General features: G+C 46.2%; 3 protein-coding genes and 1 pseudogene across 4 annotated transcripts; all 4 read right to left on the bottom strand.

The window, feature by feature from the left end:
• Window positions 1-13,282: 13,282 nt before the first annotated feature.
• On the bottom strand, window positions 13,283-14,693 carry LOC147980645 (uncharacterized). Its single transcript, XM_087515694.1, has one exon. It carries the CDS (start codon window positions 14,660-14,662, stop codon window positions 13,283-13,285), a length of 1,380 nt encoding a protein of 459 aa, XP_087371820.1. The 5' UTR covers window positions 14,663-14,693.
• A 2,381-nt stretch (window positions 14,694-17,074) lies between these two features.
• LOC125548790 (caffeoylshikimate esterase-like) lies at window positions 17,075-20,287 on the bottom strand (annotated as a pseudogene). Its single transcript, XR_015598581.1, has 9 exons — window positions 20,017-20,287; window positions 19,890-19,922; window positions 19,694-19,787; window positions 19,572-19,604; window positions 19,305-19,451; window positions 19,041-19,171; window positions 18,742-18,879; window positions 17,563-17,661; window positions 17,075-17,378 (listed from the first exon to the last, which is right to left on the bottom strand). The product of XR_015598581.1 is annotated as a caffeoylshikimate esterase-like (transcript).
• Window positions 20,288-23,966: 3,679 nt separating this feature from the next.
• Window positions 23,967-25,920, bottom strand: LOC125547001 (caffeoylshikimate esterase-like). The gene is made up of 8 exons (XM_048711060.2): window positions 25,804-25,920; window positions 25,691-25,723; window positions 25,497-25,590; window positions 25,224-25,403; window positions 25,018-25,148; window positions 24,743-24,880; window positions 24,547-24,645; window positions 23,967-24,408 (listed from the first exon to the last, which is right to left on the bottom strand). The coding sequence occupies exons 1-8, from the start codon at window positions 25,864-25,866 to the stop codon at window positions 24,154-24,156; spliced, it is 993 nt and encodes a 330-aa protein (XP_048567017.2). The 5' UTR covers window positions 25,867-25,920; the 3' UTR covers window positions 23,967-24,153.
• Window positions 25,921-26,298: 378 nt separating this feature from the next.
• LOC125548789 (putative pectate lyase 4) lies at window positions 26,299-27,840 on the bottom strand. The gene is made up of 4 exons (XM_048712331.2): window positions 27,555-27,840; window positions 26,885-27,447; window positions 26,730-26,798; window positions 26,299-26,644 (listed from the first exon to the last, which is right to left on the bottom strand). Exons 1-4 carry the CDS (start codon window positions 27,838-27,840, stop codon window positions 26,360-26,362), a joined length of 1,203 nt encoding a protein of 400 aa, XP_048568288.2. The 3' UTR covers window positions 26,299-26,359.
• Between the last annotated feature and the right edge of the window lie 43,982 nt (window positions 27,841-71,822).

The following is a 71,822-nucleotide window of genomic DNA, read 5'->3' as shown; positions in this document are numbered from 1 at the left end:
GTTTGAAGATGGCACCTTTCGAAGCTTTGTACGGAAGGAGGTGCAGGACACCGTTGTCATGGGACGAAGTTGGAGACCGCCAGTTGTTTGGACCAGATCTGATCAAAGAGTCTGAACAGAAGGTGAAGTTGATTCGCGATAGGCTCAAGGTAGCCCAGTCCAAGCAGAAGAGCTACGCAGATTTTAAACGCAAGGAAACAGTTTACGAAGTTGGAGACAGAGTTTATCTTCGAGTATCCCCACTTCGAGGGATTAAGCGCTTTGGAGTTAAGGGGAAGTTAGCGCCACGATTTGTAGGACCATATCGAGTTTTGGAGCATATGGGAGAAGTGGCCTACAAGTTGGAATTGTCAGAAGGATTAACCAGAGTGCATGGTGTGTTCCACGTTTTTCAGTTGAAGAAGTGTCACACGGAGATGGCTGACATACCTTTGAGAGACACAGTACCATTAGAAGCAATTCAGTTGGATGACAATTTGACCTATGAGGAGAAACCAGTCAAGATTCTTGAGTTTGCCAGCCGAGTTACTCGCAGCAAGGTTATCAAGTTTTGCAAAGTTCAGTGGAGCCACCATACGGAGGATGAAGCCACCTGGGAGCGAGAGGAAGATTTGCTCAAAGACCACCCTCACCTATTTTCTAGCCAACCCGAATCTCGAGGGCGAGATTCATCTTAAGGGGGGTAGGTTTGTAACATCCCAAATTTTCAATTTGGAATGTTATACATTAGGTCATCATGCATATCATATTTTATTTTGCTTTTGATTTTGATCCTAGAAAATCCTAAGCAACTCAAGGACCCACGGAGAGAGTTGGGGATTTCGTTATTTACATATTTGAGTTTTCTCAAATTATGTAAACAGGATCATTTGATTTTATTTATTTTATCGTCAATTATTTCTATTACAAAAATATAAAAGAGGGAATAAAATGACTTTCCCAAAATATAGAAATATTGAGGATTTAATAAAAAATTCAAATAAGTTTTATTTCGGAGTTTTTCGGTATTTTATTTGAATTTAGGAAAAATGCGCGTTTTTCAAAGTTGTAGTTTGGGCCCAGATAAATGTTCACTTTATCGGCTTGATTTTAGAAACCCGGCAAAATTTATTTCGTGATTTTTGGAGTCCGTTTAGTATTTATTTTTATTTTTCTTCCGAGCGGAATATAAAAAAAATGCGTAACCGACTTCGGGCCGTAACTGGCCAGGAGACCGCCGGCCGGGCCTTTAAATAGCACTCGAGGCCGGCCCGAGAGGAGAGCAGCCGCCAGCCCCGGAAACCCTAACCCTAATCCGCCCCGCCGCCGCCTCTAGCCGCTGCCGCCGCCGGAGCGCGCGCCTTTCGAGGTTCGCCGCCGCCTCATTTTCCGTGCAGTTTTTTTAAAAAAAAATTCTGTTCGTCGTTTTTTCTTTTTTGTCGGATTTTTCCGCGGTTATTTTCTGATCGCGATTTCTGATCCGATTTTCGTTTTAGTATAACTTTTCGCTCGTTTATCGAAATCAGGCGATTCAAGCGCCTGGAGTTTCGTCTCGAAACCCTCTTTCCGAATAATCAACTTAAACATGTTTTTATTACTGTAAAATTTGCCCTAGATCCAGATTACTAGGACGAAGTTGTTTTCTTTCGCCGTTTGATTTCTTTTGCTTCGTTCGATTTGATTCTTTTTGCAAACCAGGGTTCTTAAGTTGAACTTTCTGGTTAGATCTTCTATTTGAGTTTTACCTGTGCATTAGATGAGTACTTATTGTATGCTTGTTGTTTGTCTGTGATAGAATACCCGGAGTGCGCAGCCTGTTATTTCGAATCTCTAGGTTACGCGGATCATCAGCAAGGCAAGTAACACTATGATCATACCTTTTCTACAACCCAGTTTTATTGCATTAGATCAATCCTCACACATTGCATGATTAGGATCTAATTAAATTATGGGATGGGAAGTAGATGAGGTAGTACCTATTACCTGTTTATTATCAAACCTTTGGGAGTTACTTCTGCGTTTGCTTATTATGCCATGCTATGCTAGTAGACGTGGATTGGGTGAGTGATATCCATGACAGATGTGAGATTGTTAAGTAATGGTTTATCTAAGGTGGCAACCTAACACACATCTGGGTGGATTGAGGCACCTGGGGTTTCCAGGACTTGCCTGTTTTCTTTGGACCGCCACCCAGGCTCAAAGGGATCATGAGATTTTTCATACTAGAAACTTCCGTGTGCAGCCACAAGCCATTATGGGCTCTGGCATAGTTGACTAAGTTGTGCGAACTCTTACAATGGTAGACTAGCAGATGTAGCGGTTGTAGGTGGTACGGTCTACCCGATCGTAAGGTGCTAGCGCTTCTGAAAGACTATGTCTCGGTCATCCGTCTTCTCAAACACCCTGTAGTGCGAGAAACCAAACGGAGGCGATCGAGTCTTGTGGGAAAAAGTGCGCAAACCTCTGCAGAGTGTAACAAACTAATCATGGTTAGCAGTGTCCCCGGTTATGGACTTCTTGAGTATCTAGTACCTGGATTTTCATGTGAATCTCAACATGTTACTCTAAATTAATTTTGTGGGATTTTAATGATGTTACTTAATTGGGATTGAGGATGCTGTCAACCATTCTCAATGTTTCACAACCACCATGATAGTAATTAAATTTATTCCTTTGAAGTAGGGAAAAATTGGCTTTACGCAAAAACTGTAACCATAGAGCTTTCCACCAGCCAAATATGCATATAGTATAGCTGTTGCATTCCATTACTCTCTATGTGTTACCTTGCCAGCATATTCCATGTGCTGACCCGTTTTCGGGCTGCAACGTTAATGTTGAAGACTTTTCAGACGACGATTAAGAAGTTTTAGGTCGTGGTTCTATACTCAGTGATGCCGTTGGAGTTGATGGACTCACTTATCTTCCAAGCCTTCCGCTGTTCTCGACACTAGATGGCCTTAAGCCATATTTATTGTAATAAGTTCTCTCTTGAGACACTCGATGTAATAAGTGTGTGATTGCTACTCTGCTATAAATCCTCCGAGTACTGTGTGGTGTCAGCATTACTGATCCAGGGATGACATCGGAGCACAGAGATCAGACTGTTTGAGGTCTGGTCGCTACAACATCACCAAGTCTCTACACAATGGTGGTTGAAGACAAGGAAGCACGAAACCATTCAAACATATCCTTTGGCAAATTCTATGTTGAGTCTCATGACTGTCATTTTGGATACACAAGTGCTCTTCCTTGCAAAGCTAACCCATGTAGGTAGATGAACTCAAACTCCAAGTGGTGCTCCCAACCCTTGATGAACTACGTCAACCTTGAGCAACCCACACAAGTTCAACTACATGAGCAAGATCAACACCACCACCCAAGGTATGTTATTCCATCTTAGAGAAGCTTTACTCCAAGTCATGAGTCAAAGCAACTCGACAAGATGTGAATACATCAAAAGGCTTAAACGAAAAATGGTAACCCCATTTTTGAGCTTAAACGATGAGTATGACCTATGATCAAGTGCTCTCACTTGACTCCCAAGTCAATATACTCTAACATAGGTGACTTCGTCGCCGACCATCTCTAGATGAAGTTCTCGTGTGTCTCTCCGTGCTTTTGTCTCTTGCATATTTGTTTCCCCTCATCTAGAACTTTTAGTTTCTTTTCTTTCCTTTTTGTTCTGCATTTTCTGCATCCAATTCATTGCAAATCTTTCAGTAAATTCCTTGCATATCCTTGTGAGATCTTACTTGTCTAGTGAGCTGAGGTGACAAGTGGTTTCACTCTAATGAACTCGGTCACACTGGTTTGTTCTATTTGGCCCAACCGAAATCTTTCGGTGCAATCGAAGCACACAACTCGGAGTCACCGATTCCACCACAGGAAAACCAACTTGCCACTTATTCCTGATTTCTGTTTGCTCCAGCTCCACTCAATGATTCTTGTCCTCTACCAGCATCATATTAGACATGCTGCTTTGCTCTGTGACTCAAGGACCAACCCATTTGTATCACATGTCCAGAAGAGCCCTTCTTGGAAATTGATGTCAAAGGGGGAGAGAGAGATCACATCAAAGCTTAATCCTTCCTATAGGGGGAGAAAGAGAGAATACTCGGGGGGAGAGAGTTTCTCAACTAGGAGAAAGTAATATCATCGAAGACTCCAGATGCTTGGTGTTCAAGAGGAGAGATGTCACATGTCTTTAAGAGGGGAAAGACATGTTTGGCCGCTTGCTTTAGCTCAAGCTCTGTTGTTTCCTTTTTTGTTGCTCTGATTTTCTGTTCCCTATCTTCTCCCAATATCCCATGCAGATTCAGGGGGAGCAAGACATCTAAGGGAAGGAAATCTCTGATTTTATTGCATATCTTTACCTTTGGGGACATGTCTATATCCAATGTGGTACTTAGTACTCACTCTACATGTCATCCCAGTCTTGGTTCTCTTGTGGTTTCTCTTGCTTGCTCTGGTCAGTAGGTGTATCTGTATTATTTAACCTTGTTTGCGCAGGTTCGTCCCATCCTAAGCCAACTCAAGACCACAAGGTAAGTATATGCATCACAGTCATGTGAATGAGAAGTTCTTGTTGATGTACATACTGTTTGCAAGAAGGACTCATGAGCATGAAGGTACATTTCTCACATTCACATCATTTTCTCTGATGCATATAGCCAAGATACATGTAACACATTGCTTACTCTGTCATGTTTACGCATTCACATGCTCCTATATTCAATATTCACATGATTGCATACATGTAGGGGGAGCCTATGCATGTTACATGTCTTTCCAAAGCTTTACTTGCTATTCTCTATATTTTTATCTAAAGCTTTGATGTATGTTGTCATCAATTAACAAAAAGGGGGAGATTGAAAGCACAAGTGCTCCCTGGGTGGTTTTGGTAATTAACGTCAACATATCTCTTGTTGGACTAACACTTTTACCTAGTATGTTTCAGATAAGTTCAACAATGGAGTGGCATGGACTAGAGGATGTGGAACCCCTTCAAGATGCTAAGGACAAAGGATTGGCTCAAGCTTCAAGATCAAGACTCTACATTTTCTATTTTAGTGATCCAAGATCACATTGAGTCTATAGGAAAAGCCAATACTATCAAGAGGGGATGAGGTGTTGCTTAATGGCTTGCTTGCTCAAAGTGCTTAGTGATATGCTCCAAAACCCTCAACTACCTTCCCACATCCACATATGACCTAAACCAAAAGTCAAACTCGGCCCCACCGATTCTATCTATCCGGCGCCACCGAATTTCAGATGTCATAGCCACTGCCACAAACCCTAGCAAATCGGTTTCACCGATAGGGATCTCGTTCTCACCGAGATGGGATTGTAATCTCTCTGTGTATGTCCATTACCAAAATCGGTCTCACCGAGTTTGAGCAATCGGTACTACCGAGATTACAATGCAAACCCTCTGGTTAGCTTATTGCCAAAATCGGTCCCACCGAGTTTGTGTAATCGGTCTCACCGAGTCTGCTTGACCAACTCTCTGGTTAGCTTATTACCAAAATCGGTCCCACCAAGTTTGTGTAATCGGTCACACCGAGATTACATTATGCCCTAACCCTAACCATATCGATCCTACCGAGTTGCATCTCAGTCCCACCGAAAATCCTAACGGTCACTAAGTTTGCTGAATCGGTCCGACCGAGTTTAACCATTCGGTCCCACCGAGTTTGGCAAATTGTGTGTAACGGTTAGATTTTGTGTGGAGGCTATATATACCCCTCCACCCACTCTTCATTCGTGGAGAGAGCCATCAGAACATACCTACACTTACAATACACATTTTCTGAGAGAGAACCACCTACACTTGTGTTGAGGTCAAGATATTCCATTCCAACCATATGAATCTTGATCTCTAGCCTTTCCCAAGTTGCTTTCCACTCAAATCTTCTTTCCACCAAATCCAAATCCTGTGAGAGAGAGTTGAGTGTTGGGGAGACTATCATTTGAAGCACAAGAGCAAGGGGTTCATCATCAACACACCATTTGTTACTTCTTGGAGAGTGGTGTCTCCTAGATTGGCTAGGTGTCACTTGTGAGCCTCCAACAAGATTGTGGAGTTGAACCAAGGAGTTTGTAAGGGCAAGGAGATCGCCTACTTCGTGAAGATCTATCGCTAGTGAGGCAAGTCCTTCGTGGGCGACGGCCGTGATGGAATAGACAAGGTTGCTTCTTCATGGACCCTTCATGGGTGGAGCCCTTCGTGGACTCGCGCAACCATTACCCTCCGTGGGTTGAAGTCTCCATCAACGTGGATGTACGATAGCACCACCTATCGGAACCATGACAAAAACATCCGTGTCTCCAATTGCGTTTGAATTCTCCAAACCCTTCTCTTTACATTCTTGCAAGTTGCATGCTTTACTTTTTGCTGCTCATATACTCATTGCATGCTTGCTTGATATGTATTGTGTTTGTTAAACTTGTGCTTAAACTCCACTTAAACTTAAGAATATTAAAAACTGCAACTTTTGGCACTTAGTGTCTAATCACCCCCCTCTAGAAACCTCTTCTCGATCCTTTCAGATGTGACATGATAGAGTTCTTGGATTTATCTTCTACATTAGAAAATTGTGAGGGTTTGAGTCCCTTCCCTTATGTGGTGTTGTGTAGGGCAGGATTTGTGTTGTAGCCTTCCAATATGGTCTATGGAACAATAGTATCATATCTTTACAATCTCTTGTATGAGATGATGCATGTATTGAGTTCAAATTTAGTGGTGTGTTGGTAAAGTTAACTTATTATCTTTGTGCATGGATATTTGTTAGTGTTAGGGAAAGCAGCCGTTGGCTGGCAAGAGTTTTCAAGGTGTTGATTCTATTAGTTTCATTATTAAGATGTGATATGTATATGATCACATAATGCGGTGAATTGGGGTGATTTTCTCATAATTCTTTGTATGGTATGAATTGAAGTTTTGTGAGCTTCCCAATGATGGACATCTTATTTCTCCTTATGATTTTTGTGCAAGTACGGTTCAGGGAGGAAGGAACCCACCCAGAGCACCATGAATCAAGTACAAAGCTGCTTAGGTTACTTTTCGATAAAGGGTGCTTTTATTAACTCATAATGTAGCATCAAGTGGATACAAAGCATAATGAGCGACACCCGACCTCTGCGTAGCTAAGATGCACACAGCCTTAACGAAGAGTATATCAAAGTATGTATAAAAAAACGACAAGTTGGCAACAGTAAAGCCATATGAGTCCAAAACTATGCCAATGTCGACGGAGGAGGTGGACCGATCCGGAGATTTTATTGGCACCCATGTTGGGTAAAAACCTCCCTGGCCACCCGCTCCAACCGCATACACACCACCTTGAACAACGATTGATACTCCGTTCGCTGTAGTGTAGACCACATACGAAGCCAGTGCGTACAACGGTAAACAACCTGCATAGAAGAAGAGGTTTTGCCATTAAAAACACAATCGTTTCTACATAGCCAAAGCGACCATAATAAGGCAGACGCTCCCACCCGTATTAGCGTACTAAAAGTATTTGGTATTCCATCAAGCCAGTGGCCATATATATTGGCAACACTTGTTGGTGGATACAAATTGGACGCTATTTGGATGACTGACCATATAGAACGCGCGAACTTGCACTGGAAGAAGAGGTGTTTAATTGTCTCGTCATGAGTACAAAAGCTACACTTCTTACTTCCTTGCCAGTTGCGTCGAGCGAGGTTGTCTTTTGTTAGCACAACTCCTCTCTGAAGATACCACATGAAAATCTTATTTTTTTAGTGGCATCTTTGATTTCCATATTAGTTTATTATTATTCAATGGAGCCTCTGAGTGCGAGAGTGCACGGTACATAGAGTCAACTGTGTAGGACCCAGATGTAGTGAGATTCCAGCGAAACACATCCCTCCCTTGTGTCAAGTTAACCAAATCCAAACGAGATAGAAGATGTTGCCATGATGCAAGGCGGAGGCCAATCAAATCCCTCCTAAATGATACATTCGGCGGGGAGGAGCTGAGCACGTGATCAAGAGTATCATTCTTATCGCGTACAATTCGGTACAAGGCCGGATATTGTTCCTAAAGAGTGGTGTTTCCTAGCCACCTGTCCTCCCAAAAACGTATCTCAGAGCCGTCCTTTATCGCGAATGATTCAAAGCGGAATAGATGGTTTTTACCGCCATCAGACCAGACCAAAAATGTGACTCATCAGGTTTCCAATACGCCCGGGACAACGCTTTTTGGCCTAGATACTTATTGCGCAACCGGGTTTGCCAAACACCATCCTCGGTAAGTAGCTTGAACAGCCATTTATTGAGCAAGGCATCATTCTTAACCTGGAGGTCCTGAACACCTAAACCTCCCTGGTCTTTTGGTCGACAAACCACACTCCATTTGGTTAGCCTATTCTTTTTATTTTCACTATCTCCTTGCCAAAAGAATCTGGATCTGAAGTAATCCAGTCTTTGCAGAACCCATTTGGGAATTTGGAAAATGAGAGCATGTAGAGAACCATGTTTGTGAGAACAGAATTGATCAAGACTAGTCGCCCTCCAACGGAGAGCAACTTGCCTTTCCAACTGCTCAACCGTTTCTCTAATCGCTCTTCAACATGTTCCCACTCCGCATTAGTGAGATGCCGATAATGAATTGGAATTCCCAAATATTTCATCGGGAATTGGCCTTGTGCACAACCGAACAAGTCAGCATATTGTGCAGCCGCCTCCTTGGCTTCTCCAAAACAGAACAATTCACTTTTATGGAAGTTAATTTTCAGACCTGACATTTGCTCAAAAGCTAAAAGCAATAGTTTCATATTTTTAGCCTTATCTAGGTCATGTTCCATAAAAAGAATTGTATCATCGGCATATTGCAAGATAGAGAGTCCGCCATCCACAAGAGTGGCACTACTCCTGCAATTTAACCGTCTTGTTTGGCGCGTTTGATCAAAGTAGCCAACATGTTAGCGACAATGTTAAATAACATTGGAGACACTGGGTCACCCTGTCGTAATCCCTTTTTCGTCTGGAAGTAATGACATACATCATCATTGACTTTTATAGCCACACTACCTCTAGTAACGAAATTTTGGACCCAGTCGCGCGATTTATCTGAGAAACCTTTCATTCTTAGGGTCTGTTGGAGAAATGACCATTTGACTTTGTCATATGCCTTTTCAAAGTCAATTTTAAATACTACTCCACTCATGTTCTTCCGGTGCATCTCATGGAAGGTCTCATGAAGGATTACTACTCCATTGAGTATATTTCGTCCTTGCATGAAAGCCGTTTGGGATGGCTGAACAACATGGTCGGCGACCATGTTGAGCCTATTAGTCGCAACTTTGGTGAAGATTTTGAAGTTGACATTAAGGAGACAAATCGGTCTGAACTGTTGAATCTGTTCAGCCTCCTTAGTCTTTGGAAACAAAACAATCTCGCCAAAATTAAGTCTAGATAGGTCTAGTTGGCCGGCATGAAAAAATTTGAACAACTCCATTAGGTCAGTCTTGATGACATCCCAGAAGTTCTGATAGAACTCCGTGGGGAAACCATCAGGGCCTGGAGCTTTGTTATGTTCCATTTGGAACACCGCAGCTCGCACCTCCTCTTCAGAGAAAGGTGTCGTCAGGATATCATTCTCTTCTTTTGTGACTTGTGGAATGTCATTTGTTCGGGTCTCATCTAGAGTGAAGTTCCCTTCCTCTGGAGCCCCAAATAGATACTTGTAGTATTTGGTTATATAACGCTTGAGCTCTGCCTGACCCTCGATCCGTCCCTCATCCTGTTGGAGGCTAAAAATACACTTCTTCCTATGCCGCCCATTGGCGACCATTTGGAAATATCGTGTATTGTTGTTTCCCTCCAAAATGAATTGGGCACCTGATCTTCGATACCACTTGATTTCCTCTTCTTGCAATAGACGTGCAATCTGCTCATTGGATTGATTTTTCATATCAATCTCCCGTTGAGACAAAATGCGAGTCTCTGCTATTTTATCGAGGTCATCTATAATAGTGCAAAGGCGTTGCTTTTCTTTTTTTATATATACCACTTGTGTGTTTGGCCCATCCAGTTAGGAATCGCCTCATGGCTCGAATTTTGAAGTTCCATCTTTGAATCGGTGTGCGACCAATGGCAGGCCTCTCCCATAAATTCTTAACTATATCCACAAAACCATCCTGATGTAACCATCCCAATTCAAATTTGAATGTACGTCGAACAGTGGGAGAGCTAGTAGAGTTAGAATCAAGAATGATGGGTGCATGGTCCGAAAGTGACCCAATACGCTCTAGGGCATGCACTGTTACCATCGGGAATTTTAACTCCCATTCGGTATCCATGAGTACCCGATCGAGCTTCTCGTATGTCAGCACCGGACGGTTGTTGGCCCAAGTGAACTGTCGCCCCGACATACTAGCTTCTCGAAGATTCAAACTGTCAATTACAGCGTTGAATAAGAAAGGCCAGTGTGTGTCAAAACGATCATTATTGTTCTCTTCCTGGTATCTAAGGATATTGAAGTCACCTCCAATAAGCATTGGATGGGGGTTATCCTTAGCCAAGTTCACCAATTCCTGAAGGAAAGCGGATTTATTCTCATCTTGGGCAGCCCCATAGATTGCAACCAGGCTCCATGTATAATTGTCAGCTCTATTTCGTAGGTGGAATTTGATGTGAAATTCACCAACCGAAAAAGCTAACAAGTCCATGGTTGTGGTCTGTATCCCAAGTAAGATTCCTCCGGACCTTCCACATGGTGGTAAGCAATGCCATGTATATTCCAAACCACCTGATAGGTGATCAAAGACATGTGCACGAAAGTCACATTTACTAGCCTCGGAAATTGCCACAAAATCTAACCCATGGTCACGCACACAGTCACCGACGTGTTTATGTTTAGCCAAGTCTAAAAGACCTCTGCTATTCCAAAACATGCCTCTCATGTGGAAACTCGGGTCAGGGTGGATACCTTCGCCTTCTTGGGCGGTTTTTGCTTCTTTTTTGAGGAGTGGGATTTTGATTTACGCGAGGACGCGGTGAAGTCACAAAACATGGACCCAAGTCGTGCGTCATCTAATCTGACCTCAGTTACTGCACCAACCAAGTGGGAGAGAAGCGGACCATCATAAGCAGCCGCCGGTTCCTCCTCCTCGGTTTCGGGGTATGGTAAGGGGCTCGAACACTTTGGAGAAACCTTTAATCGGTCTATCTCCATGTGTTTAAGCACCCCCACCGAAATGCACACATCATTATCATTTTTTCCAATTTTAATTCCAAAGTTATTTAAACTAGAGGAAATACGAGAATCAGAAAAAGAAAGAAATGATTTATTGCAAGGTGTACCTGTAGGAGGGTCGAGGTTACGCTCCGCCTGACGCCGCATCGCCTTGGAGAGGGAGCACTCATCAGTAGCCGAGGACCCGTCAGCAGAGGTGAAGTGACGACCACTGCGCCGTAACGGAGTATCCGTCAACTTGGTTGGAGTAGAATGGAGCGCCAGCTGTGGCGTTGGAGAAGACGGAGGTGATCCCAACGGTGCAGCAGCTCCTGGCTCCATTAGAACGTCAGCAACGGGTGACGAGGATAGCTCCATGCTGCGCCCCGTGGCTGGACCAAGTGTCACCGCAGCAGCCAGATGACAGCTCGGCGCGCTCTGTAGCGAGGGTGACGATGCAGGTGATTGCAGAACCTTTGCCTGAGCAGTCATGGGCTGTACTGGGCGTCCATCACCGGTAGTTGTTGACGATCCTAGCTCAGTGACAGCGGCCTCCTGTAGCGTCGGTTGCACAGAGCCATGCAACCCCACGGGCGAGTTCTTGTTGGCTGAAGCATCCATGCAAGTATCAGTACATACACATGCATCTACAGTTGCACCCATGCAAGCATGCACTTCCATGCGTGGAGATTCCACAGCCACTACTCGTGGCGTCCTGAGCAAAGGCAGCTCATTCTGCAGAAGAGGTTGGTGCAGCGGTGTACCAAGGTTGACGGATACCGGAGGCGGCGCCGGCAACGACGACGGCGAAGTGTAACCTGCAACAATCTCGCCAAGCATGTTCGAAGGCCCTGTAGTGTGCTGCAGTTCAGACAACGGCGCGGCAAGAGATGCAGTCATCATAGGAACTGGAGTGCTCGAGCTCGAGTTCGGAGGAGGATTCACACTCGCAGAGTTTCCTTTTATTTGCTTTTTTGCTAACATCACCATCGTTAATTTCATCATCACGGCCATGACCTCTATCTGGGCCATCATCATGTTGCTTCCAGATTAGAGGTATGAAATCTGCATCTGGAATATAGTCATCCTTTTCAACCTGGTAACAAAAGTTATACCCATCAAGCTTGACAAATGCCTTTGCGGTTGTGGAATCTCCTCCCAAGTCATTATTATAGGTGAATATATCCAAAGAGCGCACAACAACCTGAATGCGTATAATAGCATGACGACATAGGGCATAAAGATCAACATCTTGAGTTGCTCCAATGACCGATCCAACAGCCCGAAGCCCGAGGAAATGTCGTAGTGAATGAGGAACGCCGTAAACGTGCACCCAAACAGTCTCCAGAGAAACATAAGATGTGACATCTTCAACTTTCCATTCTTTAAAAGAAATTTCAACACCATGCGACTTGACTCGAACCTCTAGGCCAGCCATTCGGCGAAGATCGTCAAAGAAGGGGAATGACACCAAAAAGGCATCCTTGCCATGCGGAATAGCCTCCCATTTCCACTGAGTCTGAGTCCGAACGATCCTAGCAATCTCAGCTTCAAGCACCACTGCAGGTAGCTCCCCACCGGAAACTGTGACTAAGGCAATTGGCGATGCTGATGGAGAAGTATCGATGTCCTTGCACACGTGCTCTGGGATCTGAATGAGCATGGAAGCATTAGATCCTTGTCCACAAAAGATGCCGAGGGCCGTGGCTGCTTCAGAACGGGACAAGGAAACATAGCGTGCTTGAAATTGTTGCAGATGTAGCAAAAGTGCACCACAGTACAATCTCTGGACATGTGATCATTAGACCGGCATTTGAAACAGTGCATCTTTTCTTTCTTGGTTTTAGGCACGTTGGCAGAGGCTTCGTCCTGTTGAGCGGCAACCATGCCGTCGTACTTGGCCAATGGTGGCATGGCGTGGGAGACGGCCAAGTTTGCGGCAATTGGGGGCGCCTGAGGTGTTGGTGTTGCATGTGCGCCTGGCCGACGCCCATTCTACGTCTTCTTCTTTCCTCCATGCTTCAATGGTCCGCCAGTACCAAAAGCGAAGCCTTGCCCGCTCGTTTGTGAGGGGCCCGAACTGGGGCCAGCGGCCTGTTAACCAGCACCAGCACAGGTGGAGCCAGCTTGGTAGTGTTGTTGCCTGGCCGGAGCGCCAAACCTAGGGGGTCCAGCCGCCGGACCAAACCCAGCTAAAGGAGCAGCCAGGGTCGAGGCACCGATGGAGTTCATTGTAGCAGGTGCCTTAATGGTGTTGGAGGTGAGGCCGGACGTCGAAGGGTGCTGCGGCGCCCCAGCCATCGGAGCCGGCGAGGAGATGCGCAGCGCGTCGGCGTAGGAACGACGCGAGGTGATTGAGGGCGATGCGAAGGAGCGAATAGGGTTCGCAAGTCGTGCCCAGCACCTAACCACACCCGGTCTACGGCTGATATCGGCTTGACGCAGTGGACGTCCATGATTCGCTTGCAAGGCTAGCCCATCAGACAGTGGCGGTGTCGATGGATCGCCCGCGATGGCTGCGACTTCCTCGGCCGCCGTTACGCGAGCAGTAGCTACAGGAGACGACCTGTCCGGCGCCTGAACCGCGGTTGTAGAGGACGTCGACGCCGGCAGAAACGCTGCGAGGGCCACCGGCGGCGTCACCCGAGGACGCGGCAGTGGCCCATGCCATGGCCGGATTCGAACGCCCTTCGACTGCGCCCGAACTGAAGGAGCCGTCGAGTTTGCCAGCACTTTCTCCGGCGACGTCGCGCCCCTCGGGGAGGAGCGACCACTTGGAGACGCCGCTGGTACTTCACGATCGCTGCACACGGGCCTGGCGTCCATACGATCTGGCGAAGACCTGCGAACATCATCCTGAAGCACATCAGCTGAAACAGAACTAGGCCTCACCTGCAGGGAAGAGGATGTCGACGGCGAGCCCCGTTCCCAAACGCGTGATGCCGGCGTGGGGTACCCAATATCCGTCCAGAACTCCTGAGCAATCTCCTCTTTCGTTTTCTTCCTCCTAGACTTGACAGTGGACCAACGGCCGCCCTCGTCTGCAACCCCGCCGCCGGTGAGTACCACGTCAGCCATGTGAGGCGCCAAGCTGGGCACCTCCCCAACCTCAGCATGCTCCTCCTCCTCGACAGGCAAAGCCCCGTACCATGATCCAGTACAAGTCGACAGGGAGAGAACTCTAGGCGACAGATCTCCCGGCGCCAGGGTGAGCCGCCTCCGATCCGGGAACACGCGGTGAGCAACGCGCACAACGCAGTCGAGCAGGACCATATCGGTGCCCGGCGAGATCCATTCCCCGTCACGAAGAAGCCTTCCTTCCTTGATATTGCCGTCCGCATTTCTCAGGAAGAGGAAGTTATGGGGGCGGTCGAGGAAGAGAGATCCGGGACGCCAATCCTGCCTTCCGTCGAGGAATGCCGAAGAGAACGTCGCCGTCCACCTCAGCGAAGGCGGCGCCTCCGGCGGTCTAGGCATCCTGCGTGGATCCGAAAGCCGTCATTCACCGCGTTTGCTTAGGTTACTGATAAGGAAATTTTATGTTTACATATATACATGACGAGTAGATCCTCAGATCTGAGTTTTGTCCATTGTTTGTAGGGTTTCAGCATTGATCTTGCAGATTTGGCTCTGACTCACTCCATCAGGTTTGAGATTGCACCCAACTTTTTTGTGCTCTACTGTACATACGTGTATGTAGACATCTATGCCTGTATTGCTTTCCTAAAAAAGAGTAGCTATTGCAGCAAGACTTATGCTCAAATGTCACGGTCGACAAACTCGGTCCATCTGCTCCGAATTTCCAAGGGAGAAACCACATCTTTCCACACAAAAACGAGACGATGCAGGGTGTGAAACGCAAAAGCCTCACACCACGATAGGACTGATTCGTTCGACGCTTTGACTTTTCGAAGAAGTGTGTTCGGACTTCGGACCCCCTCCTCAGATCTGACCCACGCACGGCCAAGGCGCAGGCGGCCGCATTATTCAAATCGGTCTCCAACCTATGCACGGATGCGTGACCATGAGATTTGGATCTCGCAGTACAAATCTTGATGCTGAATCAATGTCTGGAACGTCGTAGGATCTGGTGCGGGAGGAGCACGTCGCTCTCGTGGCCTAGCCAGACGGGCTTTGAGTCACGCTGAAGCAAATCACCCGAGCTGCAATGATCCCCTTTTCCACCCTTTAATTTTCTTTCTTTCTAAGACAAAGAGCAACAACTTTGTTAGGCTTGTTAGTTAGGATGCGCATCACCGACGCGTACAACACCCCCGGCTTAATTAGCACCAGCAATTCTGATCATCCACTTTCAAGTACTCCCTTCGTTTCTAAATATAAATCTTTGAAGAGATTTCACTGTGAACCACATACGGATGTATATAAATGCATTTTAGAATGTAGATTCACTCATTTTACTTCGTATATAGTTCATAGTGAAATCTATATAAAGACTTATATTTAGGAACGGAGGGAGCAGTATCCATTTCCAGCATCAAGGATTCGTGGTTTTGTTTTCTCAGATACAACTGCATATTGCGTGCATGCGAAAATGTTTTGATTACATTAGATACATAGTGTGCTCTACAATCTCTCCACGTATTGAACCCGCATCGCCTTCCTCTTGCGATTCGTCGCCTTCCTCTGCTGAATCGGAGGATACCTTAGCCATCGCTGACAGGGCCTCCCTTTCTTCCATGCCATCCTCGCATTACCGCCACCAGAGGAATACACTGATGAAGCCTGCCCAGGTGCCATAGACGGTGGCGGCGGGGTGCTTAGTTCCAAGGCGTTGCGGCACGGTGATTGTGGTTGTTTGGTGGCGTGGAGCAAAGCTCATTTGTGTGGGCCGACGCACGCGGAAGTGATGTCAATCTGGCTCAGCTGGTGTGCTGTCAGTCAGATGTGGTGCATGGCGGCGTTGTTGGTGGCACCCCTGCACAATGTCGGCCTTAGGTACTCGTGGTAGGGGTGTAGGGTTGGCTCGGTCGGGCACCAACAGTTTGGATCTAGTGGCGGTGCTCCGGCGGCGAGCATGGCACGTTTCGCGGCGGACACGAGGTTGGCGGTGAAGGTGAGACAACGTAATGTGAGACATGGTGAGGGCGGGTGCTCGGGGCTTTACGTGTTCTCCCTACCAATTCCGTTGCCTGGATGCACGTTGGTAACGAACATGAGGCGTGTGACAATGGTTGAACAACACAAGCATCGCACACGAGCATCGCACATGGTTGATCGGCTTCGTGTTTCAACAATCGTCAATTGCCTTCGCTATAGATGGCAGTTGGCCCCATGTGGGCTCTTGGCGGCACCGACGGCTTAATGCCTGCAATCAGATGACATGTCATATTTGGCCAATACCCTAAGGCGAGCTGTTGGATGGTTCTTTGAGTGGGCTCATGTCACTATTGGTGACCTTGTTGATGTTGGCAGGTGTGCTTTGATCCGCTCCTCGCATACATGGGGATGTTCGATTGCTTGGCAATGTCCATGTAAGGGTTGTACGAGTGTTAAGCCACGACGATCTAGATTGCAACAGTGACTTTTTTTGCAGAAAATGGAGCCACTCTAGGTCTAACTTGCATGAGTTGTGCCTAGTAATGCTCATGTTCCACGTTATTTATTCACGGAAGGCATTATTTGGACTGGGGCTTAAAATCCTTGGATATGGGAACGGCAGCGCTCACCCATTATTTCCGTTTTGGATACACCGCTTTTGAAATACCTTTCTCGTGATTCGGGTGTCAATGGCGATGATTTCTATTTGATTGTTGCTGCTTATGTTGTTGTTCGTTTTGACATGTCTTTCGGCAGTCTTTTTTGTGTGTGTGTGTTGATGTTGGCTTTATACATCTTAGTCATGCAAAGTGTGAATGATACACATAGTGGTTGACATTATAAGGCAATAAATTATCGAAGAAAAAGAATATCTCTGCATTCTGCAAAGCAGTCACCTACACTACACATTTTATCACCTGCCGGCGCTCGCCGCCCTCTCCTCGAGCCACGAAATCACGTCTGTGAAGATCCGCTCCACATCGGCCGGCGGCTCAGCCATGAGAACGTGCCACATCCCGGGGTACAGCTTCAAGGTCTTGTCCCTGCTCGATGCCCGCTCGTGTAGCAGCCTGCTCCCCTCAGGATCGGCCACCACGTCGTCCTCCCCTTGCAGCACCAAGAACGGCAAAGTGACCTACACAATTATATTAATAATTAAGTGGCGCACAGAATTGCACGGACACAATGCTGAGACTAAGATAATGATCTGTCAATGGTATTATCGGCTTCTACTCCCTCTATAACTTAATGTAAGATGTTAAGTCCAAAAAATGCCTTGCAAGAAGTTACAGAGGTTGCACTATATATACTGTATGTACCTCGTGCATGTTCTTCTCAATGTCTAGGCTGACCGCGAGGAGTTCGTGGCCTGTCTGCAGCGCCATGTTTCCCTTGTACATGTATGGGTTGGAACGAATCTGTGAAAGATTTCAGCGAGTGAGAACATATCTGATGCTTCCTCCTCTTAAGGTGCTTCTGTGCTACTTAAATAAAACTACTACAACAAATTGTTGAAAAACCATAGTATCAGATGCGTCTATCACACCACAAAATTTTAGTTTAAAATTCAATCCACGAGTTGAGAAACAAAAAGGGAAACCCAGACAATGAGGATTCATTTGGTTTGAAGGATTCCTATGGGATTTGCGCGTATGCTAGCATTCGTTTCACAAGAATAGATGCACTAGATTCCTAAGGGTTGTGCCAACATTGACCTAATTCCTAAGGATTCTTAGCATTATGTAAGACCTGATAGAAAATGCCTACGGATTAAAGTGGACATGACATCTCAAATATTAACTTTTCCTATTCCGAAGATTTTAAAATCCTGCAAAGTGATTGAACCATGAATAATATTGTATCAATCATCTATGTTCAAATCACAACATTCTAGTATCAAGGTTGTTGATTTTTTTTCCAATAACTTTGATACCATTTTTTAGCATTTTCATAGATTGCACCGAAGCACTGCAAGGAGAGGAAACCCCGGAGATCTCTATGGACTATATTTGTAACAAGTTTCTCACATTGTGAAAAAGGAAAATTATTATAAATATAACGAGCACAAAGCATTTATACATTCTATTAGAATGTTGGTATGTTTTCTTCGTTCTAACATGTAGCAGACCAGAGAGCTTACTATGAGAATATGTCATTATAAATCTACAAGATATGTTCACCGGGTTATAAAATTGTCTTTCTACATGTTAAAAAAATCCGGTTGATTTTATGAAAGAATATTTTTATACAGATCTACGGAAAAGTTCACCACATTGTAGTAGTTTGTTCATCGCAAAAATTGTAGTGTGTGTTCCCAGAGTTAAAAAAAACTATGAAATCTTACCGCAACGTTAGATTTAGGTCAATGGTTTTCCGTGTTGATAGTTTTATATCGAGGAAAAATGTAGTGTTTCTTCCTAACGTCGAAAAAACTATGAAGTCTTGCACATATCTCAACGTAAGGTCAATGGTTGTCCGTGTCGATAGTTTTATATTACCTCTTTCTTGAACTGGGGATCTTTGCAGACTTTGTCGAGCTGATCTGGAGCCGGGATGACCCTCCAGCTTGGCACGACGGCGCAGATCATCTTCAGAGCGCTCACCACCACCGGATGAGGCCGCATGCCATCGCCAAGCTGATGCCACCGCAGAACAAAGAAAAAGTTCAGCGATCTTCAGAGGACATGACCGAGCCATCAGGCGATAGATCATAGATCAAGTTTCATTTTGAGAATTCCAGGACAATTTGACAGGTTACAGTACTAGCATGGCATGTCGATCACGTCAAGAAGCGGACCTTGACCATGGGAGCGAGCAAGACGGCGCCGTCCCAGTACATGGAGTCCTTCCTGTGGACCTGCAGCGCCACGGTGCCGCCCATGGAGAAGCCGTAGAGGAACCTCTTCTTCGTCTTGTTCTCCGGCTTCTCTGAGTTTATTGCCAAATCGAAACCCCTTCAGACTTTCAGTTTAAAAGATAGAAAAAAATAGAGCAATTTCGCTGCAATCTGCATAGATAATGGAGCTGTAAATGAAGCTATGTTCTTCTGTTCTGTTCTTACCGCAGACGCTCTTGAAGTAGTCGGAGCAGTCCTTGACGATGTCGCCGAAGCTCGATATGTAGCCCTTGGAGCCGGAGGACTTGCCGTGGCCCTCCTGGTCTATCCCATGGACGGCGTAGCCGGCGTGCACCAGTCGCGCGGCGGTGTCTGAATTTGCGTGGAGTTTGTTAGCTGACAGTAACGGAAATTTCACCTCGTCCATCTTGGATGGTGAAGTCGTTCTGAATCGATGAATAGAATTGTAACACTGAAGAATAGAAGTGGTACCTGCCATCGATATGCTGCACTCTCCTCCATAGCCTACACGTTTGGACGAATGAATTTTCTCTACTTCTTTGTTACAAGCTTGACGAGCTGCAGAATGGAAATCATGGAGGATGGGATGGTACCATGGCAGATGAAGATCAAAGCCTTGCGCTGTTGTTTCTTGGGCGTCCATTTGCAGGTGAAGAGCCTGCTGCCTCGTGAATTCAGGGTGAAGCCCTGCCCAAAGTTGAAGTTTGCATCTAATGCTTTAGGAAAGAAAAATAAAAGATCACCGGTTTCGAAAAATTCTGATCAACGGTCACAGGACACAGGACACACCTCTTCATACTTGATATCATCTTTGTAGTGAGCCTGCAGAGATCACAAAACCGGAGCTTAAGATTCGTAGAGCACAAAAGTAACATGAAATAGGGAAGAGAAAATAACGGGCCGCTTCTGAATTTACCATGGGGATGGTTTTCGAAACGCCGTGTGGATGGATAGGTCAAACGATCCAAGCCCCCAGGCGATCTCTGAAGATAGCAGCAAGCGACCTGTGAAGATGGAACACGAGGGGTGGTGCTGGATATATATACGCCTATAAGGACTTTTCTGCCTGGAGACAAGTTCATCGCCAACTGGTTGAGACGAGGAATTTTCTTCGGGTTTCAGAGAAGAAACGTATCATGCTTCAGCACTAAGAATGCACGTTTTCTGTTGTTTAATCTCGCTGCCTCAGCGGAAAACATCGTGCTGGGAAGATAGGGCGCCTGGTCAACGGATGAACCAAACTCGGACCATCGAAAGCGAGAGAGGGAGGTTCCCATGCATCAAGGAGAAGAGGTAAAATGGTACACGCAGCGGATATGGTTGAGCGGCACGGTATGATCTGCATCTGCCTGAAGGCTTAGTCAAAGGCTCTCATCGAAGACAACAGTATGTCATAGGAGTACTACTGTACAGTAAAGAGTAAACTCGTGAAAGCGATTCGTGATTACCAAGGCTGTATACCCAAAGTGTCCTTCTCAACTCGAGCTCATAAACTCGGTATGAACAGTAAATCTAAAAAAAAAACTGTATTTTTTTGACAAATATATTGGATGCTTACAAAGTTTCATCATGAAATGGCATTCATGAAAGTCATGGCAAAAAACAAAACATAATCAGCACTCGAAAATGCTTTTGAAAATAACTTTTTTGAAGGATTGATTTTGTTTTTTGTTTGCCACATATTACACAAATGTCATTCATGATGAAAGTTTGCAAGCAACCAAAACATTTGTCAATGTTTGTTATAAAAAAATTCAGATTTTTTTAATTGCTTTTCTTTTTTTAATTTACTATTCAATCAAGCTCACATGAGCTCAGGTTCAGATAATCCGCACCAGTTGTATACCCTTTTTGCGGGAAATAAGGTAAGCCTCTTTTGTGGTGATACTCTAACGGCCTAACAACATCTCCAAGGGGCCTTCCCAAACCACTCACATTTGTTCGGACTACTCGGACCGTTCAAAATCCAGCTTAAATATCGGGTGGATATAAAGCTATTTAGGCATGTTCGCCACGTCGATCAGAACTGGCCTACCTGTCTTCACAAACCCTTCTATGCGCAATCCATCAAACTCCTCGCTCACTCTCCGCCTCTCCTCTTCTTCTCTTTCCTCTCTGTCTCCTAGCCACCACCAGGCCCGGCTCCAGATCGGAGGATGACGGGTCGACTAGAACCTCCGGAGAACAGAGGACATGGCCCTTCGCGTTGCTCTCGGGCAATCTTGGGTGGAGACTCGTATGTCCCGCCATCCCCATCGCTCGGCGTCGTGGCTTGATCAGTCAGGTGTGGTCCCCTCTACCCCCATCTGCATGCCCCGAGCAACCGGGTGCCGTCCCCACCGCCCTGGCCACACGGTTCAAACAACGGCAGCCCCCCCCCCCCCCCGGTCGCCGCTAACGGTGGATTCTTCCTCGATACTCGTCGTCTCCTCTGTCCTGGTCATGTGGCTCGAGCAGTCGGATACCATCCCCACCGCCTTGGCTACACGTTTCAAGCGAAAACAGGCCTTCCCGCCACCCCATCGGTGGTTACTCACTCAGAGCCCGTTGTCCCCAGCACGATGCTCGTGGAGCAGTGGTTGCGCCGGGCCTAGCTCGTCCCCAGTTGCCCATATGGGAGGAGTAGCGACAAATGAGTCTCGAATCACTCGGAAATGGTCTTGAAGGCGACCACAACACCTTTACAAACTTTTCAAAGCACACCACAAGTAAGGAAACTTCCGAGCCTTGACTCTTAACCCCGATGCCCAAAATCCAAGAGTAACAAGTGTTAAAGTCAAAATCAAGTGTGGAACACAAATTGGTTTGGTGGGAGTGTAGATCGGGTCTTGCTCTCTCAATCCTTGAAGTATCAACAAATTTGGATTGAGGGATTGAAAATATTGCGCAAAAAAGCTATGTAAGAATGGTGGAGCATCCCAAGACAATTGGGTTAGGGTTGGAGGTAGCAGCAGGGGGCTTTATATAGTTAACCCCAAGATGTAACCGATGGCAACCAGAAAACCCCTTGTGTACGGGCAAAAGGCCCCAATGCACGGAGTGTCCACAGACAAAACCATTAGGCCCCATATGCATGATGAAGACCCCATGTGCAGCAGGGGCGCTCGGGTGGATGGCGACGCTTCTTCTTTGAGTTTGTCTCCGGGCTTCCATCCTCCTCGAGTTTGTCCATTTGGACATAGTCGGCGGAGCTTCGGCGTAGATTCTTGATGTCTCCTCGGGACAGTGATGTTAGGGTTTCTCATCATGTGGCGAGATTTAGGGTCAGGTACTTCAGATCTATGCAAGGGTTCGATGGAGACAATTGCGGCTCTAGTACACGAAGACTTCCCATCTATCATCAACAAGGTCAAGAGGGCTCTGGTAGGGGAGTGCCGCATCGACGGCTTGTACTGGCGGCCTAACTCAACCTTTCTCTATAGTGCGGTTGTCCTATGATTCAGAGAAACCAAAACAAAAAAATTAGTCGTCCGAAAACCACGTCTTTTCCCTTTTGAAATGAAAGGTCAACCATCTTCCTGTAATAAACTCAGAGAAACCAATGACATAAGATAAACATTAGTAACTGTCATTAGTTTCACTAACCACATTGTCATCACATTAAAATATCATTAGGGATAAATGTGCTTTCAGCGTTCTCCTCCTCAACAATGCTCGTGACGTCCTCGCTATGAGGAGGAGGAGCTAGTATGTGGCATCCTCCGTCGCCCTTGACCACCAACAAGGCTGACACAGCCGGCGCTGGTAGAACGCGAAGGTGTCACATTGGGATGTCAAAGCTATCTCCCGACCCAAAGCCCTCGCCAATGAGCAGGCCCATGCCGCCTGATCCTTCGCTGGACTGCAGGACTCGTCCGACGCCTCCCCATCGCCTCTGCAATGTCCACAAGCAAAGCTCGGACCGTCCTAGCCCTAACTCTTTTACGGTGAATAACATACCACTCAAGTAGAGGAGAAGACCCCAAATAGGAAAAGAAATCCCAATGTTGTACAAAGGCGGGTTGCTGCCTTTTAGATGGACTAACAACCACAATACTCAAGGTGGAAGTGCCAAAATGCACTTGCAACGATTATTGAATAAATCGATAGCTGGTAGCTGCTAGGTTGGCTGGCGAGCTACGTTGCGCGGATACTTCAGAAAGGACGCGTATCCAATCGGATACTGCCCCGATACGTATCCCGTAAGTATCCCTTGATATTTTGATTTTAAAAAAAGAAAATAATGTTCGATACTCCTAGTATACTTTCGCGATACGTTTTGGATACCTGAAACCCCTTGTTCGACGTAAAATCCCCTCAATAATAAAGGCACACCTTTGAAGATTCCCAACATGGGCGTGAGTTTATGTGAAAACATGTCTGTCAATATTTTTTATTCAGTTGAAAGGTGAGCAAGAGAAAGTCGATGTATTGATTGGAACAACAAACCTAATCAAATCTCACTACCAATTAATGGAAGTGGACTAAGTGCAAGAAAAGAAATGGGTAATTGTATTGAGGCATGCTTTGATCTAGAAGCTCCTTAATTTTTTTTCTTCATATTTGTAATAATTAATATATGTAACATCTATACATAAACGTATCCCCGTATCCATGTTTTTAGAAAATTGACGTATCGGGCGTATCCCCGTATCGCGTATCCGATACGTATCCAAGTATCCGTGCAACGTAGCTGGCGAGTAGAGGGTTAATATGCTAATCGGCCGATTTATCAATTTAGCGGCTATTCAATGATCTTAGAGTAGGGATTAATCGACAAGTCAACTGGTAAATTGAATGAATTCTTGAACGTGTGGAACACATTATAGTTTTTGCCACTGGAGAATGCCATACACAACTAGGGTCAGAGCTGCATACCAGTAGAAGTGGCAACCGCATACACACATTTTCAATACCTTGGTTTTCACTAAAACAAAATTAACCTACAAGTAACACATCTGGATTATGCAACCTTTCATACCCTGCCCAAGCGGCATGAAACGACACTTGACATCTGCTAAGAAACAGAACACTTGGCATATTTTGCATTGCATAATTAATTAACTAGCATCTTCTAGGCGCTTGCCGTGCCAGTATTCACTATGGAAACATTAGCTGCACAATTCGCCCTCTGATCCAGCCAAGAGATGATGTCGGAGTAGACGCGCTCGGCGTCCTGGGGGAGCTCCGCCATGAGCGCGTGCCACATCCCAGGGTAGAGCTTCAAGTCCTTGTCCCCGCTCGACGCTTCCTCGAACAGCAGCTTGCTCACCAAAGGATCCGTCACGATGTCGTCTCCACCGTGCAGCAACAAGAACGGCAGGCTCACCTGCCAATCCCAAAACGTTAGTAGCTTCTCTGTCTTTCTCCATGGACCCAAGTTACTGAGACTACACGCATGGCACACCATGAGGTGGGCAGACTGGGAGAGAAATTAGACGGTTTTCTAACTAGGAAGGGAGATTACCTCGTGCAGGTTCTTCTCGATGTCCAGGCTCACCATGAGGAGTTCATGGCAGGTCTTCAATGGGAGCTTTCCCCTGTAAATATACGGATTTGAGCGAACCTGCACGCAAATACACAAACACGTAGGAAAATTCAGCAACACCGTTTCTTCCAGTCGTTAAGAGCATTAAAAAAGTTGAGTACATATGACCGAGTACCTTTTTTCTTATCTCTGGATCTTTGCAAACCTTGTCGATGATGTCCGGGATGGGTATGATCCTCCAACCGGGAGCCACCGCGCATACCATCTTCAGAGCGCTCACCACCACCGGATGAGGTCTCATGTCATCAGAAATCTGATACCATAACGAATAACGAATTAACAAACAACCATGCACACAAAAATCACCACGAAAACTCGCCCCGTGTTGCATTGAGAAGTCAAATACCGCAGGATTCATTATAGGTGGAAAATGAAAAAAACAGAGAAGACCTTGCACATTGGAGCAAGCAGAACGGCGCCGTCCCAGTAGGCTGGCTCCTTCCTGTGGAGGAGGAGCGCTATGCTCCCGCCCATGGAGATCCCGTACAGGAACCGCTTCTTCCCCCTGTTCTCCGGCTTATCTGAAATTGGTCAGACGCCACTAATTCAGAGATCAGTTTCAGTTTGTGTGCCCGGTGTATATAGTTCGTCCATACCGCAGACGCTCATGAAATGGCGGGAGCAGTCGGCGACGACGTCGCTGAAGTTCGGCACGTAGCATCTCCGGCCAGACGACCTGCCGTGCCCCTCGTGGTCTATCCCGTAGACGGCGTACCCGGCGCGCACCAAACGGGAGGCAGTATCTCTCATTGATACACTGCACTCTGCTGCAATCCCTGTCAAGGGGACACCAAGAAGAACACTTGTTCTTTTTGCCACGAATTGATTGAGCAGAGATAGAGAGAGTGGGGAGTGCACTGCACTGGTACCATGGCAGATGAAGATTAATGCTTTGGGCTCTGAATTGCGCGGCGTCCATGCGCAGGTGAACAGCTTGGTGTCCCGGGAGTTCACGATAAACTCCTAGAGATTGAGTTCAGACTTCAGAGTTAGCAAACGCGAGCAACGATGAAAATTAAGACTGTGTTTAAACTTCGGAGTGCTGCGGCAAATATGAACCGACCTCTTCATACTTGACATCATCGGTGCACTGATCCTGCAAAATGAAAATGTCACGGTTTGGACCTGGATCACAATGGTATGAAATCACTGTTTCTAGGATGCTCCTTAACATACCATGGCCATGTCTTCAGAACTCCTTTTGAACAAGTGACCTTGACATGATGTCTGCCTGTACATACATATATACTACTGCACCTTGAACACATAGAATCGATGCTCTAGTCTAAGAAAAAGAATACACAGATCGGCCAACCCCACAAGAAACCGAAGCAAACCAACGGAACGGGACGGCGTAGTACGAGCCTGTGTGCAGATGGTGACACCGATTCCTTCGAACGGGAGATTTAAAATCTACAACTTGCGTAACTAAACTCCGGCGACGGCGAGCATGGAAAACAACGCGCGTGAGAAATCTGCGCGAGTGCATTCGATCAGAATCAGTGGGACAGTCAGCTCACCTATTCTGAGTCACGTCGCAATCTTATTCCAACAGGACAATCATCAGATCCACAGATTTGGTCACAAAAAAATGCATCGACTATGGAATTCAGAGCTTTAGATATCGTTCGTGTTATTGATTGATCATATCTGTCAAACATAATGCTAGTACGGTGGTTCGTTATTGTTCGTGTAAATTCATTTGGATCGTGCTCTAAAATTTCAGAGTGGTTCAGACAGATGTCGTAGCAGCAGCAGCAGCAGCAGGTGCTCTTGTGAAGCAGACGTCTTCCGGCAGCGGAACCGGCTGCCAGCCGGTGCAGGACTCGAGGAGCTCCTTGAGCGCCATCGACGCGGGCTGGACCGACCACGGCTTGTAGCAATCCCGGACCTCGAAGTCCCACTGGTCGTCTTCTGCAGTTTCCAAATCATTTTCGGTGTACTCCTGCGCGCCGTTCAGGAACAGGTCGCCTTCAGACCGGATGCGCCCACTTGAGCTGCAGTCTCTGTCCGCCGCCTGCATCAGTCACAAACCCAAAGCTTTTCAGCTACAAAAAATGGAATGCAGATCTGTAAGGCCCAGTGTAAATGTAATACGAGACCTGTTCGCTCATGTACGTGAACACTTTCTTCTTCTCCCCTGCCTCGTAGATGTTGCACTGGGAGACAATCTGTAGCCAGACCAACCGTGCGGATTAGCACTACACACTACACGCTTATGGCATGTGGGATATGAGCAGTTTGGCGTGAACAGCACCTGCGACTCCACGCTGGCGCAGACGGCGTAGATGCCCCAGCCCCGGGTGTAGTTGTTGTAGAGGTGCACCCGGCCGAACCGGACGCGGGGCTGCCGCTGCCGCGTGCCGTCGAAGAGGCAGTGGTGGATGGTCACCCGGATGCGCCGGTCCCCGACGTGGCCGCTGCTGGCGCCGATCAGCACGGCCTTGTCGTGCGCCGAGAAGCGGCACCGGGAGACGGTCACGTCCGTGCTGCCGCAGGTCACGTCCAGCAGGCCGTCGGCGAAGTCGCGCAGGCTGCAGCGGTCCACCCACACGTGCCTGGACCCGGGCTTGATCTGGACGGCGTCGGCGTCGTGCCCGCGCCCGCCCTCCACCTCCAGGTTGCACAGGATCACGTGCTCGCACTCGCGGAGAAGAAGCCCCTTGCCGGACAGGGTGACGCGCCGCCCGCGGCCGTCCACGGTCTTGTGGGACGACACGCGCAGCCCCGACGCGAGGCGGATGGTGCCGGACACGTCGAAGACGATCCACAGCGGCTCCTGGCGCCGGCAGCCGTCCCGCAGCGAGCCGGGCCCGTCGTCTTTAATAATACATCGTTCAGCTTCAGTACGATGAATCCATGGCAGAATGACAGCAGATGGTGATACAGCAGATAATTAACGGGTGGAGAGATGGTGCCGTGCGTACCATTGAGGGTGGTGACGTGGTAGACGTCGCCGTGGAGGCCGCCGATGGCGTGCCGGCCGAAGCCCTCGGCCTGGCCGGCCATGGCGCGCAGCGACGAGTCCACGGCCGCGTACGGCATCAGCGTGGTTTGCGGCACGCACCCGAGTTGTTGCTCGTCGGAGAATCGAGGAGGGGCGGTGTCTTCCACGGCCGGCTCACCACCGAAATGCTCGTCGGGGTGAGGAGGAGTAATGTCCACCATGGCAGGATCATCGACGAGCTGCTCGTCGGACTGAGGAGGCGCCATGGCGTAGGACAGTGATCGAGTGAACAAACAGAGAGCATGCTGGTTCGGTATTTGTTGAGGCACGGTCGGGAAAGAACGGCAGCTGTTTGCTGTCGGACTTTAATTGTCTGGGCCGTTTTCACTGGCGAGTTGTGTCGCGGGGCCGTTTCAGGTCGGCCCAAAGAGAAGTAAATTTTGAAACGGAGAAATGCTCATAAATACAGTTTTACGGCTAAAAAGAATACTGCTACCTCTGTAAATACTTGGAATACCTTTTTTTAAGAAAATGCTCATAAATACTTGGAATTTTTCCCTTGCCTCAGAAAGAACTTAGAATTTTTTCCACACCGTAGCCTTAATGTTCGGTCCATAGATTAAAAACAGTTTTCTAAAATGATACATCACGCCCATAAAAAAGGGCATCCTGCCCGACCCGCTTATCCAAATAGACCCATATGCCACAAAGGAAAGGAATATTGTCGAGGTTTTGCCTGCTACTATCATTGTCATCACGTCTTCCCGAGCAAATGACTTCGACTCAATCATTGATGACAAACAAATAATCCCTCTCCACTGACACACGAGATATGGCCAGTTCATGCTAAACAAACCGATCAAACAAGTCAAGAACTGGGAGCTCGACTTAGATAGCGAGCCTCCCATGAGAGATGCACACATTGCATCTGCAGAGCCCCGCGTGTTATGGGAGATTGTTGGGTGTATATCCTACTTTTCGCAAGGCATCATTGTTGCCATGTCGTCCGGTAACACTATACCTCCGACTACATCGCTACACAAATAAGAAGTTGCAAGGACAAATCTAGGACTTGCCAGGCAGTCAACAACGAATGACATGTTGTCTAGCTCCTCTTTCTACCCTTCATCATTGCCACACAAGTCACTACACCACAAGATCCAAGGGCAACACCTTTACATTCGGACGGCTAAGCTGTCACATCACTGGTCCCTTCGGCATCACCGCCAAGTAGAAATCTGACATTCATGAGACTGCTCTCCCATCACAATTGAGTGGTTCATCTAGTAGGATCAAATTAAAAAATGATGCCCCAAGAGGGTAAATCGCCAAAACACGATCATCATTTGACCCCGTGGTTCAGCTAGGGTTTCCAAGAGCTATCCCAGCCAGTGAATCATCTTTTTCTTGATATATCAAGAAGATACCAATTACACCCAACCCAATCTTTACACCAGCACATAATCAAAAGCTTCTCAAGACATCAAGGATGTAAACAACCAAAAAATTATAAAAAAGCAACCAAGAGAACAACCGTAGAAAAAAATGGCAACCTTATGTAAGATGATAAGTGCTCCAACAATGACTCTTTCGGGAAGGGAATAACGCACGAGCATCGCCATCGTTGGAACCAACCACTAAGGCTAGATCATGGGTTTCCACCCTCGGAGAGGGAACGAGTAAGCTCCATGCAGTGTCTTCAATAAGGAATCATCGTTTGAACAACAACATTACTAGGTTCGACAAAATGAAGAGACCTAGAGTTTTCACCTATGGAAACTCGGGTCTCAACATTCAAAATGCACCACATAGCCAACGTTGCCCAATGTTGCAAACACCAGCCGATCCATCATCGCATAGCCACACAGACGCACAATCCTGTGGACCTTACCATGCAATTTGAATCCATGACTTCTTAAGACGTGTTGTCAAAGCAAGTAAGCAACACACATGGACGCCCACCATCTCCATCGACTCCATGCCGCCGAGAGTCCAAATCGCCCATGTAGTTAATTTAGGCCAGTCACAAGGGGCACCTCGGGGCATGGGTGGGACCCACACATCAAACTGAAGTTGAGTTGCCTCATCTACTATCGCACACACCATCTTGGGTCATGTCGAGCACTCCAAACTATGTATCGAGTCAAAGATACCCAACTGTGCCCCGTAGAGATGGTTCGCAGCATGGGTCGCGCCTATGCACATGCAATCATGCCAATACGTAGAATCTTTCCCATACAAGGACCAGGAAGATTCGTTGCCGCCACTGGGAATGAGAATTAGGAAAGTCACCATCATCGCGAATCATGGAGCAGAAAGCCCAAATCACCACTGTTACCATTGAGGCCACGACCGCCCGCCTCTGCTGCCCTGTCAACCGTTGCGAAATGGTCACCGCCACCCTGGTGTCCAGCCTACGCTGACGGGTCGTCACAACACTCCAGCCATGAGAACCCCTACAACATAAGGGGATGACCCCATCATCTGCTGAAATTTGGGATGGGCTTTAGGCCCACATAGCAATTTCCAAAAAATCTCTAAGGGCCCATGTGGGTTTATTGGCACTAGGTGTAGTGGGAAGTTTAGTACCACCCCGCTAGTGGAGAAGGAGTTGGACCTCTTTATAAGGGATTGTCATCCACAGCTATTGGAGCTTGAGAATAGAAGAGGCCCTCGCGCGCTCCTCCTCCATCGCTCGCCTCGTCATGACGCGCCACGGGTTGCGGGATTGAGCCCAGCTAAGCTCACACCTACGCGCTTATTTTTGCCAGTCATTAACAGAGAGTTTCTGACAGCTAGGCCACGATCTAAGACGTCAGATCTGAAGGAAGTATGCCCTAGAGGCAATAATAAAGTTGTTATTTATATTTCCTTATATCATGATAAATGTTTATTATTCATGCTAGAACTGTATTTACATGTGTGAATACATAGACAAACAGAGTGTCCCTAGTATGCCTCTACTTGACTAGCTCGTTAATCAAAGATGGTTAAGTTTCCTAGCCATGGACATGTGTTGTCATTTGATGAACGGGATCACATCATTAGAGAATGATGTGATGGACTAGACCCATCCGTTAGCTTAGCACTATAATCGTTTAGTTTATTGATATTCCTTTCTTCATGACTTATAAATGTTCCTATGACTATGAGATTATGCAACTCCCGAATACCAGAGGAACACTTAGTGTGCTATCAAACGTCACAACGTAAATGGGTGATTATAAAGTGTAACATCCCAAATTTTCAATTTGGAATGTTATACATTAGATCATCATGCATATCATATTTTATTTTGCTTTTGGTTTTGATTCTAGAAAATCCTAAGCAACTCAAGGACCCACGGAGAGAGTTGGGGATTTCGTTATTTACATATTTGAGTTTTCTCAAATTGTGTAAACAGGATCATTTGATTTTATTTATTTTATCATCAATTATTTCTATTACAAAAATATGAGAGAGGGAATAAAATGACTTTCCCAAGATATAGAAATATTGAGGATTTAATAAAAAAATCAAATAAGATTTATTTCGGAGTTTTTCGGTATTTTTGTTTGAATTTAGGAAAAATGCGCGTTTTTCAAAGTTGTAGTTTGGGCCCAGATAAATGTTCACTTTATCGGGCTTGATTTTAGGAACCCGACAAAATTTATTTCGCGATTTTTGGAGTCCGTTTAGTATTTATTTTTATTTTTCTTCCGAGAGGAATTAAAAAAAAACTGGAACCGACTTCGGGCCGTATTCGGCCTGGACTCCGCCGGCCTAGGCTATATAAGCCGCCGCCCCGGCCCGAGGAGAGCCCAGCTGCCGCCGCCTGACCTAACCCTAGCCGCCGCCGCCGCCGCCCGCCGGAGTTGCGCGCTTTTCGAGGTTTGCCGCCGCCCCGTTTTCCGTGCTGTTTTAAAAAAAATCTGTTCGTCGTTTTTTCTTTTCGTCGGATTTTTCGCGGTTATTTTCTGATCGCGATTTCTGATCCGATTTTCGTTTTAGTATAACTTTTCGTTCGTTTATCGGAATCAGGCGATTCAAGCGCCTGGAGTTTCGTCTCGAAACCCTCTTTCCGAATAATCAACTTAAACATGTTTTTGCTACTGTAAAATTTGCCCTAGATCCAGATTACTAGAACGAAGTTGTTTTCTTTCGCCGTTTGATTTCTTTTGCTTCGTTTGATTTGATTCTTTTTGCCAACCAGGGTTCTTAAGTTGAACTTTCTGGTTAGATCTTCTATTTGAGTTTTACCTGTGCATTAGATGAATACTTATTGTATGCTTGTTTGTTTGTCTGTGATAGAATACCCGGAGTGCGCCGCCTGTTACATTGAATCTCTAGGTTTCGCGGATCATCAGCAAGGCAAGTAACACTTTGATCATACCTTTTCTACAACCCAGTTTTATTGCATTAGATCAATCCTCACACATTGCATGATTAGGATCTAATTAAACTATGGGATGGGAAGTAGATGAGGTAGTACCTATTACCTGTTTATTATCAAACCTTTGGGAGTTACTTCTACGTTTGCTTATTATGCCATGCTATGCTAGTAGACGTGGATTGGGTGAGTGAAATCCATGACAGATGTGAGATTGTTAATTAATGGTTTATCCAAGGTGGCAACTTAAACACACATCTGGGTGGATTGAGGCACCTGGGGTTACCAGGACTTGCCTGTTTTTCTTTTGGACCGCCACCCAGGCTCAAAGGGATCATGAGATTATTCATACTAGAAACTTCCGTGTGCAGCCACAAGCCATTATGGGCTCTGGCATAGTTGACTAAGTTGTGCGAACTCTTACAGTGGTAGACTAGCAGATGTAGGGGATGTAGGTGGTATGGTCTACCCGATCGTAAGGTGCTAGCGCTTCTGAAAGACTATGTCTCGGTCATCCGTTTCTCAAACACCCTGTAGTGCGAGAAACCAAACGGAGGCGATCGAGTCTTGTGGGGAAAAGTGCGCAAACTTCTGCAGAGTGTATAAACTAATCATGGTTAGCCGTGTCCCCGGTTATGGACAAATCTTGAGTATCTAGTACCTGGATTTTCATGTGAATCTCAACATGTTACTCTAAATTAATTTTGATGGGTTTAATGATGTTACTTTAATTGGGATTGAGAATGCTGTCAACCATTCTCAATGTTTCACAACCACCATGATAGTAATTAAATTTATTCCTTTGAAGTAGGGAAAAATTGGCTTTACGCAAAAACAGTAACCATAGAGCTTTCCACCAGCCAAATATGCATATAGTATAGTTGTTGCATTCCATTACTCTCTATGTGTTACCTTGCCAGCATATTCCATGTGCTGACCCGTTTTCGGGCTGCAACGTTAATGTTGCAGACTTTTCAGACGACGATTAAGGAGTTTTTAGGTCGTGGTTCTATACTCAGTGATGCCGTTGGAGTTGATGGACTCACTTATCTTCCAAGCCTTCCGCTGTTATCGTCACTAGATGGCCTTAAGCCATATTTATTGTAATAAGTTCTCTTTTGAGACACTCGATGTAATAAGTGTGTGATTGCTACTCTGCTATAAATCCTCCGAGTACTATGTGGTGTCAGCATTACTGATCCAGGGATGACACCGGAGCACAGAGATCAGACTGTTTGAGGTCTGGTCGCTACATAAAGATGCTCTACAGGTGTCTCCGATGGTGTTTGTTGAGTTGGCATAGATCGAGATTAGGATTTGTCACTCCGATTGTCGGAGAGGTATCTCTGGGCCCTCTCGATAATGCACATCACTATAAGCCTTGCAAGCAATGTGACTAATGATTTAGTTGCGGGATGATGCATTACGGAACGAGTAAAGAGACTTGCCGGTGATGAGATTGAACTAGGTATGATGATATCGACGATCGAATCTCCGGCAAGTAACATACCGATGACAAAGGGAACAATGTATATTGTTATGCGGTTTGACCGATAAAGATCTTCGTAGAATATGTAGGAACCAATATGAACATCCATGTCCCTCTATTGGTTATTGACCGGAGATGTGTCTCGGTCATGTCTACATAGTTCTCGAACCCGTAGGGTCCGCACGCTTAACGTTCAATGGTGATTTGTATTATGAGTTATGTGATTTGATGTACCAAAGGTTGTTCGGAGTCCTGGATGAGATCGCGGACATGACGAGGAGTCTCGAAATGGTCGAGACATAAAGATTGATATATTGGACCATGTTATTCGGACACCAGAAGTGTTCCAGATGGTTTCGGATAAAACCGGAGTGCCGAAGGGGTTACCGGAACCCCCCAGGGAAGTAATGGGCCTTAGTGGGCGTTAGGGGAGAGAGAGGGCAGCAGCCAGTAGGTGGTGCCCTCCCAAGGGGAGTCCGAATAGGACTAGGCGAGGGGGGCGCGGCCCCTCTTTCCCTCTCCCTCTCCCTCTCCTTCCTTCTTCTCATACTTGGACCAGGAAAGGGGGGACCGATTCCTACTTGGAGTAGGATCCCCCCCTTGGGCGCGCCCCTTGTGGCCAGCCGGCCTCCTCCTCCCCTCCTTTATATACGGGGGAGGGGGCACCCCATAGACACACAAGTTGATCTTTAGCCGTGTGCGGTGCCCTCCTCCACAGTTTTACACCTCGGTCATATTTGTCGTAGTGCTTAGGCAAAGCCCTGCGTCAGTAACTTCATCATCACCGTCAACACGCCGTCGTGCTGATGGAACTCACCCTTGTCCTCAGCTAAATCAAGAGTACCAGGGACGTCACCGAGCTGAACGTGTGCAGATCGCGAAGGTGCCGTGCGTTCGGTACTTGATCGGTTGGATCACGAAGACGTTCGACTACATCAACCGCGTTACTAAACGCTTCCGCTTTCGGTCTATGAGGGTACGTAGACACACTCTCCCATCTCGTTGCTATGCATCTCCTAGATAGATCTTGCGTGATCGTAGGAAAATTTTGAAATACCACGTTCCCCAACAGTGGAATCCGAGCCAGGTCTATGCGTAGATGTTATATGCACGAGTAGTACACAAAGAGTTGTGGGTGATAATAGTCATACTGCTTAACAACATGTCATACTTTGATTCGACGGTATTGTTGGATGAAGCGGCCTAGACCGACATTACATGATCGCGTTCATGAGACTGGTTCTACCGTCGTGCTTCACACACAGGTGACCAATGGGTGTCTGTTTCTCCAACTTTAGTTGAATCGAGTGTGACTACACCCGGTCCTTGTTGAAGGTTAAGACAACACACTTGACGAAAAATCGTTGTGGTTTTTGATGCGTAGGTAAGAACGGTTCTTGCTAAGCCCGTAGCAGCCACGTAAAACTTTCAACAACAAAGTAGAGGACATCTAACTTGTTTTTGTAGGGCATGTTGTGATGTGATATGGTCAAGACGTGATTATATAAATTGTTATATGAGATGATCATGTTTTGTAACAAAGTTATCGGCAACTGGTAGGAGCCATATGGTTGTCGCTTTATTGTATGAAATGCAATCGCCATGTAATTGCATTACTTTATCACTAAGCGGTAGCAATAGTCATGGAAGCAATAATTGGTGAGACGACAACGATGCTACGATGGAGATCAAGGTGTCAAGCCGGTGACGATGGTGATCATGACGGTGCTTTGGAGATGGAGATCAAAGGCACAAGATGATGGCCATATCATATCACTTATATTGATTGCCTGTGATGTTTATCTTTTATGCATCTTATTTTGCTTAGTACGTCGGTAGCATTATAAGATGATCTCTGACTAAATTTCAAGGTATAAGTGTTCTCCCTGAGTATGCATCGTTGCTACAGTTCGTTGTGCCGAGACACCACGTGATGATCGGGTGTGATAAGCTCTACGTTCACATACAATGGGTGCAAGCCAGTTTTGCACAAGCAGAATACTCAGGTTAAACTTGACGAGCCTAGCATATGCAGATATGGCCTCGGAACACTGAGACCGAAAGGTCGAGCGTGAATCATATAGTAGATATGATCAACATAGTGATGTTCACCATTGAAAACTTCTCCATCTCACGTGATGATCGGACATGGTTTAGTTGATATGGATCACGTGATAATTTAGATGACTAGAGGATGTCTATCTAAGTGGGAGTTCTTAAGTAATATGATTAATTGAACTTTAATTTATCATGAACTTAGTACCTGGTAGTATTTTGCATGTCTATGTTGTTGTAGATAAATGGCCCATGCTACTGTTCCTTTGAATTTTAATGTGTTCCTAGAGAAAGCTAAGTTGAAAGATGATGGTAGCAACTACACGGACTGGGTCCGTAACTTGAGGATTATCCTCATTGCTGCACAGAAGAATTACGTCCTGGAAGCACCGCTAGGTGCAAAGCCCGTTGCAAGAGCAACACCAGATGTTATGAACGTCTAGCAGAGCAAAGCTGATGACTACTCGATAGTTCAGTGTGCCATGCTTTACGGCTTAGAATCGGTACTTCAATGACATTTTGAATGTCATGGAGCATATGAGATGTTCCAGGAGTTGAAGTTAATATTTCAAGAAAATGCCCGAATTGAGAGATATGAAGTCTCCAATAAGTTCTATAGCTCCAAGATGGAGGAGAATAGTTCTGTCAGTGAACATATACTCAGAATGTCTGGGTACCACAACCACTTGACTCAACTGGGAGTTAATCTTCCTGATGATAGTGTCATTGACAGAGTTCTTCAATCACTGCCACCAAGCTACAAAAGCTTCATGATGAACCATAATATGCAAGGGATGGATAAGACAATTCCCGAGCTCTTCGCAATGCTAAAAGCTACGGAGGTAGAAATCAAGAAGGAGCATCAAGTGTTGATGGTCAACAAGACCACTAGTTTCAAGAAGAAGGGCAAAGGGAAGAAGGGGAACTTCAAGAAGAACGGCAAACAAGTTGCTGCTCAAGTGAAGAAACCCAAGTCTGGACCTAAGCATGAGACTGAGTGCTTCTACTGCAAAGGGACTGGTCACTAGAAGCGGAACTGTCCCAAGTATTTGGCAAAGTGAAAGGTATATTTGATATACATGTTATTGATGTGTACCTTACTAATGCTCGCAGTAGCGCCTAGGTATTTGATATTGGTTCTGTTGCTCATATTTTCAACTCAAAACAGGGGCTACGGATTAAGCGAAGATTGGCTAAGGATGAGGTGACGATGCGCGTGGGAAATGGTTCCAAAGTCGATGTGATCGCTGTCGGCATGCTACCTCTACATCTACCTTCGAGATAAATTTTAGACCTGAATAATTGTTATTTGGTGCCATCGTTAAGCATGAACATTCTATCTGGATCTTGTTTGATGCGAGACGGTTATCCATTTAAATCAGAGAATAATGGTTGTTCTATTTATATGAGTAATATCTTTTATGGTCATGCACCCTTGATGAGCGGTCTATTTTTGTTGAATCTCGATAGTAGTGATACACATATTCATAATATTGAAGCCAAAAGATACAAATTTAATAATGATAGTGCAACTTATTTGTGGCACTGCCGTTTAGGTCATATTGGTGTAAAGCACATGAAGAAACTCCATGCTGATGGGCTTTTGGAATCACTTGATTATGAATCACTTGATGCTTGCGAACCATGCCTCATGGGCAAGATCACTAAGACTCCGTTCTCTGAAACAATAGAGCGAGCAACAGACTTATTGGAAATAATACATACTGATGTATGTGGTCCTATGAGTGTTGATGCTCGCGGCAGGTATCGTTATTTTCTGACCTTCACAGATGATTTGAGCAGATATGGGTATATCTACTTAATGAAACATAAGTCTGAAACATTTGAAAAGTTCAAAGAATTTCAGAGTGAAGTGGAAAATCATCGTAATAAGAAAATAAAGTTTCCACCATCTCATCGTGGAGGTGAATATTTGAGTTATGAGTTTGGTCTTCATTTGAAACAATGGGGAATAGTTTCGCAACTCACGCCACCTGGAACACCACAGCGTAATGGTGTGTCCGAATGTCGTAACCGCACTTTATTAGATATGGTGCGATCTATGATGTCTCTTACTGATTTACCACTATCATTTTGTGGTTATGCTTTAGAGACGACAGTATTCACGTTAAATAGGGCACCATCGAAATCCGTTGAGATGACACCATATGAACTATGGTTTGGTAAGAAACCCAAGTTGTCGTTTCTTAAAGTTTGGGGTCGCGATGCTTATGTGAAAAGCTTCAACCTGATAAGCTCGAACCCAAATCGGATAAATGTGTCTTCATAGGATACCCAAAAGAGACTGTTGGGTACACCTTCTATCACACATCCGAAGGCAAGATATTCGTCGCTACGAATGGATCCTTTCTAGAGAAGGAGTTTCTCTCGAAGAAGTGAGTGGGAGGAAATTAGAACTTGATGAGGTAATTGTACCTTATCCCTTATTGGAAAGTAGTTCATCACATAAATCAGTTCCAGTGATTCCTACACCAATTAGTGAGGAAGCTAATGATGATGATCATGAAACTTCTGATCAAGTTACTACCGAACCTCATAGGCTAACCAGAGTAAGATCCGCACCAGAGTGGTACGACAATCCTGTTCCGGAGGTCATGTTACTTGACCATGACAAACCTACGAACTATGAGGAAGCGATGATGAGCCCAGATTCTGCAAAATGGCTTGAGGCCATGAAATCTGAGATGGGATCCATGTATGAGAACAAAGTATGGACTTTGGTTGACTTGCCCGATGATCGCCAAGCCATAGAGAATAAATGAATCTTCAAGAAGAAGGTTGACGCTGACGGTAATGTTACTGTCTACAAAGCTCGACTTGTTGCGAAAGGTTTTCGACAAGTTCAAGGAGTTGACTATGATGAGACCTTCTCACCCGTAGAGATGCTTAAGTCCGTTCGAATCATGTTAGCAATTGCCGCCTTTGATGATTATGAAATTTGGCAAATGGATGTCAAAACTGCATTCCTTAATGGATATCTTAAAGAAGACTTGTATATGATGCAACCAGAAGGTTTTGTCGATCCAAAAGGTGCTAACAAAGTGTGCAAGCTCCAGCGATCCATTTATGGACTGGTGCAAGCATCTCGGAGTTGGAATATACGCTTTGATAGTGTGATCAAAGCATATGGTTTTATACAGACTTTTGGAGAAGCCTGTATTTACAAGAAAGTGAGTGGGAGCTCTGTAGCATTTCTGATATTATATGTGGATGACATATTGTTGATCGGAAATGATACTGAATTTCTGAATAGCATAAAAGGATACTTGAATAAGAATTTTTCAATGAAAGACCTCGGTGAAGCTGCTTATATATTGGGCATCAAGATCTATAGAGATAGATCAAGACGCTTAATTAGACTTTCACAAAGCACATACCTTGATAAAGTTTTGAAAAAGTTCAAAATGGATCAAGCAAAGAAAGGGTTCTTGCCTGTGTTACAAGGTGTGAAGTTGAGTCAGACTCAATGCCCGACCACTGCAGAAGATAGAGAGAAAATGAAAGTCATTCCATTTTCCTCAGCCATAGGTTCTATCATGTATGCAATATTGTGTACCAGACCTGATGTGTGCCTTGCTATCAGTTTAGCAGGGGGTACCAAAGTAATCCATGAGTAGATCACTAGACAACGGTCAAGAACATCCTGAAATACCTAAAAAGGACTAAGGATATGTTTCTTGTTTATGGAGGGACAAAGAGCTCGTCGTAAGCGATTACGTCGATGCAAGCTTTGACACTGATCCAGATGACTCTAAGTCACAAACCGGATACATATTTTTATTGAATGGTGGAGCTGTTAGTTGGTGCAGTTCTAAGCAAAGCGTCGTGGCGGAATCTACGTGTGAAGCGGAATACATAGCTGCTTCGGAAGCAGCAAATGAAGGAGTCTGGATGAAGGAGTTCATATCCGATCTAGTGTAATTCCTGATGCATCTGGTCCAATAAAAATCTTTTGTGACAATACTAGTGCAATTTCCTTGGCAAAGGAATCCAGATTTTACAAGAGAACCAAGCACATCAAGAGACGCTTCAATTCCATCCGCGAACAAGTCAAGGAGGGAGACATAGAGATTTGCAGGATACATACGGATCTGAATGTTGCAGACCCATTGACTAAGCTTCTCTCATGAGCAAAACATGATCAGCACCAAGATTCCATGGGAGTTAGAATCATTACTGTGTAATCTAGATTATTGACTCTAGTGCAAGTGGGAGACTGAAGGAAATATGCTCTAGAGGCAACAATAAAGTTGTTATTTATATTTCCTTATATCATGATAAATGTTTAGTATTCATGCTAGAATTGTATTAACCGGAAACTTAGTACATGTGTGAATACATAGACAAACAGAGTGTCCCTAGTATGCCTCTATGATACGTCTCCAACGTATCTATAATTTTTTATTGACCCATGCTATTATATTATCTGTTTTGGATGTTTAATGGGCTTTAATATGCTCTTTTACATTATTTTTGGGACTAACCTATTAACCGGAGGCCTAGTGCCAGTTTCTGTTTTTTTGCCTATTTTAGAGTTTCGCAGAAAAGGAATACCAAACGGAATGAAACCTTCACAATGATCTTTCTTGGACTGAAAGCAATCCAAAAGAGTTGGAGTTGAAGTCTAGGACTCCGCGAGGCGGCCACGAGGCAGGAGGGCGCGCCTAGGGGGTAGGCGTGCCCCCCACCCTCATGGGCCCCTCGTAGCTCCACTGACGTACTTCTTTCACCCATATATACTCTATATGCTAGATCGATCGCAGAGAGCCACGAAACCACTTTTCCACCGTCGCAACCTTCTGTACCCGTGAGATCCCATCTTGGGGCCTCTTCCGGCGATCTGCCGGAGGGGGAATCAATCACGGAGGGCTTCTACATCAACACCATAGCCTCTCCGATGAAGCGTGAGTAGTTTACCACAGACCTTCGGGTCCATAGTTATTAGCTAGATGGCTTATTCTCTCTCTTTGATTCTCAATACAAAGTTCTCCTCGATGTTCTTGGAGACCTATTCAATGTAATACTGTTTTGCGGTGTGTTTGCCGAGATCCGATGAATTGTGGGTTTATGAACAAGATTATCTATGAATATTATTTGGTTCTTCTCTGAATTCCTATATGCATGATTTGATATCTTTGCAAGTCTCTTCGAATTATTTGATATTATTTGGTTTAGTTTGGCCTACTAGATTGATCATTCTTGCAATGGGAGAAGTGCTTAGCTTTGGGTTCAATCTTGCAGTGTCCTTTCCCAGTGACAGTAGGGGCAGCAAGGCACGTATTGTATTGTTGCCATCGAGGATAAAAAGATGGGGTTTTGTATCATATTGCTTGAGTTTATCCCTCTACATCATGTCATCTTGCTTAAAGCGTTACTCCGTTCTTATGAACTTAATACTCTAGATGCATGCTGGATAGCGGTCGATGTGTGGAGTAATATTAGTAGATGCAGAATCGTTTCGATCTACTTGATTCGGACGTGATGCCTATATTCATGATCATTGCCTTAGATATCTTCATAACTATGCACTTTTCTATCAATTGCTTGGCAGTAATTTGTTCACCCACCATAATACATGCTATCTTGAGAGAAGCCACTAGTGAAACCTATGGCCCCCGGGTCTCTTTCTTAATATATTGCATCTCTTTTATTTACATCGCAGCTCGTTTACTATTTTGCAATCTTTACTTTCCAATCTATACAACAAAAATACCAAAAATATTTATCTTACTATCTCTATTAGATCTCACTTTTGCGAGTGGCCGTGAAGGGATTGACAACCCCTTTATCGCGTTGGTTGCTGTTGGGGAACGTAGTATTTCAAAAAAAATCCTACGATCACGCAAGATCTATCTAGGGATGCATAGCAACAAGATCTATGTAGTCGAACGTCTTCGCGATCCAACCGATCAAGTACCGAATGCACGGCACCTCCACGATCTGCACACGTTCAGCTCGGTGACTTCCCTCGTACTCTTGATCCAGTTGAGGCCGAGGGAGAGTTTCGTCAGCACGACGGCGTGTTGACGGTGATGATGAAGTTACCGGCGCAGGGCTTCGCCTAAGCACTACGACGATATGACCGAGGGGTGTATCTATGGAGGGGGGCACCACACACGGCTAAAAAAATTGTCAGCTTGTGTGTCTATGAGGTGCCCCCTCCCCCGTATATAAAGGGATGGAGGAGGGGGCCGGCCGGCCTCTCTATGGCGCGCCCCAAGGGGGGAATCCTGCTCCTATTAGGAGTAGGTTCCCCCCTTTCCTAGTCCAACTAGGAGGGGGAAGGAAGGGAAGAGGGAGAGAAAGGAAAGGGGGCCGGCCCCCCTCCCAATTCGGATTGGGCTTGGGGGGGCGCCCCACCTCTTGGCCGCCTCCTCCTCTCTTCCACTAAAGCCCATGTAGGCCCATTAAGCCCCCGGGGGGTTCCGGTAACCCCCCGGTACTCCGGTATATGCCCGAACTCATCCGAACTGGTGTCCAAACATAACCTTCCAATATATCAATCTTCATGTCTCGACCATTTCGGGACTCCTCATCATGTCCGTGATCACATCCGGGACTCCGAACTACCTTCGGTACATCAAAACACATAAACACATAATACTGATCGTCATCGAACGTTAAGCGTGCGGACCCTACAGGTTCGAGAACAATGTAGACATGACCAAGACTCATCTCCGGTCAATAACCAATAGCAGAACCTAGATGCTCATATTGGTTCCTACATATTCTACGAAGATCTTTATCGGTCAAACCGCATAACAACATATGTTGTTCCCTTTGTCATCGGTATGTTACATGCCTGAGATTTGATTGCCGGTATCATCATACCTAGTTCAATCTCGTTACCGGCAAGTCTCTTTACTCATTCCGTAATGCATCATCCCATAACTAACTCTTTAGTCACATTGCTTGCAAGGCTTATAGTGATGAGCATTACCGAGAGGGCCCAGAGATACCTCTCCGATACACGGAGCGACAAATCATAATCTTGATCTATGCCAACTCAACAAACACCATCAGAGACACCTATAGAGCATCTTTATAATCACACAGTTACGTTGTGATGTTTGATAGCACACTAAGTGCTCCTCCGGTATTTGAGAGTTGTTTAATCTCATAGTCATAGGAACATGTATAAGTCATGAAGAATGCAATAGCAACAAACTAAACGATCATAGTGCTAAGCTAACAAATGGGTCTTGTCCATCACATCATTCTCTAATGATGTGCTCCCATTCATCAAATGAAAACACATGTCTATGGCTAGGAAACTTAACCATCTTTGATTGACGAGCTAGTCAAGTAGAGGCATCCTAGGGACATGATACGTCTCCAACATATCTATGATTTTTGATTGCTCCATGCTATATTATCTACTGTTTTGGACATTATTGGGCTTTATTATCCACTTTTATATTATTTTTGGGACTAACCTATTAACCGGAGGCCCAGCCCAGAATTGTTGTTTTTTGCCTGTTTTAGGGTTTTCGAAGAAAAAGAATATCAAACGGAGTCCAAACGGAATGAAACCTTTGGGAACGTGATTTTCTCAATGAACAAGACCCGGGAGACTTGGACCCTACGTCAAGAAAGGAATCAGGAGGCCACAAGGTAGGGGGCGCGCCTACCTCCACCAGGCGCGCCCTCCACCCTCGTGGGCCCCCTGTTGCTCCACCGACGTACTCCTTCCTCCTATATATACCCTACGTACCCCCAAACTATCAGATACGGAGCCAAAACCCTAATTCCACCACCGTAACTTTCTGTATCCGCGAGATCCCATCTTGGGGCCTATTCCGGAGCTCCGCCGGAGGGGACACCGATCACGGAGGGCTTCTACATCAACACCATAGCCTCTCCGATGAAGTGTGAGTAGTTTATCTCAGACCTACGGGTCCATAGTTAGTAGCTAGATGGCTTATTCTCTCTTTTTGGATCTCAATACAACGTTCTCCCCCTCTCTTGTGGAGAACTATTTGATGTAATCTTCTTTTTTGCGGTGTGTTTGTTGAGACCGATGAACTGTGGGTTTATGATCAAGTCTATCTATGAATAATATTGGAATCTTTGAATTCTTTTATGTATGATTGGTTATCTTTGCAAGTCTCTTCAAATTATCAGTTTGGTTTGGCCTACTAGATTGATCTTTCTTGCAATGGGAGAAGTGCTTAGCTTTGGGTTCAATCTTGCGGTGTCCTTTCCCAGTGACGGTAGGGGCAGCAAGGAACGTATTGTATTGTTGCCATCGAGGATAACAAGATGGGGTTTTCTTCATATTGCATGAATCTATCCCTCTACATCATGTCATCTTGCTTAAGGCGTTACTCTGTTTTTAACTTAATACTCTAGATGCAGGCATGAGTCGGTCTACTTGTCTCGGACGTGATGCCTATATACATGATCATACCTAGATATTCTCATAACTATGCTCAATTCTGTCCATTGCTCAACAGTAATTTGTTCACCCACCGTAGAATACTTATGCTCTTGAGAGAAGCCACTAGTGAAACCTATGGCCCCCGGGTCTATCTTTATCACATTGATCTCCTACTACTTAGTTATTTCCTTTGCTATTTACTTTGCCTTTATTTTTACTTTGCATCTTTTATCATAAAAATACCAAAAATATTATCTTATCATATCTATCAGATCTCACTCTCGTAAGTGGCCTTATAGGGATTGACAACCCCTATTTGCGTTGGTTGCGAGGATTTATTTGTTTTGTGTAGGTACGAGGGAGTTGCGCGTAGCCTCCTACTGGATTGATACCTTGGTTCTCAAAAACTGAGGGAAATACTTACGCTACTTTGCTGCATCATCCCTTCCTCTTCGGGGAAAACCAACGCAGTGCTCAAGAGGTAGCAGGACACTCTGTATGTCTATGTATTCACACATGTATCAAGTTTCCGCTTAATACAATTCTAGCATGAATAATAAACATTTATCATGATATAAGGAAATGTAAATAACAACTTTATTATTGCCTCTAGGGCATATTTCCTCCAGTCTCCCACTTGGACTAGAGTCAATAATATAGTTCACATCGTCATGTGATTTAACACCAATAGTTCACATCTTTATGTGATTAGTTCACATCTCCATGTGACTAATACCCAAAGGGTTTACTAGAGTCAATAATCTAGTTCACATCGCTATGTGATTAACACCCAATAAGTGATCATGTTTTGCTTGTGAGAGAAGCTTAGTCAATGGGTCTGTCACATTCTGAGGCGTATGTATTTTTGCAAATTATCTATGTCTACAATGCTCTGCATGGATCTACTCTAGCTAATTGCTCCCACTTTCAATATGCATCCAGATTGAGACTCAGAGTCATCCTGATCAGTGTAAAAGCTTGCATCGGCGTAACTCTTTACGACGAATTCTTTATCACCTCCATAACCGAGAAATATATCCTTAGTCTTCTAAGGATAATTTTGACTGTTGTCAAGTGATCCACTCCTGGATCAATATTGTACCCCCTTGCCAAACTCATGGCAAGGTACACAATAGGTTTGGTACACAGCATAGCATACTTTATAGAACCTATGGCTGAGGCATAGGGAATGACTTTCATTCTCTTTCTATTTTCTGCCGTGGTCGTGTTTTGAGTCTTACTCAACTTTACACCTTGCAATACAGGCAAGAACTCCTTCTTTGACTGTTCCATTTTGAACTAATTCAAAAATCTTGTCAAGGTATGTACTCATTGAAAAATCTTATCAAGCGTCTTGATCTATCTCTATAGATCTCGATGCCCAATATGTAAGCATCTTCACCGAGGTCTTTCTTTGAAAAACTCCTTTCAAACACTCCTTTATGCGTTCCAGAAAATTCTACATCATTTCCGATCAACAATATGTCATTCACATATCACTGGTGCGCGTCGGTCCTAAACAAACGGTTTAAAACCCCTTTCCGCGACGACATTTGGAACCGTCACCAAGTGAGTGTGGGAAATAGGGGGGGTCCTTCCCACACGACCCAAAAACCATTGGGGATAGGGCCCCTATAGTACTCCAACTCCTTTCTGCTCGCATTGCCCTCGCAGTCGGTATTCTGTGGTGCTACGTTTACGATGCACGGCCCATCACAAACGGTTCACTATTATAGAACATGTATGATGCGCGGCCCATCACAAACGGTTCACCGTTAAGAAGATTAGCTAACCATCGTACGAGTGTCGGACGGGATTACGAAACGTCAGACCGTCGTAACATCGTCGTACACGACAACTACTGCACACGCTATTCTGTGGTGCAACATTTACGATGCATACTTCATCAGAAACAGTTCATGGTTGCGAATCGTGTATGATAAGGCAACTAACACAAACGTTTAGTTTGCCCGCACCGTTTGTGATATTGTCTGACATCGCACATGCTCTGCAAACGGCAACTGTGTGCATGCTTGCACACATGTCCTCTCTGTGAACCATCTCAGATTATGGTACATATCGTAAACGTTTGTGTTTTACCAACCGTGTGTGCCGTAACAACCTAGAGAGCGTAATTTCACCATAATTTAATTGCTGGTTTTCCAAATTGTACCGGATTTGGATTTGAATTTGAATGTATGCTACAGCTTTATTCATATCCATCAGGTTCAAACAACCAATGCATTATTCGATTCATAGGTACATATGTTCAAGAATTACATAAGAACCAAATAAAGAATGATGAACCACGGTTGTATACTTGTACTATTAAAGATGATACGTCTCCGTCGTATCTATAATTTTTGATTGTTCCATGCTAATATTATGCAACTTTCATATACTTTTGGCAACTTTTTATACTATTTTTGGGACTAACATATTGATCTAGTGCCCAGTGCCAGTTCATGTTTGTTGCATGTTTTTTGTTTCACAGAAAATCCATATCAAACGGAGTCCAAACGGGATAAAAACTGACGGAGATTTTTTTGGAATATATGTGAATTTTGGGAAGTGAAATCAACGCGAGACGATGCTAGATGGGCCCACGAGGCAGGGGGCGCGCCCCTGACCCTCGTGGACACCCCGTAAGGCGGTTGATGCCCTTCTTTCGCGACAAGAAAGATAATATCTGGATAGAGATCGTGTTAAAATTTCAGCCCAATCGGAGTTACGGATCTCTGGGAATATATAAAGCGGTGAAGGGGTAGAATCTGAGAACGCAAAAACAGAGAGAGACAGATCCAATCTCGGAGGGGCTCTCGCCCCTCCCATGCCATGGAGGCCAAGGACCAGAGGGGAAACCCTTCTCCCATCTAGGGAGGAGGTCAAGGAAGAAGAAGACGAACGGCCCCCCTCTTCCCTTCTCTTCTGGTGGCGCCAAACGCTGCCGTGGCCATCATCATCACTGCGATCTACACCAACACCTCCGCCATCTTCACCAACATCTCCATCACCTTCCCCCTCTATCTACAGCGGTCCACTCTCCCGCAACCCACTGTACTCTCTACTTGAACATGGTGCTTTATGCTTCATATTATTATCCAATGATGTGTTGCCATCCTATGAGGTCTGAGTAGATTTTCGTTGTCCTATCAGTGGTTGATGAATTGCTATGATTGATTTAATTTTCTTGTGGTTATGTTGCTGTCCTTTGGTGCCCATCATATGAGAGCGCGCGTGGATCACACCATAGGGTTAGTTGTATGTTGATAGGACTATGTATTGGAGGGCAAGAGTGACAGAAGCTTCAACCTAGCATAGAAATTGATGCATACGGGATTGAAGGGGGGCCAATATATATTAATGCTATGGTTGGGTTTTACCTTAATGAACGTTAGTAGTTGCGGATGCTTTCTAATAGTTCCAATCATAAGTGCATAGAATTCCAAGTCAGGGATGACATGCTAGCAGTGGCCTCTCCCACATAATACTTGCTATCGGTCTAGTAACGTAGTCAATTGCTTAGGGGAAATTTCACAACTCCTACCACCACTTTTCCACACTCGCTATATTTACTTTATTGTGTCTTTACTTAAACAGCCCCTACTTTTTATTTACGTAATCTTTATTATCTTGCAAACCTATCCAACAACATCTACAAAGTACTTCTAGTTTCATACTTGTTCTAGGTAAAGCGAACGTCAAGCGTGCGTAGAGTTGTATCGGTGGTCGATAGAACTTGAGGGAATATTTGTTCTGCCTTTAGCACCTCGTTGGGTTCGACACTCTTACTTATCAAAAACTGTTGTGATCCCCTATACTTGTGGGTTATCAAGACCTTTTTCTGGCGCCGTTGCCAGGGAGCAATAGCGTGGGGTGAATATTCTCGTGTGTGCTTGTTTGCTTTATCACTAAGTAATTTTTATTTGCTGTTCTTAGTTGTTCTTTATCTTTAGTTATGGATATGGAACACAAAATACCAAAAAAATTAGGTGTACTTTCTGCTCATGGAGATGGGGAACCTCCTAAAACCCTCGATGCTGGTTATGTGAAAGATATTATGTACTACTTTAATAATCCTGAGAAAACCCCATACAATTATGTAATGGGAGTAATGTTGGATCAACGTGAATACTTTAGGGATTACCGCTTGACACAAAAGGGAAACTATTATGGGATCAAATTCATATATTGAATTGGTATGCTAGGCAACTATGCTTGAGATATGATTATACTTGTTGCTCTAGGATGAAGGCTCCACACCTTCCCTTTTTATGCGAATTTAATGATAATAAAACCTTAGCTTCTTGTGCTAATGGTATATATGATTACTATGATGTGGAACAAATAGAAGAATTTGTTGCTTTTATGGGTGCTTATGAAATTGAATCTATGTTTAAAGAGTTTGAAGACTTTGATGATTCGGTTTATAGACCTGAAAATTTAGCCATCCTTAAATATTGTTATGAGAATTATGAATACAATTACGATATTAATGCACTTATTGAGAAAGTCTCCGCTGTCCAAGAAGAGACTAATATTTTGCAGGAGTCTATGGAAGAAGAAATTGATGAAACTGTGAGCTCATTGGATGAAAAAGATGAGGAGGAGAGCGAAGAACAAAAGGAGGAAGAGCGGATTGATCACCCGTGCCCACCTTCTAATGCGAGTAACTCTTCAACTCATACATTGTTTAATTCCCCTTCATGCTTACCGAAGGATGAATACTATGATAATTGCTATGATCCCGTTGATTCTTTTGAAATATCCCTTTTTGATGATGCTTGCTATGCTTGTGGACAAGATGCCAATATGAATTATGCTTATGGAGACGAACTTGCTATAGTTCCTTATGTTAAACATGAAATTGTTGCTATTGCACCCACGCATGATAGTCCTATTATCTTTTTGAATTCTCCCGACTACACTATATCGGAGAAGTTTGCACTTATTAAGGATTATATTGATGGGTTGCCTTTTACCATTACACATGATGATTTTGATGAATATAATATGCATGTGCTTGCTGCTCCTACTTGCAATTATTATGAGAGAGGGACTATATCTCCACCTCTCTATGTTTCCAATATGATAAAATTGCAAGAAACTGCTTATGCTATGCATTGGCCTTTACTATGTGTGCATGAATTGTTCTTTTATGACCTGCCGATGCATAGGAAGAGAGTTAGACTTCGTAGTTACATGATATATGTTTCTTTGTGCTCACTACTAAATTACAAATCATTGTTAATTAAAATTGGCTTTGATATACCTTCGGATCCGGGTGGATTCATTACTTGAGCACTATATGCCTAGCTTAATGGCTTTAAAGCAAGCGCTGCCAGGGAGACAATCCGGAAGTTTTAGAGAGTCATTTATTTCTGTTGAGTGCTTTCATATAGTTTAAAAACATCAAAAATAAAGAGGGGAACCCAAAACTTTTTCAAAAAGGAAAGTGAAAGTGAGAAAGACAAGTATTGTTGAAGTGGGAGAGCTCCTTGAACTTTGTTCATGCTCACGGCAACTTTGTGAATCCTAATTACAGAAACTTTTCAACAAAATAATTATCCCCTTGTATAATTCCATTGTATTATAAAAATAATGTGCCAAGGTTTTCCTTTAGGATGTTTTAGATGCTTGTTGGTTTGTACGGTGCAGGACAGAAACTTTGGCTGTAGTGCACGATTTTACATTTTTAGCTGGAACGTCAAATGGTTCTAATTCTTTTTGCACTTTCTTTCTATACAAATTTTTTATTTTTCCTAATTTTGGCAGAATTTTTCAAGTATCAAAAGTATGGTAAATGTTCAGATTGTTACAGACTGTTCTGTTTTGGACAGATTCTGTTTTCGATGCATAGTTTGCTTGTTTTGATGAAACTAACGATTTATATTAGTGGATTAAGCCATGGAAAAGTTATTACAGTATAAAAAAAATGAAAAAACAAAATATTAATTGGTTTTCAACGGTACTTAGAGTAGTGATTTGCTTTATTATACTAACGGATCTTACCGAGTTTTCTGTTGAAGTTTTGTGTGGATGAAGTGTTCGATGATCGAGAAGGTCTCGATGTGAGAAGAAGGAAGAGAGGCAAGAGCTCAAGCTTGGGGATTCCCGAGGCACCCCAAGTAAATATTCAAGGAGACTCAAGCGTCTAAGCTTGGGGATGCCCCGGAAGGCATCCCCTCTTTCTTCAACAAGTATCGGTATGTTTTCGGATTCGTTTCATTCATGCGATATGTGCAATCTTGGAGCGTCTTTTGCATTTAGTTTTCATTTTTCTTTTATGCACCATGCTGGTATGAGATAGTCCTTGGTTGATTTATAGAATGCTATATGCACTTCACTTATATCTTTTGAGTATGGCTTTATAGAATGCTTCATGTACTTCACTTATATCATTTGAAGTTTGGATTGCCTGTTTCTCTTTACACAGAAAACCGCCATTTGTAGAATGCTCTTTTGCTTAACTTATATTTGTTAGAGCACGGGCATATATTTTGTAGAAAGAATTGAACTCTCTTGCTTCACTTATATCTATTTAGAGAGATGACAGGAATTGGTCATTCACATGGTTAGTCATAAAATCCTACATAAACTTGTAGATCGCTGAATATGATATGTTTGATTCCTTGCAATAGTTTTGCAATATAAAGATGGTGATATTAGAGTCATGCTAGTGGGTAGTTGTGTATTGTAGAAATACTTGTGTTGAAGTTTGTGATTCCCGTAGCATGCACGTATGGTGAACTGTTATGTGACGAAGTTGGAGCATGAGGTGTTTATTGATTGTCTTCCTTATGAGTGGCGGTCGGGGATGAGCGATGGTCTTTTCCTACCAATCTATCCCCCTAGGAGCAGGCGCGTAGTACTTTGTTTCGATGACTAATAGATTTTTGCAATAAGTATGTGAGTTCTTTATGACTAATGTTGAGTACATGGATTATACGCACTCTCACCCTTCCATCATTGCCAGCCTCTTCGGTACCGTGCATTGCCCTTTCTCACCTCGAGAGTTGGTGCAAACTTCACCGGTGCATCCAAACCCCGTGATACGATACGCTCTATCACACATAAACCTCCTTATATCTTCCTCAAAACAGCCACCATACCTACCTATTATGGCATTTCCATAGCCATTCCGAGATATATTGCCATGCAACTTCCATCATCATATACATGACTTGAGCATTTATTGTCATATTGCTTTACATGATCGTAAGATAGCTAGCATGATGTTTTCATGGCTTGTCCGTTTTTTGATGTCATTGTTGCTACGCTAGATCGTTGCACATCCCGGTACACCGCCGGAGGCATTCATATAGAGTCATATTTTTGTTCTAGATATCGAGTTTTAATATTGAGTTGTAAGTAAATAAAAGTGTGATGATCATAATTATTAGAGCATTGCCCCAGTGAGGAAAGGATGATGGAGACTATGATTCCCCCACAAGTCAGGATGAGACTCCAGACGAAAAAAAGAGAGAAAGGCAAAAAAAGAGAAGGCCCAGAAAAACAAAAAAATGAGAGAAAAAGAGAGAAGGGGCAATGTTACTATCCTTTTACCACACTTGTGCTTCAAAGTAGCACCATGAGCTTCATGATAGAGAGTCTCTCGTTATGTCACTTTCATATACTAGTGGGAATTTTACATTATAGAACTTGGCTTGTATATTCCAATGATGGGCTTCCTCAAAATGCCCTAGGTCTTCGTGAGCAAGCAAGTTGGATGCACACCCACTTAGTTTCTTTTGATGAGCTTTCATATACTTATAGCTCTAGTGCATCCGTTGCATGGAAATCCCTACTCACTCACATTGATATCTATTGATGGGCATCTCCATAGCCCGTTGATACGCCTAGTTGATGTGAGACTATCTTCCCCTCCTTTTTGTCTTCTCCACAACCACCATTCTATTCCACCTATAGTGCTATATCCATGGCTCACGCTCATGTATTGCGTGAAGATTGAAAAAGTTTTGAAAAAGTTAGAGTATGAAACAATTGCTTGGCTTGTCATCGGGGTTGTGCATGATTTAAATACTTTGGGCGGTGAAGATAGAGCATAGCCAGACTATATGATTTTGTAGGGATAACTTTCTTTGGCCATGTTATTTTGAGAAGACATAATTACTTTGTTAGTATGATTGAAGTATTATTATTTTTATGTCAATATAAACTTTTGTCTTGAATCTTTCAAATCTGAATATTCATATCACAATTAAGAAGATTTGCATTGAAATTAAGCCAAGTAGCACTCCGCATCAAAAATTCTCTTTTTATCATTTACCTACTCGAGGACGAGCAGGAATTAAGCTTGGGGATGCCTGATACGTCTCCAACATATCTATAATTTTTGATTGCTCCATGCTATATTATCTACTGTTTTGGACTATATTGGGCTTTATTTTCCACTTTTATATTATTTTTGGGACTAACCTATTAACCGGAGGCCCACCCCAAAATTGCTGTTTTTTTGCCTATTTCAGTGTTTCGAAGAAACGGAATATCAAATGGAGTCCAAACGGAATGAAACCTTCGGGAACGTGATTTTCTCACCGAACGTGATCTAGGAGACTTGGACCCTACGCCAAGGCATCAGAGAGGCAGTCACGAGGGTGGGGGGCGCGCCCCCTGCCTCGTGGGCCCCTCGGAGCTCCACCGACGTACTTCTTCCTCCTATATATACCTACATACCCCCAAACGATCAGAAGAGGAGCCAAAAACCTAATTCCACCACCGCAACTTTCTGTATCCACGAGATCCCATCTTGGGGCCTATTCCGGAGCTCCGCCGGAGAGGGCCGTCATGACGGAGGGCTTCTACATCATCATAGCCTCTCCGATGAAGTGTGAGTAGTTTACCTCAGACCTTCGGGGCCATAGTTAGTAGCTAGATGGCATCTTCTCTCTTTTTGGATCTCAATACAAAGGCCCCCCTCTCTTGTGGAGATCTATTCGATGTAATCTTCCTTTTGCGGTGTGTTTGTTGAGACCGATGAATTGTGGGTTTATGATCAAGTCTATCTATGAATAATATTTGAATCTTCTCTGAATTCTTTTATGTATGATTGGTTATCTTTGCAAGTCTCTTCGAATTATCCGTTTGGTTTGGCCAACTAGATTGGTAGTTCTTGCCATGGGAGAAGTGCTTAGCTTTGGGTTCGATCTTGCGGTGTCCTTTCCCAGTGACAGAAGGGGCAGCAAGGCACATATTGCATCGTTCCCATCGAGGATAAAAAGATGGGTTTATTTCATATTGCATGAATTTATCTCTCTACATCATGTCATCTTGCTTAAAGCGTTACTCTGTTTTTAACTTAATACTCTAGATGCATGCTGGATAGCGGTCGATGAGTGGAGTAATAGTAGTAGATGCAGAATCGTTTCGGTCTACTTGTCACGGACGTGATGCCTATATACATGATCATGCCTAGATATTCTCATAACTATGCTCAATTCTGTCAATTGCTCAACAGTAATTTGTTCACCCACCGTAGAATACTTATGCTCTTGAGAGAAGCCACTAGTGAAACCTATGGCCCCCGGGTCTATTCTCATCATATCAATCATCATCACCTCAATCTTGCTTTGCTTTTTTACTTTGCCTTTTACTTTTCACTTTGCATCTCTATACCAAAAATACCACAAATATTATATCTATCAGATCTCACTCTTGTAAGTGACCGTGAAGGGATTGACAACCCCTAATCGCGTTGGTTGCGAGTAGCTATCGTTTTGTGCAGGTACGAGGGACTTGAGCGTGGCCTCCTACTGGATTGATACCTTGGTTCTCAAAAACTGAGGAAAATACTTACGCTACTCTGATGCATCATCCCTTCCTCTTCGGGAAATCCAACGCAAGCTCAAGAGGTAGCAATGCCTTCCGGCCATTGAAACAGAGGAAGCATATCGCCATAGACGAGTGAGTACCTTATATTTGTAGTTTCTCGAGTGCTGCTTCCCCTCCTGACTATGGCACCTCAGGGTCCCTTCTGCTAGTGCGGCGAAATCTCCCGAGAAGCCACTTCCCCCTGCTTCGAGTCCCCCGCCGGTCTTGAGCGTTGATACGTCTCCGTCGTATCTACTTTTCCAAACACTTTTGCCCTTGTTTTGGACTCTATCTTGTATGATTTGAATGGAACTAACCCGGACTGACGCTGTTTTCAGCAGAATTGCCATGGTGTTGTTTTATGTGCAGAAAACAAATATTCTCGGAATGACCTAAAACTCCACGGGAGGTCTTAGAAAAAATAATAAAAAATCCTCGCCAAATATGAAGACCAGGGGGCCCACACCCTTCTCACGAGGGTGGGGGGCGCCCCCCCTAGGGCGCGCCCCCTACCTCGTGGGCCCCATGTTGACCCTCCGACGCCAACTCCAACTCTATATATTTGCTTTCGGAGAGAAAAAAAATCAGAGAGAAGAAATCATCGCGTTTTACGATACGGAGCCGCCGCCAAGCCCTAAAACCTCTCGGGAGGGCTGATCTGGAGTCCGTTCGGGGTTCCGGAGAGGGGGATTCGTCGTCGTCGTCATCATCAACCATCCTCCATCACCAATTTCATGATGCTCACCGCCGCCATCCGCCAAAGAAGCCTACAAAAAAGGAAAAAAAGAAAAAAAGAAGGGACAATGTTACTATCCTTTTACCACACTTGTGCTTCAAAGTAGAACCATGTTCTTCATATAGAGAGTCTCTTGAGTTATCACTTTCATATACTAGTGGGATTTTTATTATAGAACTTGGCTTGTATATTCCAACGATGGGCTTCCTCAAATGCCCTAGGTCTTCATGAGCAAGCAAGTTGGATGCACACCCACTTAGTTTCAGTTTGAGCTTTCATACACTTATAGCTCTAGTGCATCCGTTGCATGGCAATCCCTAATCCTCACATTGACATCAATTGATGGACATCTCCATAGCCCGTTGATTAGCCGCGTCGATGTGAGACTTTCTCCTTTTTTGTCTTCTCCACATAACCCCCATCATCATATTCTATTCCACCTATAGTGCTATGTCCATAGCTCACGCTCATGTATTGCGTGAAAGTTGAAAAGGTTTGAGAAACGTCAAAAGTATGAAACAATTGCTTGGCTTGTCATCGGGGTTGTGCATGATGTGAATATTTTGTGTGGTGAAGATGGAGCATAGCCAGACTATATGATTTTGTAGGGATGAGCCTTCTTTGGCTATGTTATTTCAATAAGACATAATTGCTTGGTTGCTATGCTTGAAGTATTATTTTTTTATGTCAAGGGATAGACTGTTGCTTTGAATCACTCGTATCTTAATATTCATGCCATGATTAGATATGTGATCAAGATTATGCTAGGTAGCATTCCACATTAAATTATCTTTTTTATCATTTACCTACTCGAGGACGAGCAGGAATTAAGCTTGGGGATGCTGATACGTCTTCGTCGTATCTATAATTTTTGATTGTTCCATGCCAATATTATGCAACTTTCATATACTTTTGGCAACTTTTTATACTATTTTTGGGACTAACATATTGATCCAGTGCCCAATGCCAATTACTGTTTGTTGCATGTTTTTTGTTTCGCAAAAAATCCATGTCAAACGGAGTCCAAACGGGATAAAAATTGACGTAGTTTTTTTTGGAATATATGTGAATTTTGGGAAGTGAAATCAACACGAGACGATGCTCGAGGGGCCCATGAGGCAGGGGGAGCGCCCCTGACCCTCGTGGCCACCCCGTAAGGCGGTTGATGCACTTCTTTCGCCGCAAGAAAGCTAATATCTGGATTGAGATCATGTTAAAATTTCAGCCCAATCGGAGTTACGGATCTCCGGGAATATATAAAACGGTGAAGGGGTAGAATCTGAGAACGCGGAAACAGAAAGAGACAGAGAGACAGATCCAATCTTGGAGGGGCTCTCACCCCTCCCATGCCATGGAGGCCAAGGATCAGAGGGGAAACCCTTCTCCCATCTAGGGAGGAGGTCAAGGAAGAATAAGACGAAGGGGCCCCCTCTCCCCTTATCTTCCGGTGACGCCGAACGCTGTCGTGGCCATCATCATCATCACTGCGATCTCCACCAACACCTTCGCCATCTTCACCAACATCTCCATCACCTTCCCCCTCTATCTACAACGGTCCACTCTCCCGCAACCCGCTGTACCCTCTACTTGAACATGGTGCTTTATGCTTCATATTATTATCCAATGATGTGTTGCCATCCTATGATGTCTGAGTAGATTTTCGTTGTCCTATCGGTGGTTGATGAATTGCTGTGATTGATTTAATTTTCTTGTGGTTATGTTGCTGTCCTTTGGTGCCCATCATATGAGAGCGCGCGTGGATCACACCATAGGGTTAGTTGTATGTTGATAGGACTAGGTATTGGAGGGCAAGAGTGACAGAAGCTTCAACCTACCATAGAAATTGATGCATACGGGATTGAAGGGGACCAATATATCTTAATGCTATGGTTGGGTTTTACCTTAATGAACGTTAGTAGTTGCGGATGCTTGCTAATAGTTCCAATCATAAGTGCATAGAATTCCAAGTCAGGGATGACATGCTAGCAGTGGCCTCTCCCACATAATACTTGCTATCGGTCTAGTAACATAGTCAATTACTTAGGGGCAATTTCACAACTCCTACCACCACTTTTCCACACTCGCTATATTTACTTTATTGTGTCTTTACTTAAACAACCCCTACTTTTTATTTATGTAATCTTAATTATCTTGCAAACCTATCCAACAACATCTACAAAGTACTTCTAGTTTCATACTTGTTCTAGGTAAAGCGAACGTCAAGCGTGCGTAGAGTTGTATCGGTGGTCGATAGAACTTGAGGGAATATTTGTTCTGCTTTTAGCTTCTCATTGGGTTCGACACTCTTACTTATCGAAAACTATTGCGATCCCCTATACTTGTGGGTTATCAAAAGACGGTAAAGAAAGAGGCAAAATATATTCTGGTTGCTGAACAAGGTGAAGCGGAATGCCCATATTGTGCCCTCCTCCATGCAGAAGGCACACACAACTCTAGTCCAACCCCTTGTGATGGCCGACCGCCCATCCTTCACGGTCTTCATGAAAACATCTAGATAATCATCGTGTTCTGGTAGAAATACTTTAACCTTTGCATGCCCACCAATCATGTAGTTTGAGAGGTAATCTTGAGTAAACTGCTTTGGCAACCACTGCAAAGGAATAAGATTTCAGACATTATCATCTAACACAACTCATTATGGGCAGTAAAAAGAAGGCTGCAGAGTTCTTACTTACCATCCTGCAGTTCACTGTTGTCTTGGATAAAGTGTAAACAAATAGTTTAATTGCCATCTTTGGACCCATTTTACTAACAATCTTTTTCAGCTTCCTCACTTGATGCTGGTTCATCGATATCTCATTGCCCCATACGCAGAAAGGGTCGAAACACTGATCTTTACCAATGACATGTGTACCTAAAAGCACCAAGTTAATATTAGAAGCTAAACAACAATGGCACAATGATGTAGTACAACACTCTTTTATAATATGTCTATATACATCCGTATGTGGTAGTCCATTCGAAATCTCTAAAAAGAACAAATATTTAGGAACGGAGGGAGTATCTTATAACATCCAATATACTCACATATTAGATGAATTAACATCTTATATTATGGGCCGGAAAGAGTTTAGTTCGTTCTTAAAAAATATATGCTGTTGTATCCACGGGTTACAGTTAGTTTGAGCTAGGTCGGGCTCAAATAGCCCTAAAGTATATCTAAACATGAGGGCTAGTTTGAGCTAGTTGCATCTATAACCCACCCAAAAAACTAGTATCCAACCGAAGAGGTGCTAATTGGAGCTAGTTCTCTTAGTGCATTTATTGTCAATCTAACCCTGCCATCCAAACAACTCTTTGGATGGAGTTAGTTCAGGGTTACTAATGAGCTAGAAACTAACTCTAACCTCTAGCTAAGTTGAATATCCAAACGGGGTTGTATTGTTGCTGTTGCTGCTCTTCTACGTATATCTGGAAATCATTAGAACATTAATGTAACACTCTTCCTTGTTGCTATGTAGCCTAGGATTGCATATTTAGACATTAAGTACAGTGCATGTTGCTATGTAGCATTAGATATATTACATATAGCCCTAGTTAACCTAAGGAAAAATGGGTTGCAGATATATTCAGTTAAAAGTCCGATTCACCGATTAGTCCCTTATCAGCCGCCGGCCTATATGGTACCAGCTACCGATATCCTGAACAGTGAGTAGATATAAGCCATGGGATGAAATTAACCTCGATGGAAAACAGCAGTCGTTCCCAAAATTTTGCTGTGTAGGTACATCAAGAAGCATGTTAAGCACAACAGGCTAAACATCAACCAAAATTACACATGGTAGACAAAATAATCTCCAAAAGATAGCTTCAGTGTGCAGGTTTAAGCACGCTAGTAAAGCAAAACAAGTGGAAAGGTGTGCTAACTGCAACAGGTCAAACATTTAACAACAAGCAAACATGGTCATTCAAACTGGTATTGTGCCGGTCTAAGTACACTGGTTATGGTTAAATAAAAATGGAAAGGTGTGTTAAATACAAGATGCAGCAACCAAATGTAGTCATTCATAGTGGTATTGTTGAAACTGGTACTGATGAAATTGAACTGCATAGTTCATACTTGCACATATAGAACATCACGTTGTGAATAACTGGAATAAACAAGGCATACTAAGAACAACCAAAGATAGCATTTGAAACCGAACATATGCTAACTACAAACAACCGAACAATCAAAAACTTCAAAAGAGGCGTACGCTAGCTATAACAGGCTTAACAACAAGCAAATATATGCATTCCTATCGGTATGTTTAAAACTGGATTGATGAAATGTACTGCACAGTAAATAATTGCACATATAGAGAATCACATTGTGAACAACTGAAATAAACAAGGCATATTGCAAACAACCAGATATAGCAATTAAAACTGGACATATTCTCACTACATTACAAAAGGGACTTGACAAAACAAATCATGGGTTCCCCCTGTGAAGAGGCACAACAAAACAAATCATGGGTTTCCTCACTTGTCACGGATGGGCTCGTTCCCATGGGAAGAGCACGGACCCTGGATTCGCTCCATGTTGTTGCAGATGGGCTCCTTCCCCTTGGAAGAGCACGGATGTAGGGTTCCCTCCTTGATGTCGCACACGGGCGCTTTCCCCTTGGAAGAGAAGATGGGCTCTTTCCCCTTGGAAGAGCCAGAGGGGGTGCCCTCCTCGTGGTCGTCATCGATGAGGTCTGACTTGGAAGCTGTGGATCCCAAGCTAGTGTCGCATAACGTGTCCTTCAGAAATGACAAAAGGGGCTCGATGGCGATGTAGAATGGAAAATTGTTGACAGCGAGCCAGAGGAGATCAGCGGCGGGGCCATGAATGAGATCGACGGCGGTTGAACCTGAGGGGTTGGGGGTGGGCCACTTAACCTGTGACACAGCCCGCCTCAGGGCGTCGCTGTCGATGACCTCGATGTCGTAGCCGGCAAATGATACATGCCCGCATACTCTAGCCCGTTGCTTGAGTGCGTGCCGCCAGTAATGGTTGTCAACTTCCTCGACGACGTAGGGTGAAGAGACGGCTATTCACCTCTTTTGGGCCAGTCGCTCCTCGAGCTCCACGGGAAGCGTAGCCGGGCTTAGGCTACAACGCTCTGGAGTGGGGGATGGGGATCTGTGGGAAAGGGGGCGTTTGGCAGGCGTCATCTAAGAAACTCAGGGCGGCCTGGGTATGAAGATCGATGGGTAAGCTGCACGGGCAAACCGACAGATGTTGACAATGGAGGCCTTGCCGCGGCGGCAGCGGTGGTGGGGACTTTGCTAGGGTTTCGAGCGAGGGAGGGGGGGGGTGTGTGTGTGTGCATGCACGCCCGAGGAGGTTTTGGTGTGTGTGTGTGTGTTTGTGTGGAGCGGGCGCGGGGTGTTTGAGGAAATGACGCGAGTACTGAAAATTTTACTACGCGGGAGTCAAAGGCGGGAGTGAAATGTTGGGCTATTGAAAATTTTGATGATAGTGCATCGCACACGGTTCGGAGATAACAATTGTGTTTATGAAACAGAAAAACCCTCGAGGTGTCGGTGGGAACGACACCTATGGGATCACAAGAATCCCTACCGTGGTTAGCGGGGCACGGGGTCGTGAGAAGAGCGGATCTAACAGGTAGCACACGGTTCGTTTATCCAGGTTCGGGCCGCGAGGATGCGTGAAACCCTACTCCTGCTTTGGTGGATTGTATATCTGTGTTCTTGAGTTAGCTATGGGGCGTGAGGAGCTCCAAAAAGCCGAATCCTTCTCCTGGTCGCCTCGGGCTCCTTTTATAGAAAAAGGGGTTGCCACAGTGGCACACAGGAGGTGTAAAGGGTACAGTGATGCGAGGTTATCCCTCGCATTACATGACAAGGCGCATTTAATGCATCTTGCTTAGGTGTCCTTGCTTTATCGGGGACGAGGGAGAGATCTGTCTCGTCCGTCGCCGCTCCTTCTTGTGTCGATACGCGCCCTGGCCAGCGATGCCTGAGATGCCACGTAGGTAGGCAGGCAGCTAAGGTGGCGCAGTGGTGGGTCTTCACGAATATCTGCATGCCGCCACGCGGGTGCCTGCCCAGCTGGTTGGGTCGACAGCTGCATGCATGCGGTGGTGGAGGTTTAGTCAGCGTGGGCCTGATGGTGGCCCCGCGGGTGTCCTTAGGAAGGGCCTTGCCGGGGCCCCGGCAAGGGTCTTGCCGAGGCGCCTGCTGTCATCCCCGGCAAGGCGCTTGCCGGGGGCCTTGTGGTCTTCCTCGGTTGGGATCCTTCCAAGGGTTGTCGTCTCCTTAGTGTGTATCTGATCTTGGATGTCTTCACGAAGATCTGCATGCCGCCACGGGGATGTCTCCCGAATCCTTGCCCTTTGGGGGCAGTGGACTCAAGGGTGATTTGCTCCGTAGGTGCCGGACGAGTCGCCACGGCAAGGGTCTTGCCGGGGCTGCTAGAACTGTCTCCCGGCAAGGATCTTGCTGGGGGAGTCCTCTTCGTCCCCTTTGCTCTTCATGGTCTTGGCCTTGGCGTTGTTCTAGTTCTCTTGAGCTTCGGTCTTACCCTGGCTCACCTCCCTTGCCTTGCTTGATGTGGTGGTGCCCATGGCTCAGACTGCCTGTGCACAGTTATAGGGGTACAAAAAGTGTACCCCTCTTTTTGTACATCGACAGGAGCCCCCGGGCCTAGGCCACACATAAGCGCAACGTGTTGTTGGGCTAGGCCCAAAAACGGTGTGCGGGCAGGCGGGGCAGTTTTTACCGCGGTAAGATTCTTTGCACGCTGCGCTTCCCACGACTCCCGCGCGTGGCACGGCGTGGGGAGGTGCGTGTGACGTGGGCATCATGCGTGGGGTTGGTTCCCGCGGGCATGCGTCACACCACAGTTAATGTGAAAGGAGGCGGCCTGTGTTTCCCCCCATAAAAAAGGAATAACCACGGGCGCGCTGCTCACTTTCTCCTCTTTCCTCGTGCCTTTTCCAATCTCAGAGCCACCGTTTCCTCTCTCCCTTCCTTCCTAAGCTTCTGCCGTCGCCCGCAGTCGTTGCTTCGCCACCCCCTTCCTCAGCCCTCTAAACTTCTTGGCCGCCATGGCGCCCAAATCCGTCAAGGGCAAGGGGGTGGCTAAGGGCGCTGGGACTGTGGAGCCGCCGGAGAGCGCGCTGTCGGGGGACCGGATGAAGTCCGCCTTTTTCTTCCCCTCGACGGTTGATGTTCATGAGCTCCGGGCCTCCTTCAGGCCCCTATGGGGAGCGAAGACGTGGGGAGAGAATTCGGGACACCCGACGACGCGCGTCATTCCTGCTGCTTGCGCCGATCCTGCTCCAAATCGGTATCCCTTTTTCGTCGGTTATCTTTCTTGCGGGTTATGCCCCCCTTTCTCCGATTTCTTCTGCGACATTATGCACACCTTCGGCTTTCGCCTCTTAGATTTTACTCCGAATGCGGTGGCATGCATGGCTTTCTTCACGCATCTTTGCGAAGGCTTTGCCGGGGTGCAGCCCAACACGACGCTCTTCCGCCATTATTTCTTCCCTCGGATCCAGCCGGGAGGTGCCGTCTCTGGTTGCGTCACCTGGATCCCAAGATCCAAGGGGGCGTACCCGGACGGTGCCATGAAGGAGAGGTGGGAGGAATGGCGTGGCCGGTGGTGCTGGATTGAGGATGAAAACCCGTCGGAATTCTGCAAGGTCCGCCGAGTGCCGCCGGTCCGTGGCAGCGATTGGAGCGATGTCGACGCCGCCGACGGGAGGCTCACTCTTGCCACTACTAGGATTCTCTGGCTCACCCGGGCCGGACTAACCCTTGAGATGATCGGGGCGGACTTCATTCGCCGCCGGATCACCTCGTTGCACAACAAGGGGAGGCCAGCTTGGCTGTTTACGAATCCGGCTGACATTATGCGATTCCGCCCCAGCCTCGATCACAACTTCACAGTGCTGGCGCATGCCCACTTCTGCCAGCAGCTTTTCCAGCTTGATGTGGGTCGCGATGGCACGGTCGAACGGACCGGCAAGGCCGCGAGGGCTGCCGCAAAGGTTGGCAAGGCCCTCAAGGGGCCGTTTTTCAAGCTGCCAGCGGGGGTGGTCCCGTTGTGCAACAATTCACGTCGGTCCGAGATCATCGCTATGATGCCGGACTGTAACACGCACGGCCCTGTCCTGAGCTGGAAGGAGCCGAAGGATGCTGATGTGCAGCAATTCTTTGACACCCTGATCGAGGTGTATGTCAATGCTGACGCCGAGCGGTGGCTTGTCATGGACACCACCCAGGCAGAGCTGGACTACGTCGCCACTAGGGCGAGGGAGGCACAGCTTGCCATGGAGGCCGGCAGCGCCGGGGGTGTGGAGGACAAGGCCGCAACGGCTGCGGAGGAAGAGGAGATCACCCGGTGGGCGGCGGCCTCCGGGGAGGTCAGCAACGCCGACAATGGAGCTCCGCTCGTTGAAGACGCGACCGACGAGTCGTCGTCAGAGGAGGACGCGGCGGCAGGCTCGACGCCAACCAGGGGAAGAGGGCGAATCCTGCGGCGGGCTGGCTCCGGCGAGCCGGTCTGGCCCGGCAGGGCTACGCGGCCTCAATTGACCCTGGAGGGGTCTGGGCGTCACACGAGGGCCACGGCAGCCAAGAGGCTGACGAAGGCCGCTGAGAAGAAGAAGACAACAACCCCTTCCTCATCTGGGCATGCACAAACCCCGCCGTCTTCGCCTCCTCCGGCAGATGTCGACTCGGATGTTGACGCGGAGGTCACTTTTGATCTCGGGCCTCTCAACCGAAGAGGAAAAGGAAAGTGGTGGAAGAGGAGGAGGTGGATGACGAGTAAGTACTCCATTCCTTACTGCCATTTCCATTCCTCTGAATTAAGTCACTCATCTTGATCCATTTTTGCTTTCGCAGGGATGCAGAGACGTTGGCCTAGAGGGAGAAGAGGGCGAAGGCCTCGGCGAGCAGTCAGCCCCCAGCTGGGGCTTCAAAGACGCCACTGGTGGTGTTGAGCAGCCCGGACAGCAGCCCCCGGCACAGCCCCTAGCGTAAGTTCGTCACCCTCCTCTTATTCAACATGTGGTAGGCGTTCGATGCTATGGTGTTGACCTTGTCGGGTTTGCAGGAGGGGAGCGGCAGCAGGAGGAGCCGCAGAGGGCTACCCCCAACACACCACCCCCATCGACTACGCCGCCGCGAGGGGCGTCCCCGGCAAGGGCATCAAGCACGGAGCCCACACCCATGGAGGAAGAGGGGAACTTGGGCGCTGGTGACTCTGCCATTGCGCCGGATGCTGGCGGGGAGGGGACTTCTGCTTCACAGCCTGGCACTAGTGAGTCGCCTGTCCTCCGTCTCTGTTTTTCCCTTATTCTTTTTCTTGGCTTCAATGCTCCCATTACTACCCAGGCCCTCCTTCAATAGATATGGAGGACGTGGATACTGTTGTTGGGAATATTGCTGAGGAGGCCGCGGCGGAGGCCGCCAAGGATGCTGCCGAGGACACCGCTGGGGGGGGGGGCGCCGAGGCGACCGGCGAGGCTTCTGCCGAGGGTGCCAGCGGTGGGCCTGCCGGGGAAGCCGGCAAGGCCACCGCCGAGGAAGAGGTGGTTGATGATCAGCCTCCCTCCTCCTCAACCTCGGGCCCCGGCAGATACCTGAAGGTGGGCGACAATCTTTTCGTCCATCTCCCAGGGGCGTCAAGTTCCCGAGCGCCCGCCGAAGGGGAAGTCTTTGACGGCGAGGTGCTTGCCGCCACCGGGCTCGAGGTTGTCGCTGAGCCGGGCGTTGGCGGTGATGGTTCTCCAGAAGAGCAGATTTTCCGCGCTATGGGGGCCAACTTCCAAAAACTCCAGGCGCTCTACCATGTCCTTCTGGACAAGGTCAAGTCCAGGACGGCAACGGTGGACCAGGCGGAGGTGGATTTCAAGGCGCGCATTGCTGAGACGCAGACCTGGTTCCACCAGACTCGCGAGGAGCAGAGGGCCTTTCAGGAGGAATTGGCCAAGCGCAATGTCGAGCTCACCATGAAGATGGCTGACATCGAGAAGGCCCAGGAAAAGGCGGCGAACTTGGCTGCCGCGGCCGAGGCCGTCTGGAACCAGCATCAAGCCGCACTGGATTCCCAGGAAGAGGACCTCACCATGCGTGAGGCGAAGCTTGCCGCAACGCTCCGTGGCAAGGATGAGGAGCTCGAGGCCCTTATCGCGCGGCGGACTCGCGAGATGGAGCAGAGGAACAAGGAGGCACTTGATGCCCAGGCTCTGGCCCATGCCGGCAAAGTAAGGGAGTTGGAGGTGGAGCGGGACGAGCTGAAGGAGCAGGCCCTCAAGCTGTCCAACGAGAAGAGCACGCTCAACAACGCCTTGGTAGAGGCGCAAGGAGCGGTCATCAGCAGGACTGGGGAGCTCTCCGGAGTGCAAAACTCCGTCAGAGATCTCAAGCTGAAGCTGGAGGATCTTGAGAAGATGTTGTCGGAGAGCAGGGCTCGGGAGGAGACCTTGACCAGGAGCCTGGAGGAGGAGAAGCATCTGCGGGCGAACAAGGCCGCCTCCCACCAGGATTATGTGGCGGGTGAGAACAGATGGATCAGCCGTCTGGAGGACGTCGCCGGCAGGGTCACCTCGCAGTTGGCCACCATGGGGATGCCAAATGTGAGGTATGCCCCTGAGTGCAGCGGGACCGTCAACGCCAAGCTGACCCAGTTCTTCGAGGGCGTCCTTGGAGCCTTGGCTTATCTTCACTCCAGCAGAGCGGCCACGTTGGCCGGGGAGGCCCAGCGACTTTGCCGGGGGGTCATGACCAAGGTCCTCACCAAGATGGCGTACTGGAATCCCGACCTCGACTTCGATGCCGTGATGGATAGCTTGCCGGATGGTACTGACCTCACGGTGCTCAAGGAGCGCATCAAGCCCGTCATCAGCAGCATCGACGAAATCAAGAGGGTGGAAGGCCAGCGCCAGGATTAGGCATCCCGTTCTTCACCGCCACTACAGGTTCACGACAAACACAAATTTCATCTTTAGTTAGAATCGCAGCAATGATGTGATGTAATATAACTTTGCAGTACTCTTAATTTCATGCACTATTTCCCCGTTCAATTCCTCTTTGTTTGCGCGCCCTACGTCATTGGGTAGGCTCGCCGGCGCAGAGCCCCTAGCGGCGTTTTGGGGACGGATCCCCATGGGCCTGCTGGGTATGCGTCCTGCCGGACGAGCCACCTTTCCATTCTAAACGCGGCCGCTCGAACCGTCGAGCTTGACTCGAGTCAGAATCGAGGGCATTGTTGATCGCGGAAGGCTACTCTGCCATTCCCTACGCAGCCGCTTGAGCTGTTGAGCGGACTCGAAACAGGGCAAGGGCGTTGCCGATCGTGGGAGAGCCCCCTGGCGTGCAGGTTTCTCATACAAAGGCGTGACATCTCCGGGGGGGGGGGGGAATAACCTCATATAAAAAGGATAGAACAAATAAGGTCCAGTGCAAGTTAGCTTCTGTTTGTAGTCGCTCGAGCGCTGATCTTCCGGCCTCCTTCCCTCTCAAAGAGCCACGAAGACGAAGGAGTGCTGGGCTGATTGCTAGAGCCGATTTCTCACAACTGCGCCCCCTACCTAGCGCGCTAGAGATGTCAGTGGGAACGACACCTATGGGATCACAAGAATCCCAGTGTGGTTAGCGGGGCGCGGGGTCGTGAGAAGAGCGGATCTAACAGGTAGCACACGGTTCGTTTATCCAGGTTCGGGCCGCGAGGATGCGTAAAACCCTACTCCTGCTTTGGTGGATTGTATATCTATGTTCTTGAGTTAGCTATGGGGCGTGAGGAGCTCCAAAAAGCCGAATCCTTCTCCTGGTCGCCTCGGGCCTCCTTTTATAGAAAAAAGGGGTTGCCACAGTGGCACACATGAGGTGGAAAGGGTACAGTGATGCAAGGTTATCCCTCGCATTACATGACAATGCACATTTAATGCGTCTTGCTTAGGTGTCCTTGCTTTATTGGGGACGGGGGAGAGATCTGTCTCGTCCGTCGCCGCTCCTTCTTGTGTCAACACGCGCCCTGGCCAGCGATGCCTGAGATGCCACGTAGGTAGGCAGGCAGCTGAGGTGGCGCAGTGGTTGGTCTTCACGAAGATCTGCATGCCGCCATGCAGGTGCCTGCCTAGCTGGTTGGGTCGGCAGCTGCATGCATGCGGTGGTGGAGGTTTAGTCGGCGTGGGCCTGATGGTGGCCGCGCGGGTGTCCTCAGGAAGGGCCTTGCCGGGGCCCCGGCAAGGGTCTTGACGATGCGCCTGCTGTCATCCCCGGCAAGGCGCTTGCCGGGGGCCTTGTGGTCTTCCTCGGCTGGGATCTCGCCAAGGGTTGTCGTCTCCTTAGTGCGTATCTGATCTTGGATGTCTTCACGAAGATCTGCATGCCACCACGGGGATGTCTCCCGAATCCTTGCCCTTTGGGGGCAGTGGACTCAAGGGTGATTTGCTCCGTAGGCGCGGGACGAGTCGCCGCGGCAAGGGTCTGGCCGGGGCTGCTAGAACTGTCTCCCGGCAAGGATCTTGCCGGGGGAGTCCGCTTTGTCCCCTTTGCTCTTCGTGGTCTTGGCCTTGGCGTTGTTCTAGTTCTCTTGAGCTTCGGTCTTACCCTGGCTCACCTCCCTTGCCTTGCTTGATGTGGTGGTGCCCGTGGCTCAGACTGCCCGTGCACAGTTATAGGGGTACAAAAAGTGTACCCCTCTTTTTGTACACCAACACGAGGCGGGCAGATATTTTCTAGGGATGCAGGCGGGATTGGGAACAAGAAACATCACACGGTCCGGAGATAACAACCGTGTGTTATGAAACAGAAAAACCCTCGAGGCGGGCAGATATTTTTGAGAGGGGGAGCCTCGTGGAGCCCAATGTACTGTGCGGATGTGTGCGTGACAGGTGCATCGGCATGGCACACTGTTAGTTTGAGTGAACCTTGTCTGTTGCGTCATCCGACTTGTCTAATGTTCATAAATTTGGCGAAAAATGACGCGGGAGAGGGTCAGAACACGAACACAGTTGCATGTGGACCAAATTTATGTATCAAAAGGGTGGTTTGATTTTCAAATACCAAACGCAACTTCGATGTGGCACCTATGTCGCAAAGCACATGGTATTGCTTGCCCCCACCCCCCTCGTGTCTGCACGAAGAGAATCCTAAGCTATGAATGCATGCCCCCTCCCCCTCAACCGAGGTTCACCTATCAAAGTGCGAAGTAGCTAGCAGCCCCCCTCCTCCCTCTTGTCGGCACGAAGGGAATCCTAAGCTATGAATGCATGCCCCCCAACCGAGGTTCACCGTAGCAAAGTGCGAAGTAGCTGGCAGCCCCCTCCCTCGTGTCGGCACGATGGGAATCCTAAGCTATGAATGCATGCCCCCCAACCGAGGTTCACCTAGCAAAGTGTGAAGTAGAGCTAGCAGCCCCCTCCCTCATGTCGGCATGAAGGGATTCCTAAGCTATGAATGAATGCCCCCCAACCGAGGTTCACCTAGCAAAGTGCGAAGTAGCTAGCAGCCCCCCTCCCTCGTGTTGGCATGAAGGGAACCCTAGCTAAGCTATGAATGCATGCCCTCCCCCCCAACCGAGGTTCACCCTAGCAAAGTGTGAACTAGCTAGCAGCCACCCCTCCCTCGTGTCGGCACGAAGGGAATCCTAAGCTATGAATGCACATGCCCCCCCAACCGAGGCTCACCTAGCAAAGTGCAAAGTAGCTAGCAGACCCCTCCCTCGTGTCGGCATGAAGGGAATCCTAAGCTATGAATGCATGCCCTCCCCCCTAACCGAGGTTCACCCTAGCAAAGTGCGAAGTAGCTAGCAGCCATCCGTACCTCGTGTGGGCACGAAGGGAATCCTAAGCTATGAATGCACATGCCCCCTCCCAACCGAGGTTCACCTAGCAAAGTGCGAAGTAGCTAGCAGCCCCCCTCGTGTCGGCATGAAGGGAATCCTAAGCTATGAGCATGCCCCCTCCCCCCAACCGAGGTTCACCTAGCAAAGTGGGAAGTAGCTAGCAGCCTCCCAACCCCCCTCGTGTCACCACGAAGGGAATCCTAATTAAGCTATGAATGCATGCCCCCAACCGAGGTTCACCTAGCAAAGTGCGATGTAGCAACCCCCCCACTACAAAAAAATATACTTCCGTGATGATACGTGTTTGTCACAGTAGGTCGCGTTTGTTGTCATGCATGTACATCCATGACAAATTTATGACAGAATCAAGATAGTCATACATGTGCTGTCGTAGAAGTGTTCCATGACATTACCAAAATTATCATCACGGAAGTGTCCACTTCCATGACGATAAATCGCGCATCACAGAAGTGCATTCGTCAAGGGTGACCGACACGTGGCATCCACCATAACGGAACACCATTAAGCTATCAGGTCGGGTTTTGGATCCGATAACCCGTTAACAGCCCCAACCAATGGGGATTTTCCACGTGTAAAATCATCGTTGGCTAGAGGAAACACGTGTCGGCTCATCGTTGGGACAGATGTCATCCACTCACTGGACAAAAGGCGCCTATGATACGTCGACACATGGCACGGCCCAACAGTGGCCCATTCCTGTGAAAAGGCCGGCCTGTTTGACTTGGTCAAAAGCTGGCGGGCCGGCCCATGGAAAGCCTGTTAACGGCCTGTTCGCATATAGCCCATTTACAGCCTGCTAACCCAAGGCCCGTTACGCCCTATCCAAATTAGGCCCAGTAGCGTCATCTGGGCCATCCAATATGATTCCAGCCCGTTTTCACTTCTGGCCCATGTATAGCCCATGACGTCTTTCGGCCCATATGAGGCCCTTTGTAACTCTTGGCCCATTAGCGGCCCGTGCTGAAACTGGCCCGTAATGAACAGTGTATTACTTTACACCCATTAACGCCCCCTGGTGAAACTGGTCCGTAATGAACAGTGTATCACTTTATACCCATTAACGGCCCGTTATTCCGTTGGGCCGTTTCCAGCCCAAGTTAACTTTCAGCCTTCTGAGGGCCCATTTATTCTTGGGCTCATTTGCAGCATTCGGTTACTTACGGCCCGTTACTGTCATTTTCTGCTTGTGGGCCAAATTCAGCCCGTCGTTACAGTCGGCCCGTTTGTGGACCGTTAGTCTGTTGGGCCATTTTCCTAGCATCACCAAATACGGCCTATTAACGGCCCGTTATGGTCAGCCCATAAAACGTACGATTTCCATTAAAGGCCCGTCTACGGCCCATTAAAGGCCCGTACAAGACCCATGAATGAGTCGGTGGCCCATGGATCCTACGAGACGTAGAAGGCCCATGGATCCTACGAGACGTAGAAGGCCCATGGATCGTACGAGACGTAGAAGGTCCATGGATCCGACGGCCCGTGAAGGGCCATGGTCGGGCGAGCTGGCCCCCGTTTGAACAATATAGCATATTCAAAGAATTATCCTAATCAATACTATCACCTCTAAAAAGCATACACTATACAGGCATAGAAAGGTAGAATAATCCTACACTACACAATAAAGAAATTACAGCCGATTATACCCACTGGGCATTATGGTTCGGCACAGGTGATAATAGAGCATACACAAACAGCAAATTACATACACTGGGCAAATACAGCTCATACATCATGGACACGCATCAACTTAACTCCATTTGAAATATAATCTCTTCAGAAAATAGGATTGGCCGGATTCAGATAGCACAAATTTCAGTCTGCAAAATCCTGCATCTAATACCTGCATGTCCAGTCTCAACTTGTTGATTATACATTGACAATCATGTACACGTTGTCTTGCCACCTCTAGTTGATGCTCGAGAACATCAGGACATTCCAATTCCAATCCATAATCATTCGGTAACGGCCATGCCGCACTGCTCGCAGATCTTTGTGTTGATGTCACTTCATCCTGAAATGTTTCTGTAAGTACACATGACTAGGGCAAAAATATAGTTACAACAGTGAAGTGAACAAGACACTATTTTGTACTACATGGCAAAACAGGACTAACAATAATGTTACACGCCACTTTAAAAAAAATGTTACACGTCATGAAGCATAAGCAGGTGATATTTTAAAAATTATAAAAAAGATAGTATGTGCAGCCTGCAAACAGAAATCCCTCTTAGCTCACCAGAGGAGCATGATGTTGGGGCCCAATCGAAAACACAGACAAGTTACAAATTTAGACAGCACGTTGCGTATAAGTAAGCAAGCAGTTGGCCATTCTGTGCCTCAATTAAAGTCTTAGGGGGCATAATGAACAACAGAGGGTTTCATACAAACATACTACAGCAGGCAAAACTATGCAATCATTAGCGTAGTATAAACTAGATTGTGAGCCTCATGCAATAATAGTTGGTTAATAGACTTCAAAGCTTCAGGCACACTTTGGCAGAGTAACTAAATGGTAAGGCCTTTAATTATGTCAACTAATAGTGATACAAGTACCAAACATCATGCATAATTATTTGGGCATCTCATTAACTGAGGACAAATAAAGCAATTGAAAAGAGAAAATTAACTATGTTTGAAACAAACAAGGAATTGAACTGTTGAGTTGCATACAGTGACTTACCTTAGCAGGTTGAAGAGGCTCAGTGCAGCTCCTACTTCTCTTGCAAGGCTCCTTCCTAACATCTTGTACTTGGAAATCCTCAATCTTATCTTCATTGCACCCCCTCTGCAAGGTGACACAAACTAGTTACTCGTCTCCTTGGAAGATAAATATGCATACTTTACAGTCTGTGAACACAAAAGAATGAGATTATAACAAAACAACACCACATAATGAAACATGCCGCATCTCTTGCACTTGCACACAATGAAATGAGCATTTACTATGTCTGCACTATGTAAAAACTAGGCATACCTTCGAACTGGATCTCCAGGTACTCTTGGAGAGCCTACTATAGTGTACAGCCAAACCTTTATGTCACCTATGAGTTAGACAAGGCCCCACTACAGCAGCCCTTAGTGTTTAAATCATTGACAAGCTCTGTTAGAGTGTTAGGTCAAGAACAGCAAGTAATCAAAGCAAACAGTCCTAGTATGGCTGGCTAATGCAAACAAGCAAATGAATAGATGTGTGAGCAAATCTTACATATCAAAAAAAGAAGCAAAGAAGGAGGCTTAAAGACCATCACTTGACTGACCAGATTTAAGGGGCATTTAAACATCATGTGCAACATATGAACTAACATAAACATTGCATATTCCAGATTCTACAATGGAATGCACATGTATTAGGTTATGCCATGTATGATGATGCCTAAATGTACATATAGCAGGCAGGAGTGATTCATCATTGCACGCACAATTGAATTGCAGGTTAAGCGCCAGTTCGATTCCGCCTTTTCAGGGCATATTGTCAAAATAAGCCATAAAAGATGTAAAGAAGTCATTTTTGAGTTATGGGCTTGGGCTTA

The sequence above is a fragment of the Triticum urartu genome, chromosome 3A (genome assembly GCF_056163025.1).
Source record: "Triticum urartu cultivar PI428250 chromosome 3A, HENAU_Tu73, whole genome shotgun sequence".
Taxonomy (NCBI): Eukaryota; Viridiplantae; Streptophyta; class Magnoliopsida; order Poales; family Poaceae; genus Triticum; species Triticum urartu.
This window is presented reverse-complemented; position numbering and strand designations above follow the sequence as displayed.

What these genes read in the sequence shown, in the direction of transcription:
- LOC125547001 (XM_048711060.2), bottom strand. Translation starts at nt 25,866, where the DNA reads ATGTACAGGCAGACATCATGTCAAGGTCACTTGTTCAAAAGGAGTTCT. An exon ending in ATCCAGAGATAAGAAAAAAG is followed by an intron (nt 24,646 to 24,742) that starts GTACTCGGTCAT and finishes ATTTGCGTGCAG; the next exon opens with GTTCGCTCAAATCCGTATAT. An exon ending in TCGAGAAGAACCTGCACGAG is followed by an intron (nt 24,409 to 24,546) that starts GTAATCTCCCTT and finishes TGGGATTGGCAG; the next exon opens with GTGAGCCTGCCGTTCTTGTT.
- LOC147980645 (XM_087515694.1), bottom strand. Translation starts at nt 14,662, where the DNA reads ATGCCTAGACCGCCGGAGGCGCCGCCTTCGCTGAGGTGGACGGCGACG.
- LOC125548789 (XM_048712331.2), bottom strand. Translation starts at nt 27,840, where the DNA reads ATGGCGCCTCCTCAGTCCGACGAGCAGCTCGTCGATGATCCTGCCATG. An exon ending in GCGCCAGCGTGGAGTCGCAG is followed by an intron (nt 26,799 to 26,884) that starts GTGCTGTTCACG and finishes GTCTGGCTACAG; the next exon opens with ATTGTCTCCCAGTGCAACAT. An exon ending in TCACGTACATGAGCGAACAG is followed by an intron (nt 26,645 to 26,729) that starts GTCTCGTATTAC and finishes TGACTGATGCAG; the next exon opens with GCGGCGGACAGAGACTGCAG.